The sequence below is a fragment of the Ranitomeya variabilis genome, chromosome 4 (assembly GCF_051348905.1).
Source record: "Ranitomeya variabilis isolate aRanVar5 chromosome 4, aRanVar5.hap1, whole genome shotgun sequence".
NCBI lineage: Eukaryota > Metazoa > Chordata > Amphibia > Anura > Dendrobatidae > Ranitomeya > Ranitomeya variabilis.
Window position 1 is genome coordinate 660,037,848 of NC_135235.1, and position 72,089 is coordinate 660,109,936.

General features: G+C 44.6%; 1 protein-coding gene across 1 annotated transcript; it reads left to right on the forward strand.

Moving 5' to 3' along the window:
* The first annotated feature begins 21,260 nt into the window (after window positions 1-21,260).
* Window positions 21,261-59,127, forward strand: LOC143769284 (uncharacterized). The gene is made up of 7 exons (XM_077257795.1): window positions 21,261-21,362; window positions 43,191-43,337; window positions 43,466-43,645; window positions 43,729-43,852; window positions 43,936-44,027; window positions 44,226-44,316; window positions 57,659-59,127. The coding sequence occupies exons 1-7, from the start codon at window positions 21,336-21,338 to the stop codon at window positions 58,405-58,407; spliced, it is 1,410 nt and encodes a 469-aa protein (XP_077113910.1). The 5' UTR covers window positions 21,261-21,335; the 3' UTR covers window positions 58,408-59,127.
* Window positions 59,128-72,089: the final 12,962 nt, after the last annotated feature.

Genomic DNA, 72,089 nt, shown 5'->3' on the forward strand with positions numbered 1-72,089 from the left:
GTCCATGAGATCAGTAAACTCAACAGTATCACACATTCAAAAAGGAAATGACCTTCATTTTTAACTTATTTTGTTTCTTTTTTGAACAGCAAAATAAAGATTATAAAACAAACAATAACTTTTCATTATTGAAACCATATCAACCTACTGGTAACAGTTATTTAGTGTATTGTCACTTCCGTCACACCCTATCATATCTATTAGATCGAATCGGGGGATCTCCTGCCACCATCCTAGTGATATACCATGGGGACTGTTCAAAACAAGCTATAAGATGAGTTCTCATCTCCTCAGAGAACATATCGATGAAACTCTCCCAAGTATCAAAAAAACGGGGCACCATGCGATCTTCCCCCAACTGTGCCTCTATCCATTCCATACGGAACACATGTTTTAGTTTATTTAAAAACATTGTCAGCGTCGGAGGTTCCGCTGTGATCCATTGTTGTAATATACATTTTTTCCCTACCATGGACACTATAGATGTCAGACGTTTGGCCCCTCTTGTAATTCTTGATACCTCCCCAGGCCATATTCCCAATATCGCCCACTCTGCCGTGAAGGGTATATAATTCAAGAGGTGGTCTAGACAAAAGCTTGTTACCTCCCTCCAAAACCCCATAATTGCCGGGCAATCCCAAAATTGGTGGTAAAGGTCTGCCTCAGGAGCTGCACACTTCAGACAATTAGCCGATTGAGATAGGCCCATGAGAAACGAACGATGTGGGGATACATATGTGCCATGGTACAATCTAAGCAACATTTCCCTATAAGAAGAGGCCGGTAAAGCCTTCCAAGCATAAAACATTGCCTTAAGGATATGTTCTGGGGTTAAGGCTGGGAAACGAGCGAGCCATCTTGGAAGGCCTGCTTTTCGTTTAGTGTAGTCCATCTCCTCTCTCAAAAAGAGATAGAATCTGGAAGTAGAGTGGAATAGTGAAGACCTATTTCGTAACATGGTGTCAAATGGGTTTTCCCAATCCATATCCGATAACCGCTCTCCCACCCTTGTAGCATAGACCTCCAAGATTGCACAATTCGCGAGACACCCCATTGTCAAGGGAAGGTATCTCCGAGTGAATGTCCATGAGTGTGGTCTGCGTGTCGAAGAGTCCAATATGCAGCCCACTGTCACAGCCCGATACCTAGCGCCTAAGCCCTCCATCCCCAGTCTCAACCCGACATCTCGATTCCCAAATATTGGTAAAAAAAAGTGAAGAATGTGCATTAAGAGAAAATCTATGGCGTACCTTATGCCATACCTTCCACATCACCATTAACAAAGGATTATCCGTCACTGAGGAAGGTAACAGTTCTTTATGTGTATGTAGGAGATATAATAAGTTGGTATGGGGTATCAGATTCTGGTCTACTTGGGTGTTAGTGAATATGGAAGTATCATGAATCCAGTCTTTAAGATAGCGAAGCAGCGCTGCCAGGTTGTGTTGGAGACTTATTTGAGATGTTTTGTTTCTGCTGATCAGGATGATTGGGTGACTTTTTTGCCATTGGCCGAGTTTGCCCTTAATAATCGGGCTAGTTCTGCTACCTTGGTTTCGCCTTTTTTCTGCAATTCTGGTTTCCATCCTCGTTTTTCCTCGGGTCAGGTTGAGTCTTCTGACTGTCCTGGGGTGGATTCTGTGGTGGATAGGTTGCAGCAGATTTGGAGCCATGTGGTGGACAATCTGAAATTGTCACAAGAGAAGGCTCAGCGCTTTGCCAACCGCCGCCGTGGTGTGGGTCCCCGACTTCGTGTTGGGGATTTGGTGTGGCTGTCTTCTCGGTATGTTCCTATGAAGGTCTCATCTCCTAAGTTTAAGCCTCGCTTCATCGGTCCTTATAAGATCTTGGAAATCCTTAACCCGGTGTCTTTTCGTTTGGATCTCCCGGCATTGTTTGCCATCCATAATGTGTTCCATAGGTCTTTGTTGCGGAGGTATGTGGTTCCTGTGGTTCCTTCTGTTGAGCCTCCTGCTCCGGTGCTGGTCGAGGGCGAATTGGAGTACGCGATGGAGAAGATTTTGGATTCCCGTATCTCTAGACGGAGACTTCAGTATCTGGTTAAGTGGAAGGGCTATGGTCAGGAGGATAATTCCTGGGTTGTCGCCTCTGATGTTCATGCGGCCGATTTGGTTCGCACCTTCCACGCAGCTCGTCCTGATTGCCCTGGGGGTCTTGATGAGGGTTCGGTGACCCCTCCTCAAGGGGGCGTACTGTTGTGAACTCTATTTTTGGGCTCCCTCTAGTGGTCACTAGCGGTACTATGTAGTGTTGTCTTTCTGCAGGTTGGCTTCATCAGCTGGTTTGTTATCCTTGGTTCGTTTCCTATTTAGCCCACCTGGATACTCAGTTCCTTGCCTGCTATCAATGAATTCAGTGCTCTTCAGATTCCTTGTGACTACCTTGCTCCCAGTCTCTCCAAGACAAGCTAAGTTCTTGTTTGTTCATTTTCTGATTATCAGCGTTCATCATGTTTTTTGTCCAGCTTGTTAAAATTGATTTCTTACTTGCTGGTTGCTCTAGGGGACTGAGTTTCTCCCCCCACACCGTGAGTTGGTGTGGGGGTTCTTGAAATCTCAGTGTGGATATTTTGTAAGGGTTTTTTACTCACCGCATAGACCCCTTTTTCTATTTTCTGCTATTTAGAATTAGTGGGCCTCTTTTGCTGAATCTGCTTTCACCCCTGTGTATGTGCCTTCCTCTTACCTCACCGTTATTATCTGTTGGGGGCTTCTATATCTTTGGGGATTATTTCTCTGGAGGCAAGAGAGGTCTTTCTTTCTCTCTAGGGGTAGTTAGTTCCTCAGGCTGGCTCGAGACGTCTAGGATTTTAGGCACGTTCACCGGCTACCTCTAGTGTGTTTGGATAGGTTCAGTTTTGCGGTCAGTCCAGTTTTCCACCTCCCTAGAGCTTGTCCTATGTTTAGACACCTTGCTGGAGGAATTTTTGATCCTCCATCACTAGGATCATAACACCTTACCATAAACTGTGAATTTAGTTGATCTTTAAGAAGATGGTTATTAAGACGCCAGTGTGCGGGGGGTCTAATAGAAGGGGGGTCCTTTAGAACAAGGGACACCGGGGCATGATCTGACCATGTGATATTACCAATATCTGCCGAGATGCAGTGAGGGAGAGCCACATTATTCACCAGCACATAGTCAATCCTACTATAGAAACCGTGTCTGGGAGACATGAACGTGTAATCTCTCTCGCCACAATGCAGATACCTCCCTATGTCATGAAGCTTAAACAGAACAAACAACACAAAAATTAGGACATCAAGGTCCATTCAGGCAAATCCTGAGTCCAGAAGGTGAAAATCAGAAAAAACAGTTCACCTATGGGGCAAAAAAATTGAAGTGCTGCAAATACTCCCACAAGGAGACCAGAACAACATATGAAATCAAAAAAAGAAAAACCTCAAGAGAGGAAAAAAAGTACCAAAATATTGCGGGAAATAGCCAGGAACCAAAGGTGGTAACATTCTTCAAGCGACCTCCCAGTCTGATGCAACACGGGCCTTAGGATTACGGCCATTCCCAGACCCAGAGGGACCCCTCGAGACTGGGGAACCAGGAGCTGACAGGCCCCATCCCGCCAATGCAGACGCCGCGTGGGACGGGGTCAGGCAGGTGGTGATGGATCCATCTTTGCGGATAAAAAGCTTAGTGGGAAATCCCCAACGATACAGAATGCCTTTTTCCCTGAGAACAGCAGTGCAGGGTCCAAAAGCTTTACGGAGAGCCAGGGTGCCCGGAGAGAGGTCCGGGAAGACGGTGATAGAGGCAAATCTTTCAGGTAAAGCAGGATTTTTCCTCAGAGCCTGGAGAAAGTTCTCTTTCATTTCGTAGAAGTGTATGCGGGCGAGCACATCTCTTGGGACCGAAGGCGCAAGACCAGTCGGCTTAGGAATCCGGTGTATGCAATCAATTATAATGTCCTTTGGGGCAAAGTGAGGGAGAGCAGCCGTGATAAAATCCTGCAAGAAAACTTTCAAGTCTCCCGGAAGTACAGATTCTCCAATGCCTCTAAGTTTAACATTGTTCCTTCTGGACCTATCTTCCAAATCCATGGTTTTGGCGTGGGTTTTAGTGAGCAGATCTTGCAGAGACTCTTGAGCGTCCCATAATTCATTATGAGATGAGATCAGCTCCACCATCTTACGCTCCAAACGATCCGTGCGGTTCCCCAGCTCCACCACCTCTCCTTTCAGTTCTGCCAGCATGGTGCGGATGTCTTCCTGAATGGAGGCCCTGAGATCCCCAAGCAGATCTTTAAGTAAAGCAGCAGTCACCGGAGCGTCGGGAGAATGCGACGCTGCAGCTTCGGAAACCGCACCGCCCAGGAGTGATGAAGCGCCCGAAAGCGACGCTTGAGCGTTGCGTGGAGCGGGAAGCTCTGCGTGAAGACGGCGCCATCTTGGGATCCTGCAGCAGCCGGGGGGAGGCCGCAAAGAAATCTATAATCCGCCTGGACGGGTCGCGTGTGCCGGCTCTGGATTTCCCCATACACTCACCGTCGCACCAGGGAGCGATGCTGGTATTATAGGAGACAGAGAGTCTGCCGGGAAGAAGATATGAGCCGCTTTAAGGTTCCTGGTCATGGAGCTCCCACACTGTGTGACCTACTCCATCTGCAGCTAGGCCACGCCCCTCAGGTAATCGTTTTTTGACAACTCTGAGAGACAATTACCTTACACAACTGGTTCAGGAACCAACTAGAAGGGGGGCACTGCTAGACCTAATATTAACCAACAAACCAGACCGCATATCAAATATAAGGGTTGGGGGTCACTTGGGGAATAGTGATCACAAAATAATAAGTTTTCATGTATCCTTTAATAAGATGTGTAGTAGAGGGGTGACAAGGACACTAAACTTCAGGAGGGAAAATTTCCAACGGATGAGAGAGGATATTGGTGCAATTAACTGGGACGATATCCTGAGATATAAAAATACACAAAGAAAATGGGAGACGTTTATTAGCATCCTGGATAGGACCTGTGCACAGTATATACCGTATGGGAATAAACATACTAGAAATAGGAGGAAACCAATATGGCTAAATAGAGCTGTAAGGGGTGCAATAAGTGACAAAAAGAAAGCATTTAGAGAATTAAAGGAAGTAGGTAGTGATGAGGCATTAAATAAATACAGAAATTTAAATAAATTCTGTAAAAAGCAAATCAAGGCAGCAAAGACTGAGACAGAGAGACTCATTGCCAGAGAGAGTAAAAATAATCCCAAAATATTCTTTAACTACGTAAATAGTAAGAAACTAAAAACTGAAAGTGTTGGCCCCCTTAATAATAGTCTGGGGGAAATGATGGATGAGGATGAGGAAAAAGCCAATATGCTAAATGACTTTTTTTCATCAGTATTTACACAAGAAAATCCCATGGCAGACAATATGATCAGTGATAACAAAAATTCCCCATTAAGTGTCACCTACTTAACCCAGCAGGAAGTACGGTGGCGTCTAAAAATCACTAAAATTGACAAATCTCCGGGCCCTGATGGGATACACCCCCGACTACTGCAGGAATTAAGTACAGTCATTGATAGACCATTATTTTTAATCTTTAAAGACTGCATAATAACAGGGTCTGTACCACAGGACTGGCGTATAGCAAATGTGGTGCCAATATTCAAAAAGGGGACAAAAACTGAACTCAAAAATTATAGGCCAGTAAGCTTAACCTCTACTGTGGGTAAAATCCTGGAGGGCATTCTAAGGGATGCTATACTGGAGTATCTGAAGAGGAATAACCTCATGACCCAGTATCAGCACGGGTTTACTAGGGACCGATCATGTCAGACTAATTTGATCAGCTTCTATGAAGAGGTAAGTTCCAGACTGGACCAAGGGAACCCAGTAGATGTAGTGTATATGGACTTTTCAAAAGCTTTTGATACGGTGCCACACAAAAGGTTGATACATAACATGAGAATAATGGGGATAGGGGAAAATATGTGCAAGTGGGTTGAGAGCTGGCTCAGGGATAGGAAACAAAGGGTGGTTATTAATGGAGCACACTCGGACTGGGTCGCGGTTAGCAGTGGGGTACCACAGGGGTCAGTTTTGGGCCCTCTTCTTTTTAACATATTTATTAATGACCTTGTGGGGGGCATTCAGAGTAGAATTTCAATATTTGCAGATGACACTAAACTCTGCAGGGTAATCAATACAGGGGAGGACAATTTTATATTACAGGATGATTTATGCAAACTAGAAGCTTGGGCTGATAAATGGCAAATGAGCTTTAATGGGGATAAATGTAAGGTCATACACTTGGGTCTTGGGTAGAAGTAATAAGATGTATAACTATGTGCTTAATTCTAAAACTCTGGGCAAAACCATCAATGAAAAAGACCTGGGTGTATGGGTGGATGACAAACTCACATTTAGTGACCAGTGTCAGGCAGCTGCTACAAAGGCAAATAAAATAATGGGATGTATTAAAAGAGGCATAGATGCTCATGAGGAGAACATAATTTTACCTCTATACAAGTCACTAGTTCGACCACACTTAGAATACTGTGCACAGTTCTGGTCTCCGGTGTATAAGAAAGACATAGCTGAACTAGAGCGGGTGCAGAGAAGAGCGACCAAGGTTATTAGAGGACTGAGGGGTCTGCAATACCAAGATAGGTTATTACACTTGGGGCTGTTTAGTTTGGAAAAACGAAGACTAAGGGGTGATGTTATTTTAATGTATGAATATATGAGGGGACAGTACAAAGACCTTTCTGATGATCTTTTTAATCATAGACCTGAGACAGGGACAAGGGGGCATCCTCTTCGTCTGGAGGAAAGAAGGTTTAAGCATAATAACAGACGCGGATTCTTTACTGTAAGAGCAGTGAGACTATGGAACTCTCTGCCATATGATGTTGTAATGAGTGATTCATTACTTAAATTTAAGAGGGGACTGGATGCCTTTCTGGAAAAGTATAATGTTACAGGGTATATACACTAGATTCCTTGATAGGGCGTTGATCCAGGGAACTAGTCTGATTGCCGTATGTGGAGTCGGGAAGGAATTTTTTTTCCCCAATGTGGAGCTTACTCTTTGCCACAAGGGTTTTTTTGCCTTCCTCTGGATCAACATGTTAGGGCATGTTAGGTTAGGCTATGGGTTGAACTAGATGGACTTAAAGTCTTCCATCAACCTTAATAACTATGTAACTATGTAACTACACCCAATCTAGCGGACGGACACACAACCAGGAGTGTTCACACTTTAAAAAATGAGGGTCTGATACTACCAAAGTGGAATAACTGTCACGAGAATATAAATAGTATAATTGCGACTGAGACATCTTCCACTACAGCTAACCCAGCAGATGTAGATCAACCATGACTGTTCACATTTCCACAAATTTGTGTTAACATCAGCAGCAGCCACAGAAGCGGCACTAAAGATATCACAGAGTGCAGTTACGTGACATTAAAAAATGCAATATCACCTAGTCTGTACAGTCTGCGATTGGGGTGCAAAAGTCCTTGAGGATCCATATCTTGTTCATCTTGAGGAAAGTTAGGTGGTCTACACTTTCAGGGGACAGCTGGCTACGCTTATCCGTTAGGACACCACCAGCAGCGCTGAAGACACGTTCTGAGAGAATGCTGGCTGCCGGGCACGATAAAACCTCCAAGGCGTGTGAGGCAAGCTCAGGCCACTCATCCATTTTGGAAGACCAAAATGTGAAAGAGTCCAAACCCTCCCTGATGGTATTTATATTCAGTTCTAGATACTCCTGCACCATCCTCTCTATTCGGTCACATGTAAGACTTGAACTCTGTTGTGCTGGTGCACGAGTTGATCTAAAAAAAAGTGTCAAAGGACTCATAGAAATTGCTTCTTCCACTTCCATATTGCTGCTGCTAATGTTTTGGTGTTGGGAGAATTGACGTGATGGAGGTTGGAAGCCTAGAGCTGCAATGAGAAATGTGTGCTTTGCTGTTGTCTTGGGGAAAAGCTCTCTTAACCCCTGGAGCTTTTTTCAGTCTTGCGTTTTCGTTTTTCGATCTCCCCAGAGCCATAACTTTTTTATTTTTCGTCAATATGGCCATATGAGAGCATTTTTTTTTGCGGGACGAGTTGTACTTTTGAACGACACTATTGGTTTTACCATGTCATGTACTAGAAAATGGTAAAAAAAAGTTCCAAATGCGGTGAAATTGCAAAAAAAGTGCAATCCCTCACATGTTTTTTGTTTCGCTTTTTTGCTAGGTTCACTAAATGCTAAAACTGACCTGCCATTATGATTCACCAGGTTATTATGAGTTTATAGGCACCAAACATATCTAGGTTATTTTGTATATAAGTGGTGAAAAACAATTCCAAACTTTGCTAAAAACAGCGCGCTGAGCTGATGTTTTTAATGATACCATTTTGTTGCAGATGCGTTCTTTTGATCGCCCTTTATTGCATTTTAATGCAATGTCTTGGTGACCAAAAAACGTAATCCTGGCGCTTTTATTTTTTTCTCGCTACGCCGTTTAGCGATCAGGTTAATCCTGTTTTTTTATTGATTGGGCGATTCTGAACGTGGCGATACCAAATATGTGTATTTTTGATTTTTTTATTGTTTTATTTTGAATGGGGCGAATGGGAGGCTAGAAGCTGGCATAGCCTGATCACCTCTGCTACATAGGAGCGATGCTCAGATTGCTCCTATGTAGCAGAATTACTGCATTGCTATGAGCGCCGACCACAGGATGGCGATCACAGCAATCTGGCATCAACAACCATAGAGGTCTTCAGGAGATCTCTGATTGTTATGCCAACGCACCAATGACCTCCGATCACGTGACGGGAGTCGGCAGAGCGCCCATTTCCGGATGGATGGTCAGAAGCGCTAGCTAAATGCAGCTGTCAGAGATTGACAGTGGCATTTACCAAGTTAATAGGCACAGGTGGATCGTGATTCCACCTGCGCCTATTGCGGGCACATGTCAGCTGTTCAAAACAGATGCGGGCTCACCGCCGGAGCTCATATCAAAGCAGGAGATCTGCCATCGGACGTACTATTCCGTCCTATGGCAGAAAGGCGTTAAGGTTGTGTAAAAGTGTGATTCCCTTTCTAGGGCGGGAAAAATCTGGCAAAATTGGGTTTAATAATGTGGATCTAACAGAGTGGCAACCCAGTAGTCAGCATTATTCCTAATCATAACTATGTGGGGATCATGTTGCAGATAGTGCAGCAAGAAGGCACTCATATGTCGGGCTCTACCATGAGGTTCAAGCCCATGCCGTGTTGGTGGCTGGGTAACAATGAGGCTCGTTTCCTCCATCCCCTCCCGCCAACCATGAACAACAAAGAGGGGAGGATTATCACCTTCATCTGACAGTTGCTCGCCCATCACCTCTTCCTCCTCCATTTGTTCCTCGGATCTTTCACCTTCAATAACAGTTTTTCTGCTATCACCAGCCTCCCACGATCGCAGTAATCCACCCCCCATTGGCACCCGCCTGTGACGGCAGTCTTGAACTTAAAGAGAATGTTATACCTTCCGCATCCTCCTCTTCTTCTTGGACCACCATCTCCTCCCGCAGGCTATTCAAAGTCTGCTCCAGCATAAACAGTGCTCAAACAAATAAAGGGAACAACAAATTTCACATCCTAGATATATCCGAATGAAATATTCCAGTTGCAAATTTTTATTCATTGCATAGTAGACTGTGTTCAGAACAATAAAACATAACAATTATCAATATAAATCAAAATGAATATCCCATGGTGGTCTGGATTTGAAATGATACTCAAAATCAAAGTGGAAAATCAAATTACAGGCTAATCCAACTTCAGTGGAAATGCCTCATGACAAGGAAAAGATGCTCAGTATTGTGCGTGGCCTCCATGTACCTGTATGACCTCCCTACTGTACAACGCCTAGACATGCTCCTGTTGAGGCGGCAGATGGTCTCCAGATTGATGTCCTCCCAGAACTGGACTAAAGCATTATCCGCCAACTCCTAGACAGTCTGTGGTGCAACGTGACATTGGTGGATGGAGTGAGACATGATGTCCCAGATGTGCTCAATCAGATTCAGGTCTGGGGAACAGGAGGGCCAGTCCATAGCTTCAATGCCTTCATCTTGGAGGAACTGCTGACACACTCCAGCCACATGAGGTCTGGCATTGTCCTGCATATGGAGGAACCCAGGGCCAACCGCACCAGCATATAGTCTCACAAGGGGTCTGAGGATTTCATCTCCGTACCTAATAGCAGTCAGGCTACCTCTGGCGAGCACATGGAGGGCTGTGCGGCCCTCCAAAAAAATGCCACCCCACACTATTACTGACCACTGCCAAACCGATCATGCTGAAGGATGTTGCAGGCAGCAGATTGCTCTCCATGGCATCTCCAGACTCTGGCATGTCTGTCACATGTGCTCAGTGTGAACCTGCTTTCATCTGTGAAGAGTACAGGGCGCCAGTGGCGAATTTTCCAATCCTGGTGTTCTGTAGCAAATGTCAAGAGTCCTGCACGGTGTTGGGCTGTGAGCACAGCCCCCATCTGTGGACATGGGGCGCTCAGACCATCCTCATGGAGTCGGTTTCTAACCATTTGTGCAGACACATACACATTTGTGGCCTGCTGGAGGTCATTTTGCAGGGCTCTGGTAGTGCTCCTCCTGTTCCTCCTTGCACAAAGGTGGAGGTAGTGGTCCTGCTGCTGGGTTGTTGCCCTCTATGTCTCCTGGTGTACTGGCCTATCTCCTGGTAGCGCCTCCAGCCTCTGTACACTACGCTGAGACACAGCAAACCTTCTTGCCACAGCTCGCATTGATGTGCCATCCTGGATGAGGTGCACTACCTGAGCCACTTGTGTGGGTTGTAGAGTCTGTCTCATGCTACCATGAGTGTGAAAGCACAACCAACATTTAAAAGTGACCAAAACATCAGCCAGAAAGCATTGGTACTGAGATGTGATCTGTGGTCCCCACCTGCAGAACCACTCTTTTATAGAGGGTGTCTTGATAATTGCCAATAATTTCCATCTGTTGTCTATTCCATTTGCACAACAGCATGTGAAATTGATTGTCAATCAGTGTTGCTTCCTAAGTGGACAATTTGATTTCACAGAAGTTTGATTCACTTGGAGTTATATTCCGTTGTTTAAGTGTTCCCTTTATTTTTTTGAGCATTGTACATGACCTGGAATAGTGATGCTGATGATGGTGGCGTCAGCACTAACCATCTTATCCATTTCAAAACTGTGCAGAAGGGTTCAGAGGTCCTTAATTTGTGCCCACTCAGTAAACGTGATATGTGCCACATCCATACTGCCTTGGCCCAGGCTATACAACATGACATACTGCATCAGAGCTCATTGCTCCTACCACAGTCGCTGCAACATGTGCAGAGTGGAATTCCACCATGTCGGCACATCGCATATCAACCTGTTAACTGGCATGGATAAAGACCTCCGTATCGATGCAAGTCGATGACCAGAGGCATGCAAAAGGTGGAAATGAGCACACAGCATATGTGCTTTCTGGAGCAGCTCACCCAGGCCAGGATAGTGTTGGAGCAAATGCTGTACCACCCAGGTTGAGGATGTGAGCCATGCAATGCACATGTGGGAGCTTGCCTTGCCGTAGAGCCGCCACTAGGTTCGCACCATTATCGGACAAGGCGTTTTCTGGATGCAGGTTCATCGAAGACAGCCATTGATCAAATTCAGCCTGGAGAGCTGTCCACAACTCCTCAGCTGTATGACTACAATCTCCAAGGCATATCAATTTTAAACTGCCTGATTGCAGTGAACCCTTGCTGCACAGTTCGTAGGTGGTGGGGATTCGCTCTGCACTGTTGGAACTTGTATCTCGTGAAGGCAGAGTTTGAGGGCGCCTGTGGAGGCCCTAGAGGATATAGAGAAGGCAGAAGCAGTGGAGGAAGTGTTAAATGTAGAGGCTTGCCTTGCAAGCCTTGGGGGTTCAAGACTTGTGGAGCCACGCCTGTCCCCACAGCCACCAGAGTCAACCAGCACCCAGTCATTGAGATGTAACGCCCTGTTGAGTCCTTATCAGTCCCCGGCTTACTAATATAGGAATCCAAGTAATGACACGCAGCACAAGAGTTGTGTGATCATATGCAGGGATCGCCCAGGAGCGCATCTGGCCCCCCTGGTCTCTCACCCCTCTTTTTATATGGCAAAGAGATAAGCATTACAGACATGCGTACAAGCGCTCATATTCTCTAACAAAAGAGTATCTATTCTACTGATAACGTTCAACTTCTGGAATGTAGGTTAAAGGTCACAATAACAAGAAGGAATGCGTCCATAAAAGGAAATGTCTACCTTGCTCAAGTTTGCTCATATGAGCCAGACGTTTCTGAATAGGAAGACAAAATGGATTCTTCAATCTGATCTCTACAATTCCCCCCTTTGACATATTCCTTTTATAATCTATCACAAATCCCCCTTTAACATATCCATATTTTAGATTACCACAGGGCCAAAGACAAAGCCTTTATTTTTGGTATTACACATGTACACGCTTGTATTCAATAAGAGAATCAAATCTACTATCAATTCTTCCGTTTAACTCTCACAACCTTTTCTTTGTTCTGCAATAAGTATACTAAAATATAAAAACAAAAATTAGTACAGTAATATTAATTAGAATCACTAGAGGATAACATAAGAATGAAGAAGAAAATTTATACTCTTGCATCTATTACACAAAGTTTATCTGTGCATACTGAGATACTCTTGAGCACAATCTGGAATAGTACGTATATGACTACAATAATCATAACTATATGTATTATGCTCTGCATGATCCCAGCAACCCACCCACCGATTCCTCTGAACCAGTTGGCTGGGTTAAGAAAAGAAAAGGTATCTGACCACCAGTTATCCTTATTCTGGTCATTATCTTTGTCATACTGATCTCTGAGTCGTTGTACGTCCCCTAATTTAAATGTCATACTCATAGTACTATTCGGGTCTATATAATGACAGCAGGTGGGTCCGATGATTTGACACATACCTCCTTGTGAGGCAGTTAGGTAATCCAATACCAGAGTATGTTGGTTGATGACTATTATAAGCTGATTCTGTACAGCTATACTAGTGTTTAGTATATCCAATATATCCCAAATCTGATCATCTAGATAATCCGTGGCTCTAACTAATTTATCCCACATCTGTGTTAACATTATTAACATCAATATTCTGAGTTTTGTACTGCTTTTTTGCAGTGGCTTGCATGTATCCATGATGCCTTTCCTTCAAGCTTGACTGATGTAGGTGTTGTCAACAGGACTTGGAAGGGTCCGTCAAATCTTGGTTCAAGAGCCTTTCTGGTGTGTCTTTTTACATAGACTTGATCACCTGGTTCCAACTTGTGACTTCCTTCAATGTTGTCAGGATCTGGAAGGGAAGCAAAAACTTGTGCATGCACCTTAGTTAATTGTTTCTGAAGATTTTGCACATAAGAAGTCAATGACTCAATATTTAACACAAGTTGCTGTGGAAAATAACATCCTAAATTGGCAGTCCTGCCAAACAAAATTTCATATGGAGACAGTTTAGTCTTACCCCTTGGGGTATTGCGTATTGAGTAAAGGGCCAGTGGAAGGCATTCTGTCCAAGGCTTTCCTGTTTCAGCCATGGCTTTCTGTATTTTTAATTTTAAAGTTCCATTCATGCGTTCCACCTTACCAGAACTTTGAGGATGGTACGGAGTGTGTAACTGACTTTCAACACCCAACATTTTCAGTACATTTTGAAATATTTCTCCAGTGAAATGAGTACCCCTATCTGACTCGATCACTTCAGGGAGACCGTAACGGGGTATCAGTTCGGCAACTAGCTTTACAGCAGTGTTTTTAGCTGAAGCCTTCCGAACTGGATAGGCCTCTGGCCACCCCGAGAACATGTCCACACATACCAACACATACTCATACCCATTACTTTTCGGCAGCTGGATAAAGTCTATTTGTAATCGCTGAAACGGATAGAGAGGTCGGACGTGGTGCTTCATAGGGGTCTTTGTTGTCTGTCCGGGATTATGTGTTAGGCATATAACGCATGCAGCACAATAGTCTCTTGCGTAGTTGCCAAAACCTGGAGCCAACCAGACTTGCTTTGCCAGTAGTGTCATTGCATTTGCAGACACATGAGTAGGGTGGTGCAGTCCACCAACTACAATCGGGTACCAGGCTCTAGGTAGACATATTAGTCCATCTTTCTTCCAAATTCCTGCTTGTTCTTCTGCCCCTTCCTTTTTCCACCTGTCCCTCTCCTCTTCTCCTGCATCTTCCTGTGCTTGTCTCAGTCTATCTTCAGTATTTTCTGTGGGGTTTACAGTATGAACCTGCTGTAAGGGTTTAACTGCTGCTGCCTTGGCTGCTTTATCAGCCCTATCATTTCCCCTAGATTCCCTAGTGTCGAGTCTCACATGTGCAGCTACCTTAATTACTGCTACTTCTTTTGTTTCTTGTGCAGCCTCTAAGATCTGTTTGATCAAAGAAGCATGTTTTACAGGTTGTCCTGACGCTGTCATGTAACCTCTAGCTCTCCAGATTACTCCAAAATCAAACACAATACCATGTGCATACCTAGAATCAGTGTATATATTAGCTGTCTGATTCTCAGCTATTTTTAGCGCTTCAATCAATGCTGTTAGTTCTGCTTCTTGTGCAGACTGTTTCGGTGGAAGAGGTTCTGCTTTGAGAGTTTCAGATTCTGACACAACTGCATACCCTGTATGGAAATTACCTGTGTCATCTGCAAACCTACTACCATCTATAAACAGCTCTAAATCTGGATTTTGAAGTGGTGTTTCGGATACATTGGGTAAGCCTACCGTTTCTTGTAAAATGAGCTCTGTACAATCATGTGTGTCTGTAGGGAAAAAATTTGCGTGTGGATCAGTGTCCTTATTCCCCCCTTCAGACTCGAGAGGTAGCAGTGTAGCTAAATTGAGAGTCTGAAGCCTTGCAAATGTGATAGTAGAGGGGAGCAGCAAAGAACACTGCAGCCGCAAATGTCTAGCCATGGAAATGTGTTTTGGTTGTACCTGGTTTAATATCCCATAAACATCATGTGTAGTTTGAACTGTGAGTGGATGCTCTAGGACAATTTCTGATGCTTTGTCCAACAATAGCGAGACAGCAACAACTACACGTACACAGGTTGGCGCTGCCCGAGCTACTGGATCTAACCTTGCTGAAAGATATGCAATTGGTCTTTGTTTCCCTGCATGCTTCTGGGTAAGAACTCCTGTAGCATGGGAATCAACTTCTGCAGCCATAAGCTGAAATGGTTTGGTGTAGTCTGGTAGCCCTAACGCTGGAGCTGAAACAAGGGCATCTTTTAATTGTTGGAACGAAATCTGACCTTCTTTTGTCAACAAATAAGGTTCACTTTTTACACAGTCATACAGTGGTTGCATTAGTTGACTGGCATGTATAATCCATTGTCTACAATGAGACACTATTCCTAAAAATGCTCGTAGCTGTTTATGATTTCTAGGCTCATTCATCTGTCTTATTGCTTCAGTTCTTTGAGGTGTAAGATGCTTTTTACCTTGAGAAATGCAATGACCTAGAAAGACCACTTTGATCTGACAAACTTGTAGCTTTTGTCTATTCACTTTACACCCTTCTTTTTCTAGAAAACATAGTAAACTCACAGTGGACCTTTCTGCAGTTTCTAGATCTGGGCAGCAAAGTAGTATGTCATCCACATACTGCAAAATTACTACCTGTGATTCAGGTTCAAACCTTTGAAGAACTGTTTGTAGGGCATTTGAATAAAGAGTAGGGGAGTGTATCATTCCCTGTGGAAGGCGTGTCCACGCCAACTGTTTGCCCTTAAATGTAAATGCAAACAAATGCCAACTATCTTGGTGTAAAGGAACCGAGAAAAATGCATTTGAAAGATCTATTACAGTAAACACTTGAGAACTGGCTGGTATCTGTGATAGTAACGTATGAGGATTGGGTACAACTGGGGTGATTGGATCTAGAACTTTGTTTATTTCTCTTAGATCATGTACCATACGATATTTGGGCATAGAACTCTTATCAAGAGTTCTCTTTTTGACTGGATACAGAGGGGTGTTAGCAGGTGATTGTATCTCTACCAAAACTCCTTTCTCTCTGTATTCCTCTATCTGTTTTGTAATTGCTAGTTCCTGCTGGGCACTCACAGGGTATTGTCTGAGCTGTGGGAGAACAGTTCCTGGTTGCACAGATAGTTTTACAGGAGAGATATGCAATAATCCCACATCAGTGTCACCCTGTGCCCACAGTGTTTCTGGGACCATTGAGAGATCTAGATCTGTGGTGTACTCTTTTTCTTCAGCATAATCCTCAAAAGCCTGAATTCTGACATATTGTTCTAATGTTTCTGCATCATCAGGGATAGTCAACATAACTGTGCCATCGTCCCTAAAATTGATGTTAGCTTCTAATTTCTTTAGGACATCAGTTCCTAACAAACATGTTGGGGCACCTCTGGCATACAAAAATCTGGATGCAAAACATTTAGGTCCTAATGAGACCTCTAGGGGCACAGTATATGGCAGTGTTCGAATTACCCCATCATAACCCTCAGCAAAAGTTGTTTGTTCTGAAATATCTTCCGGATTCGGAAGAAAATCTTGATTCAAAATTGAGGAAGTTGCACCTGTATCTATCAAAAATGGAATCTCTCTCCCCCCCACATTCACCTGTATCATAGGTCTCCTAGCTGGTAGGGAAGTTTGTAACACATCGAGTCAATCTGAATCTGGTATGGAACCATCTATGATGGTAGATTTCTGCTGGTTGTCCGTTTGGGGAGGGTTATTTCTGGGAACAAATTTGCCTGACTTTATATCTGCCAACTTCTTCCTGCACTCTCTTTGGAAATGACCTGGCTTTTTACAGTAGTGGCAAAGAAAATTGTGTCTCATTCTTCCTCCTGTATTAGCTTGTGCTATTCTAACAGGCTTACGATTCTCTCTCATATCCATGGCTATTCCTAAACATCGTTGTTTCACAATATTTGGTTGTTCAATTGTTCTCCAATCTGGAGTAGAGGATTTAAATTTTTCTCTGATTTTCGGATCTAGCCCCTCTATTAATTGTTTTGTAAAAAGTCTCCTTACTGAAGCATCAGTCATATCCAATCCTTCATCCCTAAAGCTATTTTCTAGTTCTTGACTATATTCTTCAATACTTTGCCCAAATTTCTGCATAATCACACCTGTAGACCCCCTTTCCCTCTGTTTTCCCCTCATGAAAATTATTAATGCCTCTGTGAACTGGGTACCTGATGCTTCTGTCTGTAAGGCACCCCCTTCTGCCACTGGTCTATTGGGCTGTAGGTGTGTCAATAATTCCTGAAAAAGTCCGGGGGACATTTTCATTCTACATAATTCTTCCCCGTCCGCCCAGACCCCAGCATGAGTCTGCATGATTTGTTGTATGTATTGTGCAAATCTAACTGGAAACTGGACAGGATCTGGTGCGTTATGTAAGAGGGACATACCCTCAGCAGGGGACCAAGGGAAGTATTGTCTGGTCTGATGATATCTGGTGTTCATTACCCCGTCAGCACCAGCTTCTCTAAAAGGTCTTGGTACTACCCTAACAGGGGCAAGTACAGTGCCATATCTAGGTGTACCACAGGCTAGGCAATCATTTCTCCAATCTGGATTTTGTTGTCCACAGTGTGAACATTCCCATCCTCCTACCCCACCAAAATTGGGATACAAGGCTGGAAATTGTTTTCCTCCTTCTGCTCTTCCAGATGGTACAAATGATTGGGCTTTTGGATCTAGGTAAGGTGGTGGGATTATATCACAACTTTTTCCCTTTCCCATGATCCATTTGGAAGTGTCTGGATCATACTTCCAATTCTCCTCTTTTGCTGTTTTTGAGACCTCTATCATACAATGTATGATTTCTTCCCACCCATTGTCTTTGATAATTCCACCTCGTTCTTTACTCAGTCTTTCCCATTCTGTACTGAACATAAGTGCTTCTGAAATTCCCAATTTTCCTCTTACTCTTCTAATCTGTCTTCTGACTATCTTTCCACATCTTTCCTGTATGATATCTGCTGCTTCCACTTGTCCTAAGACAGTTTTGGTCTGTTTATTTCCCATTTTTCTTTTCAATATTAGCTATGACTACCCTAGGTGACGTTTGGACAATCACTTACTCTATGGTGATGTCTCGTTGCCTTCTCTCCTAGGGAGCTAAAATATCATTTCAATATTTGCTATTTCTACCCCAGGTGACGTTTGGACAACCACTTCCTCTGTTGGTGGCGTCTCGTTGCCTTCTCTCCTAGGGAGCTAAAATATTGAAGGGCTTGTCTGCTCTGTTTCTTCTAATATGCAGGACGTACTTAAGTGCTATTATGCACACAGACCCAGCAACACCATACAGATCACAAAACTTTCTGTGTCAGTTAGCATACTTGTCCCAGGCTCATGAAAACCGCGTCCTGGGCTCATTCTATCACACCTTATCCAGGGAATGTAGAAACAAGTTCTATAGGAGAGTCAAGCATGGGCGGAGGTCTCCCAGAAGGACGCTACCTCATAACCCAGTTAGGCTGACTTCACCAATAACCTTGTTCTAACAATCGTGGCTTATTGTTCTACGTACTTCTATTCTTTTTTTACAACATGTCACAACCTTCACACTGTTCACACACTGTTCACACACTGCCAGGGACTAGACTCATAAATCTATACAATATGGTAACCCGAGTTTTATAGGTATCTACTCACTACTAGACTAACCCAGCGTGACACGGCTCATAGAGATCTTTCGGATAATACAGGGCAGATAAAAGAGAACTAATAATGTCTCTTACCTGGCCAGGTTTTTCAGTTCATTTGCCGTCCATTATCCGAGATCTCCGTTGTCCGTATCCGCAGGTAAATCTCGAGCAAACACTCTCTCCTCAGGTCCCTGTTCAGGCGCCAGAGAAATGTTGAGTCCTTATCAGTCCCCGGCTTACTAATATAGGAATCCAAGTAATGACACGCAGCACAAGAGTTGTGTGATCATATGCAGGGATCGCCCAGGAGCGCATCTGGCCCCCCTGGTCTCTCACCCCTCTTTTTATATGGCAAAGAGATAAGCATTACAGACATGCGTACAAGCGCTCATATTCTCTAACAAAAGAGTATCTATTCTACTGATAACGTTCAACTTCTGGAATGTAGGTTAAAGGTCACAATAACAAGAAGGAATGCGTCCATAAAAGGAAATGTCTACCTTGCTCAAGTTTGCTCATATGAGCCAGACGTTTCTGAATAGGAAGACAAAATGGATTCTTCAATCTGATCTCTACAGCCCTTTGCCATGCTTACTCGTCCAAGTGTCTGTAGTGACATACACCCTGGCAGAGATTTTGTCAAGGAACAGGTGATGTTGTCTACGACATGCTGGTGTAGTGCAGCCACAGCTTTTTTAGAAAAGTAATGGTGACTGGGAAATTGTTATTGGGGGATTGCGATGGCCATCACCTTTTGGAAACAGTCTGTATCTACCAGGCAGAAAGGCAGCATTTCCTTTGTCAACAGATTGGAAATGGTGGAGTTCAACCTCTTAGTTTTGTCATGCATAGGAGAAAACAATCTTTTATGTGACCACAACTGTGGAACCATGGGCTGGTTGCAGTACTGAGATAGGGCGGAGAACGATGAACTGGACAAACTGCTGGACCGTGAGAGAGGTACAGGCAGAGATGTTACGGTGGATCGAGAAACTTCTGGTGAGCTCGTTCTCCAAGATCGGTCAAAAACAGCAGGCATATCCGCTTCCGTTACAGCTGATGGGGGCTCTCAGTCAGCATGACTGGAGCGGGTAAAGAACCCGAGGTTCTGCGGTCGAAGACCTGCTTCTCAATAGTTGTAACAGTAACAGAGGAGGAGGAAGAAGCGACTGATGGGGCGGCTGATGGTTGTTGAGGTCCGCTGTTCCGCATTTTTGTGCAGTGGGATTCCCACAGTAAAGCATGTTGATTGCGCATGTGAAGGTTCATACATGTAGTAGTCAAATTATTGCACTTTTCACCTCGACTCAGTTTTCTTGCAAAGTTGGCAGATTACGTGAGTTGGCTCATCCTTTTCAGTGTCAAAAAAGGCCCTGGCTAGGCCTGGACACATCGCCCGCACACCTCCACCCCAGACACATTGCACGCACAGCTCTGCCCCAGAGATATTCCACGCGCACCTCTGCCCCATGCACGCCTTTTCCCCTGTACACATCACAAATGCACAGTTCTACCCCAAACACATTGTGCACACACATGGTCCTGCCCTCCTACACACTGTGCACACAAAGCTAACTGCCCAACACACAGATCCGCCCCATATGTGTTGTAAACACAGGACTCCACCCCTGTCACACATGGGTCCACCCTGCATACATCGTACACACACGGCTCCGCCTTGTACGCGTCATAGACGCACGGTTACGCTCACGTCATACACACACGGCTCAGATCCATACACCTCGTACACACGGCTCCAGTCTGCACAACTAATACACACGCGGCTCTGCTCTGCAGAACTCGTACACACACGGCTCCGCTCTGCACAAATCGTTCACACACGGCTCCAATCCGCACACCTCGTACACACTGCTCTGCTCCACGCATTTTGTACACACACGGCTCCGCACCAACTTGTACACATGGCTCCTCTCTGTACACCCTGTACACACACGGCTCAGCTCCACACACTTTGTACACATACGGTTCTGCTCCGTACACCTCGTAAACACACGGCTCTGCTCCGTACACCTCGTACACACATGGCTTCGCTCTGTCCACCTTGTACACACAAGATGCCACTCCCTACATCTCGTACACACACGGTTCCGCTCCGTAGACCCCATACACACGTGGCTCCACTCCATATACCTAGTACACACGGCTTCCCTCTGTGCACCTTGTACACACTCGGCTCTGCTCCATGCACCTCATAAACACAAGGTTCTGCTCCATATACCTCATACACATGCGGATCTGCTTCCTACACCTTGTACACACACGGTTCCACACCGTACACCTCATACACACACGGCTCCGCTTTGTACACCTCATAAACACGTGGCTCCATTCCATACACCTAGTACACACACAGCTCCGCTCCGTACACCTCGTACACACACGGCTCTGCTACATCCACCCTGTAAACCCCTCCTGACCCCCACACATAAACTTCCCCTCATCCAGCACCATGACAACCAGCACAGCACAGTCCTGCATACACTGAGGCCCCTGATCATGTGACCCCTGACTCCTCCCCTCCTGTGACCTCATCACAGGTCCTGTGCGCACAGAACAGCCATATATGTGGTGTGCGGCTCTGCAGGTGGAGGTAGGTGCTGGAGGTTCCCCATTACTGGGTGTGGGGGCGCAGTAACCCCTTCAGTGCTGAGAGTATTTTGGTTATTTTTTGTTCCTTCTTTATATGACTCCTGACTTTTTTTTCCTTTTCCTCAGATACATATGACCCAACTATAAAAGACAGGAAACATGGAAACCTGTGTTGCCCCCACACTGTATAATGCTCCCACAGTACCGCCATCACTCACACACAGTATTATGTTCCCACGGTACTGACTTTTGTCCCCCACACACATTATGATAGTACAAGTTGCCCCCCACAATATGGCAGCACCCACCTCCTAATAAATAACTCCTCCCTTCCCCCCATTCCTGGTGCAGATACTGTATATATGAACCCGGCACATACCAGCAACCTCCGGGATCAGATTCCAAAAGCTGGAAATTAGAATCTCGGGCGGTCACATGTGCTATAGATGTATGAGGGGCTCTCTGCCTCTGTGCCCCAGATATAATGGAGGAGGCGCTCTGCCTCTTTCTGCCTCAGATACAATAATGGATGTTGTCCCTCAGTTACCTCAGATATATAGAAGATGTCTTCTCTCTGTCCTCATCAAGAATGGAGAATGTTCTTTCTCTCTCTAAAACTGTGATATGTGTTATTCTCTTTCAGCTTTTCCCCACACCCCTCATTAGTGCGATCATACAACATACAAGCCTCTGATTGCTGCGGTGATGCCCTGTACTACTGTAGTGCGGTGTATTATCCCTGCCTGTCAGTGTAAGGCTACGTTCACATTTGCGTTGTGCGACGCAGCGTCGGCGACACAACGAACAACGCAAACAAAAACGCAACAAAACGCACGCTAAAACGCTGCGTTTTGCGACGCATGCGTCCTTTTTTGCCGAAAGTTGGACGCAAAAAAAATGCAACTTGCTGCGTCCTGTGCGTCCTGTGCGCCCTGACGCGTGCGCCCACAAAAACGCATGTGTCAAAAAACGCATCACAACGTATGTCCATGCGCCCCCATGTTAAATATAGGGGCGCATGACGCATGCGGCGACGCAGCGGCGCCCGACGCTGCGTCGCACAACGCTAATGTGAACGTAGCCTTATACTACTGACTAGGGTTGAGCGACTTTCATTTTTGAAAGATCGAGTCGGGTTTTGCGAAACCCGACTTTGTTCAAAGTCGAGTCGAGTGAAGTCGGCCGATTATCGCGAAAAGTCGGGAATCGACCGAAACATGAAACCCAATGCAAGTCAATGGGGAAGCATAGTCGGCAGTGAGTGGAGGCCAGGAAAACACCTACAGTGCCCATTTTAATGCCAAAAAATCCATTCTTGTTTCTGAAGCTTGTCAATCTTAATTAACTTTATAATAATAGTTGGGCATTGGAAATTGGGGGTCATTTGGCAAAAGTTGTGGGGGGTAGGGCTGGTTCAAGGTTTTAGTGGGCCCAGGAAACGTGGACTACGTCACGGCGGTGGAGCAGTGAGAGGTAAGTATTTCAACTTTGCAAGTGCTGTGATCCTGAGCAAGCAGGGAGGCCCACTCGTTCGCATTGGCACTGGCACAGGGCCCCTCAAAGTACGGCGGTGTGTTTGCACGGCGGGGGCGCCTCCCACCGGCAGCGACACTTTTGCATACTCTGAGGGGCCCTGTGCCTGTGACGTCGCCAACGAGTATGCCCCCCTACCTGTTGAAGAAACCTGCACTTTCTTCTGCACCTTCCTCTTTGTCCCTGTGTAAGGTGGTATAGTATGCGGGAAGGGGAACCTGACTTTCAGCAGGGTCAGATTGTGGCTGTGTAGCGTGCAAGGGGAATGTAGTGGTCTGGGTCAAAGTACCACAAGACTCATCTAGCACCGGCTGGGCAATGGGCAGGATGAGGAGGAAACACTGATATAGGCCCAAATAATAAAGTGGGTAAAATGCAGTTCAAAATTGGTAACAGGACTAACCAGGTGGCATTGCTTAGTTCAGTGGAGTAGAAAACCCAGGAGTGGCAGACACCGTTAGTAGGGCCGAACCACACTAGTAGGCCCTATGCAGTTTAATATTACAAATGAAGGCCGAAAGCCTGAAAATTAAAGGTCAGGAAAATAACACAGGACAACACCAAGGTGCGGCACACACCGTTACTAGGCCCAACCAAAGTAGTAGGCCAACTGCAGTTTAATTATTTAAAATGTAAGCCGAAAGCCTGAACATTGAAGGTCGGGACAACAAAACAGGAGAAAACCCAGTAGCGTCAGACACCGTTTTAAGGGCCCAACCACACATTTTAAAAACAACTACTTAATGAGAGCCTGAAGGTTGAAGCTCAGCTTTATACAGTGGAGGACAACACCAGGGAGCGTCAGACACCGTTAGTAGGCCCCAACCACCAATTTTTAAAAACAACTACTTAATGAGAGCCTTAAGGTTGAAGCTCCGCTTTATACAGTGGAGGACAACACCAGGGAGCGTCAGACACCGTTACTAGGCCCCAACCACCAATTTTTAAAAACAACTACTTAATGAGAGCCTTAAGGTTGAAGCTCAGCTTTATACAGTGGAGGACAACAGCAGGGAGCATCAGACACCGTTAGTAGGCCCCAACCACCAATTTTTAAAAACAACTACTTAATGAGAGCCTGAAGGTTGAAGCTCAGCTTTATACAGTGGAGGACAACACCAGGGAGCGTCAGACACCGTTAGTAGGCCCCAACCACCAATTTTTAAAAACAACTACTTAATGAGAGCCTGAAGGTTGAAGCCCAGCTTTATACAGTGGAGGACAACACCAGGGAGCGTCAGACACTGTAAGTAGGCCCCAACCACCAATTTTTAAAAACAACTACTTAATGAGAGCCTGAAGGTTGAAGCTCAGCTTTATACAGTGGAGGACAACACCAGGGAGCATCAAAAACCGTAAGTAGGCCCCAACCACCAATTTTTAAAAACAACTACTTAATGAGAGCCTGAAGGTTGAAGCTCAGCTTTATACAGTGGAGGACAACACCAGGGAGCGTCAGACACCGTTAGTAGGCCCCAACCACCAATTTTTAAAAACAACTACTTAATGAGAGCCTGAAGGTTGAAGCTCAGCTTTATACAGTGGAGGACAACACCAGGGAGCGTCAGACACTGTAAGTAGGCCCCAACCACCAATTTTTAAAAACAACTACTTAATGAGAGCCTGGAGGTTGAAGCTCAGCTTTATACAGTGGAGGACAACACCAGGGAGCATCAAAAACCGTAAGTAGGCCCCAACCACCAATTTTTAAAAACAACTACTTAATGAGAGCCTGAAGGTTGAAGCTCAGACAAGGAAACCTGGAGGAGAACACCCAGGAGGAGGAGAACACCCAGGAGCGTCAGACACCGTTAGTAGGCCCCAACCACCAATTTTTAAAAACAACTACTTAATGAGAGCCTGAAGGTTGAAGCTCAGACAAGGAAACCTGGAGGAGAACACCCAGGACGAGGAGAACACCCAGGAGCGTCAGACACCGTTAGTAGGCCCCAACCGCCAATTTTTAAAAACAACTACTTAATGAGAGCCTTAAGGTTGAAGCTCAGCTTTATACAGTGGAGGACAACATCAGGGAGCGGCACACACCGTTAGTAGGCCCCAACCACCAATTTTTACAAACAAATACTTAATGAGAGCCTGAAGGTTGAAGCTCAGACAAGGAAACCTGGAGGAGAACACCCAGGAGCGGCAGACACCGTTAGTAGGCCCAACCAAACTAGTAGCCCCACTGCAGTTTTCAAATTCCTATAGGCTGAAAACCTGACAATTGAAGCTCAGCTTTTTTCAGAGGAGGACAGCTTTATTGAGTGGCGCAGACAGACACAGGTAGTGGGCCTTAAACAAAAAAGTTGGCTCAATGCAGTTTAAAAAAGGTTACAGGGGTACACAGGCAGCATTTGTGTGGTCAGCGGAGGACAATTTGAATTAGGGACTGCAGACAGACTTAGTAGGCCTAAATTAAAAAAAGGAGCCTTTATGCACTTTAAAATAGGTTCCAGGGGTACACGGGTTGCATTGGTGTGGTCAGTGGAGGACAATTAGAATTATGGACCGCAGACAGACTTACCGGTAGTAGGTCTAAAATAAAAAAAGGAGGCTCTATGCACTTTAAAATAGGTTCCAGGGGTACACGGGCAGCATTGGTGTGGTCAGTGGAGGACAATTTGAATTAGGGACTGCAGACAGACTTAGTAGGCTGTCCCCTGTGGACTATGCATCCACCACATTAATCCATTGCGCCGTAATGGACACGTAACCTTCCGTGGCCATGCCTACAGGTCCATGCATCTGTTGTCAGGTGCACCTTTGTACTCACAGATTGCCAGAGTGCATGGACAATGCGGTCTTTTACATGCTGGTGGAGGGCTGGGATGGCTTTTCTCGCAAAAGAAGTGTCGACTGGGTAGCTCGTAGCGTGGTACAGCGTAGTCCATCATGGCTTTATTAATATTAAATAAAATAAAAAATAGGCTCTATGAACTTTAAAATAGGTTCCAGGGGTACACGGGCAGCATTGGTGTGGTCAGTGGAGGACTATTGTAAGGAGGGACCGCAGACAGACTTAGTACGCCTACAATTAAAAAAAGTGGCTATATGCACTTTAAAATAGGTTCCAGGGGTACACAGGCAGCATTGGTGTGGTCAGCGGAGGACGATTGCAAGGAGGGACAGCAGACAGACTTACTAGGCCTAAAACAAAAAAGCAGGCGCTATGCAGTTTTAAATAGGTTACATGGGTACACAGGCAGCATTGGTGTGGTCAGCGGAGGACGATTGCAAGGAGGGACCGCAAACAGACTTACTAGGCCTAAAATAAATACAAATAGGCTCAAGGCACTTAGAGTTATCTCGCAGGGGTACACAGGCAGCATTGGTGTGGTCAGTGGAGGACGATTGCAAGGAGGGACCGCAGACAGACTTACTAGGCCTAAAATAAATAAAAATAGGCTCAAGGCACTTAGAGTTATCTCGCAGGGGTACACAGGCAGCATTGGTGTGGTCAGCGGAGGACGATTGCAAGGAGGGACCGCAGACAGACTTACTAGGCCTAAAATAAATAAAAATAGGCTGTATGCAGTTTTAAATAGGTTACATAGGTACACAGGCAGCATTGGTGTGGTCAGCGGAGGACGATTGCAAGGAGTGTCTGACACAGTTAGTACTCCCAAAAAATAAATAGATGTTAATGTCTCGCAAAACAACAAAACAAAAACACAAAAGTGTGGCATACTTAGGTACAGGGGTGGGCTCCTCTGCTGAGTTTCAGACATAGTAATTTGGCACTAAGTATTTACTGGTGTCAATATAGGACACTGACCCTGACTATTTTAACTAGCATAATACATGTCAACAAAATTGGTATTGTCAGTGCCAGGCATTGAAGGATGTCAGCGCATAGATTAAACATTGTTGGAGCTGTGAGAGATAATTTTGCACGTGGTAGAGCACAGTTTGAGCTGGGGGGGTGAACTCTCTTGTGGCCGGCGGTACCGTCCCAGGGCCCCTCATGTTACAACGGTGTGTCTGACGTTGGTTGCGTGCCACCACCGCCAGAGACACTTTATTGTACTATGAGGGACCCAGTGGCAGTGCCGTCGACCAAAAGCGGGCGCACCCACCTCTTCAGACAAACGACACTCTAACGGGTGGTTGCGCCAAGTGGCGAGACCACGGCCCCGTGGGGGGAGTTTTCCCATTTAGGGAGGTGTAAACATGTCGTATGCTGGACAAACAGCTGCTGCAAATTAAGAGATTGGAACAATCAGTAACACCAGTCCACAAGCAAGACCTTTTTATAGGAAAGCTAGGTGTCAGCTGGGAAAGGTGGGGCAAAATAATTTGAAATCCAGGAGTGGTTCATTTTAATGAAGGTTAGATCATCACCATTTTGGGTAGCCAGACGAGTCCTTTTTTCGGTTAATATTGAACCAGCAGCACTGAATACTCTTTCTGATAGCACACTAGCTGCTGGGCAAGCAAGCTCCTGCAATGCATATTCTGCCAATTCAGGCCAGGTGTCTAATTTGGATGCCCAGTAATCAAATGGGAATGACGGTTGAGGAAGAACATCGATAAGGGATGAAAAATAGTTAGTAACCATACTGGACAAATGTTGTCTCCTGTCACTTTGAATAGATGCTGCAGTACCTGTCCTGTCTGCGGTCATTGCAAAATCACTCCACAACCTGGTCAGAAAACCCCTCTGTCCAACGCCACTTCTGATTTGTGCACCTCTAACACCTCTGCCCTGTAGCCCCCTGCAGCTCGTGTGAGAACCATCACCGGCGCTGTGTGCTGGGAATGCCTGAATCAAACGGTCTACAAGAGTTGCTTGTTTGGTTGCTAATATTTGTTCGAGGTTCTCATGTGGCATAATATTTTGTAATTTGCCTTTATAGCGAGGGTCAAGGATGCAGGCCAACCAGTAATCGTCATCGGTCATCATTTTAATAATGCGTGGGTCCCTTTTGAGGATACGTAAGGCATAATCCGCCATGTGGGCCAAAGTTCCAGTTGTCAAATCTGCGGTTGTGCTGGCTTGAGGGGCAGTTACAGGCAAATCTACGTCACTTGTCTCCCTAAAAAAATCAGAACCCGGCCTTGCAACGCCACTAATTTCTATTGGCCCAGGAGAAGCTTCCTCATTAAAAAAAATACTCATCCCCATCATCCTCCTCGTCCTCCTCCTCTTCGCCCACTACCGCGTCCTCTACACGGCCCTGACCAGACAATGGCTGACTGTCATCAAGGCTTTCCTCTTCCTCGGCTGCAGACGCCTGCTCCTTTATGTGCGTCAAACTTTGCATCAGCAGACGCATTAGGGGGATGCTCATGCTTATTATGGCGTTGTCTGCACTAACCAGCCGTGTGCATTCCTCAAAACACTGAAGGACTTGACACAGGTCTTGTAGCTTCGACCACTGCACACCTGACAACTCCATGTCTGCCATCCAACTGCCTGCCCGTGTATGTGTATCCTCCCACAAATACATAACAGCACGCCTCTGTTCGCACAGTCTCTGAAGCATGTGCAGTGTGGAGTTCCACCTTGTTGCAATGTCGATGATTAGGCGATGCTGGGGAAGGTTCAAAGACCGCTGATAGTTCTGCATACGGCTGGAGTGTACGGGCGAACGGCAGATATGCGAGCAAAGTCTGCGCACTTTGAGGAGCAGGTCGGGTAACCCCGGATAACTTTTCAGGAAGCACTGCACCACCAGGTTTAAGGTGTGAGCCAGGCAAGGAATGTGTTTCAGTTGGGAAAGGGCTATGGCAGCCATGAAATTCCTTCCGTTATCACTCACTACCTTGCCTGCCTCAAGATGTACGGTGCCCAGCCATGACTGAGTTTCTTTCTGCAAGAACTCGGACAGAACTTCCACGGTGTGTCTGTTGTCACCCAAACACTTCATTGCCAATACAGCCTGCTGACGCATGCCACTAGCTGTCCCATAATGGGACACCTGGTGTGCAACAGGGGCAGCTGCGGATGGACTGATTGTGCGACTGCGGTCTGTGGACGAGCTATCGCTTCTGCAGGAGGACGAAGAGGAGGATGAGGAGGGGGGCCAACGCCAACAGCCAACTGTTTCCTAGACCGTGGGATAGGCAGAAGTGTCCCAATATTGCTGTCCCCTGTGGACCCTGCATCCACCACATTAACCCAGTGTGCCGTGATGGACACGTAACGTCCCTGCCCATGCCTACTGGTCCATGCATCTGTTGTCAGGTGCACCTTTGTACTCACAGATTGCCTGAGTGCATGGACGATGCGGTCTTTAACATGCTGTTGGAGGGCTGGGATGGCTTTTCTAGAAAAGAAGTGTCGACTGGGTAGCTCGTAGCGTGGTACAGCGTAGTCCATCAGCGCTTTGAAAGCTTCGCTTTCACCTAACCGGTAGGGCATCATCTCTAATGAGATTAGTCTAGCAATGTGGGCGTTCAAACCCTGTGTATGCGGATGCGAGGATGAGTACTTCCTTTTCCTAACAAGAGTCTCATGTAGGGTGAGCTGGACTGGAGAGCTGGAGATCGTGGAACTAGCGGTGGTGCCGGTGGACATGGCAGACTGAGAGAGGGTTGGAGATGGTATTCTTGCCGGTGCCCTGCATGCAGTGTTTCCTACTACGAACCTGGTGATTCCCTGACTGCTTTGGCCTGGCGACGAAAGCTGCACAGATACTGCAGGTGGTGCGGGAAATGTTGGGCTTACAGTGAGGGAAGGGATGTAGCGTTGCTGACTAGCTTCATTGGCCGAGGGTGCTGCAACCTTTAGGGACGTTTGGTAGTTAGTCCAGGCTTGCAAATGCATGGTGGTTAAATGTCTATGCATGCAACTTGTATTTAGACTTTTAAGATTCTGACCTCTGCTTAAGGTAGTTGAACATTTTTGACAGATGACTTTGCGCTGATCATTTGGATGTTGTTTAAAAAAATGCCAGACTGCACTCTTTTTACTGTCGGATACCTTTTCAGGCATTGCAGACTGAGCTTCTTTAACCGGATGGCCACGCTGTCCTCCAACTGGTTTTGGTTTTGCCACGCGTTTTTGGCCAGATACGGGCGCGGCAGATGGAACCTGTTGTGATGTTGATGCCTGCTGCGGCTCCTCCTCCTCCGCTTCAGAACTACTGCCGCCTGCACCCTGTTCCCCCAATGGCTACCAATCGGGGTCAACAACTTGGTCATCTATGACCTCCTCTTCTATCTCGTGTGCAACTTCATCTGTGTCACCGTGTAAGCCGGTGGTATAGCGTTCGTGATGGGGCACCATAGTCTCAGCTGGGTTTGATTCTGGCTCAGTACACTGCGAGGGCAATGTTCTGGTCTGAGTCAAAGGAACAGCATAGTAATCTGGCTGTGGCTGTGCATCAGTGCACTCCATGTCCGATTCAACTTCTAATGGACATGGCCTGTTAACTGTTTCACTGTCTACCCCAGGAACGGTATGTGTAAAGAGCTCCATGGAGTAACCCGTTGTGTCGCCTGACGCATCCTTCTCTCTTGTTCTGGGTGAAGAAGACAAGGAAGCGACTTGTCCCTGACCGTGAACATCCACTAACGACGCGCTGCTTTTACATTTAGCACTTTCAGAAGAGGAGGCAAAAGAGCTAGAGGCTGAGTCAGCAAGGAAAGCCAAAACTTGTTCTTGCTGCTCCGGCTTTAAAAGCGGTTTTCCTACTCCCAGAAAAGGGAGCGTTCGAGGCCTTGTGTAGCCAGACGACGAACCTGGCTCAACAACTCGAGACTTAGGTGCTGTATTGCTTTTACCACGACCACCTGATGCTCCACCACCACTACCATCATTACCAGCTGACAATGACCGCCCACGGCCACGACCTCTTCCACCAGACTTCCTCATTGTTTGCAAAACGTAACCAAAGTAACGGTATCTGTTACTGTAAAACAACTTATAAGGTGAACTCAAACTTCTGTAGGATTTATATATACCTTTATAGGTGGCTGACAATGAAAGGAAAATCAGGCCCAATGTTACACACTAGGTTTTCTGTGCCCCAATAATTTGAGACAGATGGCACACACAGGACCGGCACTCAAGCAGAAATGCCAATCTTAATCTCCCACTATTTTTTTTTTTTCAGGGAGAATTAAAAAAAAATATATATATATTTCCCAGTATGACACACTAGGTTTTCTGTGCCCCAATAATTTGAGACAGATGGCACACACAGGACCGGCACTCAAGCAGAAATGCCAATCTTAATCTCCCACTATTTTTTTTTTTTCAGGAAGAATTAAAAAAAAATATATATATATTTCCCAGTATGACACACTAGGTTTTCTGTGCCCCAATAATTTGAGACAGATGGCACACACAGGACCGGCACTCAAGCAGAAATGCCAATCTTAATCTCCCACTATTTTTTTTTTTTCAGGGAGAATTAAAAAAAAATATATATATATTTCCCAGTATGACACACTAGGTTTTCTGTGCCCCAATAATTTGAGACAGATGGCACACACAGGACCGGCACTCAAGCAGAAATGCCAATCTTAATCTCCCACTATTTTTTTTTTTTCAGGGAGAATTAAAAAAAAATATATATATATTTCCCAGTATGACACACTAGGTTTTCTGTGCCCCAATAATTTGAGACAGATGGCACACACAGGACCGGCACTCAAGCAGAAATGCCAATCTTAATCTCCCACTATTTTTTTTTTTTCAGGGAGAATTTAAAAAAAAAAAAAAAAAATTTCCCAGTATGACACACTAGGTTTTCTGTGCCCCAATAATTTGAGACAGATGGCACACACAGGACCGGCACTCAAGCAGAAATGCCAATCTTAATCTCCCACTATTTTTTTTTTTTTCAGGGAGAATTTAAAAAAAAATAAAAAATTTCCCAGTATGACACACTAGGTTTTCTGTGCCCCAATAATTTGAGACAGATGGCACACACAGGACCGGCACTCAAGCAGAAATGCCGATCCTAATCTCCCACTATTTTTTTTTTTCAGGGAGAATTAAAAAAAAAAAAAAAAAAGGACTTTCCTACAATTACTATCTCCCTGCAGTAATCTCAGCAAGGTATGGCAGGCAGCAATAACAAGGAGTGGACAGCTGCACAAAAAAAAACAAAAGTGTGGACAAACAAACAAGATAGCTGTGCAGAAAGGAAGGAGCAACAGGATTTGTGCTTTGAAAAAAGCAGTTGGTTTGTACAGCGGCGTACAAAGAGCAATGCAGCTATCAGGGAGCCTTCTAGGGCAGCCCAATGAGCTACAGCGCTGAGGAAAAAAAAAAAAAGTAGCCTCCACTGTCCCTGCAAACAAAAGGTGGTGTTGGACAGTGGAAATCGCTACAGCACAAGCGGTTTGGGGGTTAATGTACCCTGCCTAACGCTATCCCTGCTTCTGAAGAAGCGGCAGCAACCTCTCCCTATGCTCAGATCAGCAGCAGTAAGATGGCGGTCGGCGGGAACGCCATTTTATAGCCCCTGTGACGCCGCAGAAAGCAAGCCAACCACTGCAATGCCCTTCTCTAAGATGGTGGGGACTGAGATCTATGTCATCACGCTGCCCACACTCTGCGTCCACCTTCATTGGCTGAGAAATGGCGCTTTTAGCGTTATTGAAACGCGACTTTGGCGCGAAAGTCGCGTACCGCGTGGCCGACCCCACACAGGGATCGGGTCGGGTTTCATGAAACCCGACTTAGCCAAAAGTCGGCGACTTATGAAAATGACCGATCCGTTTCGCTCAACCCTGCTAATGACCCCATACACATGGGATAGCTGATGGTCAAACAATCATGCTAACAACTTTCTCTACCGACCCCCCCCCCCCCACACACACACACACACACACACACACCCACCCAACCACCCACCCATTCTACTCCACCAGGCTTTTCTGTGCTCTCTAAAAATACCACTGCTGCTTGGGTCCCCCATCAGTTTCTAACTCCTGCTCAGTCCCAAAGAACTTGTGACTCCTACAGGCAATCCGTTATTAAAGTTATAGTCAACATAGCCAGTGATTGGGAACATGGAGGAGATGTCTTACTCAGCAATTCAACTTATTTTCCAGTTCATGCAAAATAAGAGAGAATACAACTAGTGATGAGAGAACATGCTCACCACTACTCAGTACTTGCCCGAGTATCATTATGCTCGGTGTCCTCGGCGAGCACCGAAGTATTTCCGGGATTATTCGGCAGGAGCTCGGGTCTCTGCCCTGCAATTTTGGCGCTCTTTAGAGCACCAATGACCATGCAGGGATTGTCTGCCATGCACAGTAATGCCGCAGCCATCTTTGTTGTGGTATTACAGTGATTGACTGGCCGCACAGCGTCATCAGGTCTATAAGAGACCTGGCGCCACCCTGCTCGCCACATTCTGCTCCAGACTCAGCTAGTGTAGGGAGAGCTGTTGCTGAGATAGGGTCAGATTTGTTCTTTTATTAGTTAGTGTGGGTCTCCTAGTGTTCAGTCCACAAATCCTGATACACCAACAGTCCTTTTTAGGGCTAATTCGGGGGTACATGGATTGTAGCGCTAGGTAGGCAGGGGAGTCTATGTGCACATATCCACATCAGTGCAAGGCCTGCAGGCACTGTATGTGAGTACATAGATCTCAATGCATACATATAAAGGCTCCATTACTGTCTGCTGCTTATTTTATATATACCTAGCTGCAGTTATCTGTGGCAATTTTGCAATTTTTTTTTCTTTGCAGCTTATACCTGCTCATTTTATTAGAAAGCAATCCATAGTCCCCTTTTTTGACACTTATTTTCTTGGTCACGCTGCAGACTACAGCCAGGTCATTGCAATACAAGAGCGTGAAAACCTATCAATTTAAAACATTTGTTTTTGCCCCAGGCATCAGATGTGAGTGCGCAGAAAAATCTGTCCTTTTTTTTTTGGTTCTATATAATTTTTTGTAGTGTCTTACAACATTTTTGGACACTATTTTGCTGCCCCAAAAATCTGTAGCTGGCCAAAAAATATTTAGCTTCAGTTCTTATATTTATCACTGTGATTTGTACGCCACATGCATCACATATCATTGCGCTAAATATCTTACAATTTTAGAACTCCAATTTTTTTTTTTAGTGTCATAGCCAACTTATTGACACAATTTTGGTGGGCCCCAAAAAATCAAGGCCACATTTTGATCTGCCAGTTATCTCTGGCTGACACCTGGTGTATCTGTGGTGTCTAAATCCTTGCTTTGCAGGCATAAGCTGCATTGTTTTGTCTGCTAGCTTTGGTCTACTCAGTATTTAGTGTTTTAAAAAATTAAAAAGAAAATTTTTTTTTATACAGTCTGTTATCTCCGTCAGACGCCTGTTGTATCTGTGGTGTCAAAATCTTCTCATTGCAGGCATATGTTGCATTGTTTTGTCTGATAGCCTTCTGCTAATCATTATTTAGTGTTTTCGAAAAAAAGAATTCTGAAAAAAAAAAAAAAGGCCACACATTTAAAAGGTCTGTTATCTCCAATAGAGACCTGGTGTATCTGTGGTATCAAAAATTTCGCATTGCAGGCATATGTTGCATTGTTTTGTCTGCTAACCTTGGTCCATTCAGTATTTAGTGTTTTCAAAAATTAAAAAAAAAATTATACAGTCTGTTATCTCCATCAGACGCCTGATATATCTGTGGTGTCCAAATCTTCACCTTGCAGGCATACGTTGTATTTTTTTGTCTGCTAGCCTTGGTCTACTCATTATTTTGTGGTTACATTTTTTAACATTTTTTTTTTAAAAAGACAACATATTTTGTCTGTTATCTCCGTCAATAATGAAAATTTATTAAGGACATTAAACATAAGATTCCAAACGTAGAAAGCGACCAGAGGTTAAACTGACGTTTCGACTCTTCCCGAGTCTTAATCATATGATCGCTTGTTATGGAATGGATGGAGAGTAGAGGGAAATTCCTTGAGGTTGGATGCCAACACAGCCAGGCGCTGGAGCGCCCCTCATCTTACAAGCCAGCCAGACCCTGCTATTGGGGGCGTACACCATATAGGGATACCAACATAACGCTGAGGAAGAGTTTGCTCTCCAACCTCAAGGGATTTCCCTCTACTTTCCATCCATTCCATACCAAGCGATCATATGACTAAGACTCGGGAAGAGTCAAAACATCAGTTTAACCTCTGGTCGCTTTCTACGTTTGGAATCTTATGTTTAATGTCCTTAATAAGTTTTCACTATTATCGCATCATATATATATAGACAGAGTGTAGTGTCTTCTATTCTTCCTGTTAATTTAGGAATTGTACAGTCCATTACACCGGCACCTCGCTACCGTATAATACCGGGTGCGCGCCAATTTCTATCTACATTATGTTATCTCCATCAAACGCTCTGTATATCTGTGGTCTCCAAATACTTTCTGTTCAGGCATACTGATCACATATAAGTCTTCTCCAAATTTATCACATTTGTATTGAGCTTTTCAAATATTTAAGTAGTCCATTTGAAATGGGCAAGGCAAGGGACGGGGAAGTGGACGTGATGGTGCATGTACAGGACGAGGCCGTGGCCAAGCTGAAAGTGGGCCACAACAAAGACCCACATCTTCGCGCTCGACCTTCCTCTCCCAGTTTCTAGGGGACCGCATCACACCACTATTGAAGCCAGAGCAGCGTGAAATGGTTGTTGGTTGGATAGCGGATAATGCTTCCAGTCACTTAGGCACCACTACCACCCCGTCATCCACACGGTCAAGTCTGAGTAGCCCTGAGTATGGACCGGATATTACTCACCCTGATCCTCCTTCCTCCCACCATGCCGAGTGCCCTGAGACAACTGATCCCACACTCCGAAGAGCTGTAAAGTTTTCCCTTTAAAGATTCTGGACTCTCGGTCGGTCAACTTGAAGTGGGGCCAGATGAGATAGCATGTAGCGATGCCCAAAGATTTGAGCATCACGGTCACACAAAGGCGATGGTGGGAAAGTGTCACAAGAGGTGCACAATGATGAGACACAATTGCCAGAAAGTCAGGAGGAGGAGCAGGGTGAGGTGGTGGATGACATAGTGACTGACCCAACCTGGCAGGAGGACATGCAGAGCGAGGACAGCAGCACACATGGGGAAGGAGGCATATCACCCCAACAGGCAGGAAGAAGCAATGTGGTGGCCACAGACAGGAGGTGTGCATCCGTTCCCCGTGACACCAACTTGAGGGAAGTTGCCATTCCAACTGTAAAATCTTCCCGAGTCTGGTTATTTTTTAAAGACTCTGCCGATAACCCCAAATAGGCCATTTTCAGCACCTGCCATGCCCGCATCAGCAGGGGTAGCTAAACTACCAGCCTGACCACCACCAGCATGATCAGGCACACGGCAGCAAAGCACCCAACTTTGTGGGCCGAACCCCAGGCTCCAGGAGCACTATCTGCAGGTGACACCACTGCTTCTTCCACTGTTTTGCATAGAAGCCAATCCCCAGTCCACCGTGCATGTGAAGATGCCTCTAGCCCTGCACCTGTTGTTGCCCACAATCAAGCAGCACCATTATCAAGCCCTTCCACGTCCTTGTCCCAGCACAGCCTTCAGTTGTCTATACCCCAGTCATTGGAACGCAAGCGGAAATAACTAGCCAATGCCCCACAGGCCACAGTCCTAAATTCTAACATTTCTCTTCTGCTTGCACTTGAAATGTTGCCTTTTAGACTAATTGAGATGGAAGTGTGGAGCGCCCCCACACCGCCGCAGGGCCGAGGGGTACCCGGAGCCGGGCCTCTGGGTCTCAGTCCTGGGGTTGTCACGGTGGCTAGACCCGGTCCGTGGCCCTGTCTGTCAGTGGGGGACGTCCGGTGCAATAAGTGGTGTTGTAACGGTGCAGTTGTGGGGTGCAGGTCGCAGTAAATAATGAGGACACCAGGTTGCAGTCTCTTTACCTCTTTACTGAAGATCTCTGAGTCCTCAGTCCAGAATACGGTTCACCAGGCTGCGCAAGTCCGGCCGGTCCAATGGCACTTCCAGAGTTCTCTTCACAGGAGGAAATCTGTGCCTTCCCCCTAGCGCTATGTGTTGTAGTCCTTCCCTGCTGTGCTTACGGAAAGTACCCCACAACTGTTGTGTCTGTTTCTGATGTTCCCTCACAACTCGATTAGATGATGTTCTGCTAATCCTCCGTCCCTCCCTGAGGTTCGGGTAGGAACGGCACCCGTTTGACGGGTAGGCCTGGAGTTCTTCCGGGACCCTAGAGACGCCCCTCTCCCGCAATTGCCTCCCAAGACTTCATAGGTGATTTGAGTTAGACAGCCCGCCTGAGACTGACTGCCCTGCCGCTGTTTGGAGTATTGCTTGAAGCTGAATGTTATTCTACTCCCTCGGCGTTCCGGCCACCGGTAGTGCGCCTCAGTAGGATGTTGCTTCGGTCTTACAGCACGACTCCTACTGGTATTTCTCCTTTGCGTGATCCCGTTTCTCACTCAGCACAATCTATCTCTCTTCTAATCCTTTCTTGGGCACCGCCGCTACCCGGAGCAGGCACGGTCCCGTTACGTTCGTTCTCGTTGCCAAGCCTCTGTCAGGATCCCACCCCTGACAGAGACCCTACTGTATCTTCCCCTACAACACCCTCTGCCACAAGGTGTTGCCTGGTTCCAACCCAGTCAGCTTTCTGATCTAACTTCCTGCCTGACCCCCAGTTTACCCACTATGGTGGGGAGTGGTCTAATGAATAGCACCCTTAGCTCCCCCCGGAGGCCCGGCTGTGAAATGTATTGGTGTCTGTGATACCTGATCAGATGAACTCCTTCAGTGCCATCGGACGCACCATAGCTCCCCATAGTGGCGGAGCCACAGTACTGCAACGACCAGGACTCTGGGGCGCTGCACTCCCCCCTGGTTAAACACAGTACTCCGGGACTGGGAAGAAAACAACAATACAAGTTTAGCAAAAAGACATACAATTTTGTTGAGTGCAAATAACAATACGTATACTTGAACAAGCTTCCCTTTATGGGAGGTGAGGACACTTGAACGTTACAAAACATGGTTAAATATTAAAACATTATAAATTACAGGCTATAAATAACTCCTGTTACCCAACCGGGTATTTTACTAAGTGCAAAAATTGCTGAACAGTACTTTAACATTGCCCTTAAGGACATACACTCCGTATCCACCAAAGGCCTTCCTATAATCACATTATAAGGTAAGTTAACTTTTCATTCTCCTTCTTTAAATCTGCAGGACCGCCTGTCCTATCGGCACCAGACCTACTGCCTCTCCTTTCTGTTACAGGACCGTCCCGTTCAGCCAGGACCTACTGCCTTTTCGACTGCTATACATGGTATAGAACATAACATACTTTCTGTTTAAGAGCACTGAGCCATCTCTACTTGGCTCTTAGGAGGACTCACTACCTAACCCCTACGGGTTCACTTTCTGTCCTCTGTAACACATTATTAACTCTTTCTTTGCAATAACTGACTTACTATGGAGGACTCAGGGTTTACCTTCTATCCCCAGTTTCTTATCAACATTATCACCTCATTACTACTTTCTTTCTGGAAACATCATCTGCATTTCTTTACATTTAACCAATCAAATACATATAACTTTTACATGTAAGAATTATCATCACTTTCGCTCATCAAGACATTATTGCTATCCATCAATCTTAAAGCAATACGGTTCTTCAAATATACACATGGATGTCCCCTTTAAGAAGGGACCAAGTCTTTAGGAGGTAGCATTTGTTCTCTAGCTACCAGTCCATACTCAGCAAAGGCTCCAGTGTGGTATCTTCACAAAGAGTCTCTTTCTAAGTAAAACCAGTAGGAAGCGCCTTTAATAAGGTGCAAACTATTTACAAGGAAAAGTTTGTATCATGCACGGTCCATGATTACTGCAGTTCTTAAGACTTGTGCAAAAACTTAGAAAAAATAAACCAAACAACAAGGATCCCGGGTCAACAAAGGGATCCATAAGGAGTTAACCCTGGACGGGTTTAACAGCAACAGTAAACAAACAGTTAAACGAAGAACTATATACATTTTCATGGTTTCGAGGTTTATTCTTGTTCTGGCAGTCTTGGTCCCTGACCTCCGACCGCTGCGGCATCTATGCCGGTAGCAGGTCCCGCAGGGGCCGTCAGACCACCCGGTGTCCGGATCTGAAGGCTGACCCTGCTTGCGAGTTCAGCAGCCGCTACTACGCGTACGGTGGTGATGGTCACAAGATCTGACAAATCTGGATCTGTCATGGTCGAGGCCACAGGTGATGCCCCCTCAGGTTCACCTCGCCGAACATCCCGAGCACACCACCCATGTGCGCTCCTGTGACGGGTGTACGTCACCTGGTCCCCCCTTCGTAGTGGGTCGCCATTCCGGTCGCAGCAGGGAGTTTTCACATTGTAACTTGTAACAAAGACGTCAGTGGGTAGCCCCGGCTCCTGGATGGAACCCCAACCCCTCTTCGGGTGGAAGGCCAACACAGTCCCCCGCTTTACCATGCCTTTCCTGCCCTGCACAGACTTCTTGCGTTGCGTCTCCCGTTGTTCAACTTCATTTCGCTGTTTCCAGTGCTGGAGCACGCATTGATTGTACTGGTCCCAGGTAAGTACCGCGATGGTGAGACCATCCACCGGAACCCCATCCTGCTCAACCCAGGGGGTGTCCCACCGGAACATCACTCCATCCGGGCCCATCTCTATGGGCTCCCCCCACCTGGTTGGTAGTGGCGGCAACAACTTCCCGATCATGCTGGGGCCGAGGACCACCCGCTCGATGGTGAACGAAGGATTACTGCTGCGGGGAGTATCGGTCGCGGGAGCGGGATCGAGCGTTGGGGCAGGGGTATCTGTCGTACCTGCGCCTGATGTGGTTCCACCGGTGTCGATCCGGTCCGCTGACAAGAACGCTGGAGTCGGCTGCTGCTCGGACTGCGGCTCCTCCAATACGGTCCCCGGACGCGGCTCCGCTCGCTGTGGTTCTTCCTCCGCTGACTCCGAGGTCGGGATTGGTGGACTCGGCTCCGTTATCGGTTCCAGGGACTTCGGCTCCTCCGGCTGCAGGGAGCACGGGTCTGCCCCCGATAAATGAGGGCAAACCGGGACTGTTCCTTCCCCGTTCTGGCACTCGCTGTTCTTCATCATGATCTGCTGATCGGTGGCAATGCATGCATCGGACTCCGCCATTTCTCCGGGGCCGAGCTTCTCCATCGCCTGCTTCCCGCCGTTGCAAATCAGGGGGTTGTCCTCTGCTCGAAGGCAGGTCCTCACTTTGCAGCCAGAAGCGCAGGGGGCGGTAGCCATTTCTCGCGCCACTCTGGTAGTCTCCTCCCATGGCACGCCCTCCTTCTTCTCTGGCGTAGCAATGGCGGCGGCTTTTGGCGGGAACTCCTCTGGGTCAATGGCAATACACAGTCTCTCAATAAAGTACAGTCCAAGCACAACAAATCACAGTTCCAAGGCACACATGACCCGATTCTTCAGGCTTAAGTAGATCCTGTTCGTGACGCCAAGTTGTGGAGCGCCCCCACACCGCCGCAGGGCCGAGGGGTACCCGGAGCCGGGCCTCTGGGTCTCAGTCCTGGGGTTGTCACGGTGGCTAGACCCGGTCCGTGGCCCTGTCTGTCAGTGGGGGACGTCCGGTGCAATAAGTGGTGTTGTAACGGTGCAGTTGTGGGGTGCAGGTCGCAGTAAATAATGAGGACACCAGGTTGCAGTCTCTTTACCTCTTTACTGAAGATCTCTGAGTCCTCAGTCCAGAATACGGTTCACCAGGCTGCGCAAGTCCGGCCGGTCCAATGGCACTTCCAGAGTTCTCTTCACAGGAGGAAATCTGTGCCTTCCCCCTAGCGCTATGTGTTGTAGTCCTTCCCTGCTGTGCTTACGGAAAGTACCCCACAACTGTTGTGTCTGTTTCTGATGTTCCCTCACAACTCGATTAGATGATGTTCTGCTAATCCTCCGTCCCTCCCTGAGGTTCGGGTAGGAACGGCACCCGTTTGACGGGTAGGCCTGGAGTTCTTCCGGGACCCTAGAGACGCCCCTCTCCCGCAATTGCCTCCCAAGACTTCATAGGTGATTTGAGTTAGACAGCCCACCTGAGACTGACTGCCCTGCCGCTGTTTGGAGTATTGCTTGAAGCTGAATGTTATTCTACTCCCTCGGCGTTCCGGCCACCGGTAGTGCGCCTCAGTAGGATGTTGCTTCGGTCTTACAGCACGACTCCTACTGGTATTTCTCCTTTGCGTGATCCCGTTTCTCACTCAGCACAATCTATCTCTCTTCTAATCCTTTCTTGGGCACCGCCGCTACCCGGAGCAGGCACGGTCCCGTTACGTTCGTTCTCGTTGCCAAGCCTCTGTCAGGATCCCACCCCTGACAGAGACCCTACTGTATCTTCCCCTACAACACCCTCTGCCACAAGGTGTTGCCTGGTTCCAACCCAGTCAGCTTTCTGATCTAACTTCCTGCCTGACCCCCAGTTTACCCACTATGGTGGGGAGTGGTCTAATGAATAGCACCCTTAGCTCCCCCCGGAGGCCCGGCTGTGAAATGTATTGGTGTCTGTGATACCTGATCAGATGAACTCCTTCAGTGCCATCGGACGCACCATAGCTCCCCATAGTGGCGGAGCCACATTACTGCAACGACCAGGACTCTGGGGTGCTGCAGAAGCTTTCCGCAACCTGATGGTGGCGGCCGTCCCAAGGTACTCGGTCCCCAGTTGCCACTATTTCTCCCAGTGTTCCGTGTTGGCATTACACCAGCATGTGTTCCACAACATTACCCGTGCCCTCAACAATGCTGTTACTTTTTTTAATAAAATTCAACTCCCATGGGGTAATGTTTGTCAGCCCATGCACTTAGTGTATCGTCATTTCAAGTGTAGGAGACCCGCTCCTTTAAATTGGGCCTAGTTTTTAATGAGGCCTTTCTCCACATCTCATCATCCACTGCCACTAGATCACCAGGGTTAACATGTTCCATGCTGCTACAGCCAGTCAATTTTTTGGCAAGGGTGTCTATGATCCCCATAAAAAAATTGTTTAAAAAATGTACCCCCCATAGGGAAATGTTTGTCAGCCCATACACTTAGTGTATGGCCATTACGAGTGTAGGAGACCCGCTCCTTTGTAATGGGACTTTTTTTTATGAGTCTCTCCATGTTTCTTCCAAGGGGGGATTGGGGTGTGTGCAAATTTAGGTCAAGGCGGCCCTTGCATTCAATGAATATGGAAACAGTATGGCAGGAGTAACTGAAGATTGTGAAGTGGGTTTTTCTGTGGCAATCCAGTACCTGGGTTCAAAGGCTTATTGGGGTGCATATGACTTGGTAGCAGGGCAGGCCTTGCAGTCAATGCATAAGAAAACAGTATAGGAGTACAAAATGAATAATGTGAAGTGGATTTTCCTTTGGCCATCCAGTACCTGGGTTCAAAGGCTTATTGGGGTGCATATAACTTGATAGCAGGGCATGCCTTGCATTGATTTCAACATTTTTTCAGGAAGCCCTCCTGTACCTCTCGGTAGAGGGGTATTGGGGTGCGTAATTCTTGGCAGCCCAGCCACTCACTGCATAGGCAATAACAGCATAGGAGACCCACTGTTTAATAATGGCCCTTTAAGAATATTAATGCCGCCTGATGCCCCTCTAAAAATAGGCTTTTTGACTTTGAGTCCCTCCTTCATAAATGAAATAAGATGTGTCTCCTTATGTGTCACACACATGGCCAGCTAGGGTTGTTAAATGTTACAATGACATTTCCCAATGAATGCATTTGTATTGGTTGAAAGCAATGTTAAAGTTGAAAAACGCATCAAAAACGCTGCGTGTGCACATAGCCCAAGTGGTGGAGGAACATTTTTGTCTGGGGTAAATTATTTTGCCTTATATACAAGTCATTAGCCTGGAAAGGATGTACCTTAACATATTTCCCAGCAAAATCCATTTTGGTTTCGTTTTTGTTTTTTTGGTGCACCTGAAAAATGGCGTGAAACTCTGACAACATTGCTTACAGCTGTGACCTAGGAGTCAGAAATGCTTCCAGGTGCTATCCACATGATGTTACTGTGTCATTTGAGCAGTGTTTCCATCATTTTCAGATGTTTTTAAACCTTAAAAGGACCCCCGGGGGGGGGGGGGGGTCACAGTGAAAATACTCTGGTTTCCCATAGACTTATATTGGGCTCGTTGCTCAGGCAGAGTACCCGAGTATTCCAATTTGCTCAACCCGAGCAACGAACATCCGAGCATTTTAGTTCTCGCTCATCACTAAATACAACATCTACACGTTCCATCTCCTGATATTTCCTTTTATTACCTCCAATAATTTTATTATTATATGGTATCCTTTATGATGTTACATCTGCTCATCTTCATATCATTCAGATTACTACAATATCGGATCCTGCCAGCAGAGATCTTCTATATAGAAGAATTTTCCTAATTCATCTGTCAAGGATGGATGGGGACAGGAACAAGATGGGGAGGATATTACACCTCACCCTAGAGATCCTCTTCCGACTTACTGGAGAGGTGAGAGATCTGATGATGTCACATTACATCAATCTTATGTATGGGAATAACAGATGGACAGAACTGGAGAGGTGAGGACACTGGAAATGTCTGTAGTGAGATTTATTTATGTGTGTCTCCATAACCAGGATTACACAGTAGTGAAGAAGACCTCTAGTGAGCGCTATCAGGACCCTGTGTCTGAGGGATGGGGAAGACCCCTGAGCCCAATCACAGGGCCTTCATCTTATCCTCTGGCACATGAGGATATCAATGTCCAGAAGATCCTAGAACTCACCTTCAAGATGCTTAAGCTGCTGACTGGAGAGGTGACACTGCTGGGAATGCTGGGACATTATACAGTAACGCTATGAAGGGATCAAGGGGATGACGGTATCATTGTATGTGTCAGGTTCCTATAAGGTTTCAGGATGTCACCGTCTATTTCTCCATGGAGGAGTGGGAGTATTTAGAAGAACACAAAGATCTGTACAAGGATATAATGATGGAGGTTCCCCTGACCCTCACATCACCAGGTAATAGACAAGAGTAAATACAGACGGCTTATAATTATCTGTATGTGAAGAATGAATTCAGTCCCTGTATACGTTTCTTCCAGTTCTATCCAGGACAAAACCAGAGAGATGTCCCCGTCCTCTTCTTCCACAGGACTGTAAACAAGAAGATCCCAATGTTCCTCAGGATCATCAGGTAGATGGAGAAAAGGTGTCATGAGATCTCCCCTATGATGTGTAGATGGCTGTGAAGGTCTTGTGCTCTGTCTTGTTTTATTTACCAGTATTATATGTTTTATACTTGTGTAATGAGAAAGGTGGAGATGGCAGGTTTAAAGATGATCATAGATGTGACTTCTCCATCTGTCTGTGACTTGTACAATATTTGTTTCAGGGTAAAGATCTGACCGATATTAATACTACAGAGACATATTTGTGGGGTGATGAGTGGTGTAAAGAGGAGATTCCAACATACGACTACCCCGGTGAGTAACTACTAAATGCAAAGAAGACACAGATTCTTAGCAGTCACTGTTTGATACTGCTTTATCAGTGGTCTTGTCCAGTCATATCACAATTAACTCCTTTAACCCTGAAGGCTGTTTGTACCTTCATGACCGGGCCAAATTTCACAATTCTGGCTACTGCCACTTTATGAGGTGGTAATAACTTTGGAACACTTCAATGGATCACACTGATTCTGAGACTATTTTTTGTGACATATTGTACTCTATGATAGTGGTAAAATTTCATCAATATGACTTGCGTTTATTTGCGAAAAAAATTGAAATTTGTCGAAATTTTTACATTTTCAAACTTCTATTTCTCTCTCGCTTCATTGGGGGACGCAGGAAACCATGGGTGTATGCTGCTGCCAGTAGGAGGTTTACACTATGCAAAAACAGGGTTAGGCTAGTTTCACATTTGCGTTTAAAAACGCAGCGTTTAAAACGCAAACGCAGGTGGTGAAAAAACGCATGTAAACGCGTGAAAACGCTGCGTTTTTTAGACGCATGCGTTTTTGCATGCGGTAAAAAAAGCGGCGTTTTGACGCTTTTACATGCGTTTTTTCCTGCGTTTCCGTTTTTGAAACGCATGCTGAGAAGTGTGTGACAGCTGCCAATCATCAAAATCAACTAGAAAACCCACTATAAATAGAAATAGCTAGGGGTAGGGTTAGGGTTAGGATCCCTAGGGTTAGGATTAGGATCCTGTTGTGAATTCTGCTCTTGGGTTCCCTCCGGTGGTTGTTGGTGGTAATACAGTTGTCCCTGGGTTGCAATCCTGGGCAGGTGTCCCTGCTGATTGCAGTGCTGACTGGGGTATTTAAGGTTGCAGGATTCATTAGTCCTTGCCAGTTGTCCATTGTTCTTGGAAGGTTTGGATCTCAGTCTGGTTCCTCCTGCCCTGTGGCCAATTCAGCAAAGATAAATGTCTGGTTTTTGTTTCTGCAACACACATGCTGTGTGATTTACAGATCAGTGCTATTCATTGTTTTTTCTTGTCCAGCTTAGACTATGCCAGGATTTTTCCAGTCAAGTTGGATTCTCAGGAGATGCAGATATACACTCACTGGCCACTTTATTAGGTACACCATGCTAGTAACGGGTTGGACCCCTTTTGCCTTCAGAACTGCCTCAATTCTTCATGGCATAGATTCAACAAGGTGCTGGAAGCATTCCTCAGAGATTTTGGTCCATATTGACATGATGGCATCACACAGTTGCCGCAGATTTGTCGGCTGCACATCCCTGATGCGAATCTCCCGTTCCACCACATCCCAAAGATTTCATGTTGTTTACGGCAAATTCTGACCCTACCATCCGAATGTCGCAGCAGAAATCGAGACTCATCAGACCAAGCAACGTTTTTCCAATCTTCTACTGTCCAATTTCGATGAGCTTGTGCAAATTGTAGCCTCAGTTTCCTGTTCTTAGCTGAAAGGAGTGGTACCCGGTGTGGTCTTCTGCTGCTGTAGCCCATCTGCCTCAAAGTTCGACGCACTGTGCGTTCAGAGATGCTCTTAGGCATACCTTGGTTGTAACGGGTGGCGATTTGAGTCACTGTTGCCTTTCTATCAGCTCGAACCAGTCTGCCCATTCTCCTCTGACCTCTGGCATCAACAAGGCATTTCCGCCCACAGAACTGCCACTCACTGGATTTTTTTTCTTTTTCGGACCATTCTCTGTAAACCCTAGAGATGGTTGTGCGTGAAAATCCCAGTAGATCAGCAGTTTCTGAAATACTCAGACCAGCCCTTCTGGCACCAACAACCATGCCACGTTCAAAGGCACTCAAATCACCTTTCTTCCCCATACTGATGCTCGGTTTGAACTGCAGGAGATTGTCTTGACCATGTCTACATGCCTAAATGCACTGAGTTGCCGCCATGTGATTGGCTGATTAGAAATTAAGTGTTAACAAGAAGTTGGACAGGTGTACCTAATAAAGTGGCCAGTGAGTGTATGTTCCATGTCTTTAGTTAGATGGTGGAATTTTTGTATTATCTGCTGTGGATATTTTCAGGGTTTTATTACTGACCGCTTAGCATTCTGTCCTATCCTTTCCTATTTAGCTAGAGTGGCCTCTTTTGCTAAACCCTGTTTTCTGCCTGCGTGTGTCTTTCCTCTAATACTCACAGTCAATATTTGTGGGGGGCTGTCTATCCTTTGGGGTTCTACTCTGAGGCAAGAAAGGATTCCCATTTCCATCTTTAGGGGTATTTAGTCCTCCGGCTGTGTCGAGGTGTCTAGGATTGTTAGGTTCATCCCACGGCTACTTCTAGTTGCGGTGTCAGTTTAGGGATTGCGGTCAGTATAGGTTCCACCTACTCCTGAGAAAGTCTCATGCGGCTCCAAGGTCACCGGATCATAACAGGATCCCTAGGGTTAGGGTTAGGGGTAGGGTTAGGGTTAGGATCCCTAAGGTTAGGGTTAGGGTTAGGGTTTGGATCCCTTTATCACCTTGATGGTGGGGGGTGGCTTATCAGTGTATTCTTGTTTTTTCTATTGAAACGCATGCGTTTAAAAATGCAACCAAACGCATGTGCTTAAAAACGCATGCGTTTACATAGAGAGCAATACTTTTTTTGCCGCAAAAAAACGCCTCTAGAAATTACTACATGTTGCATTTCCGCAACAAAACGCAAGCATAGAAACGACGCATGCGTCGTCAAACGCGGCAAAATGCATACAAAAAAAACGCATGCGTTTTTATTGTTAAATATAGGAAAAAAACGCATGTTTTTTTTGCGCTAAAACACAGCGGCAAAAAACGCAAATGTGAAACCAGCCTTAGCTCCTCCCCAGCAGTATATACCCACTGGCAGAATGCTAATCAGTTTTAGCTTAGTGTCAGTAAGAGGTGGAGCCAGGGCTTCCCTCAGCCCCGTTTCTACCCTAGGTTTTTGTTGTGTTTTATTAATGATCTCTATTTTACAGATTCAGTGTGTGATCTGGGCAACGGAGTGTAATTGGTCACTCCGCTCTCCCCCCTTGAGACCGGGAGCACAGTGTGGAATTGCATCACTACTGTACCCTCTCGTGCTTACCAGGGCTGTGGAGTCGGTAGGCTAGATCTCCAACTCCGACTACTCAATTTCCATGACTCTGACTCCCTCATACATGGCTCATTTTTAAGTTTGTGACAAATTTACTGTGGTAAAATGGTAACATCAGGCTTTTAAACATTATTATGATACAATAATCAAGCCATTTAGATAGAAAATAAAATATACTGTATTTATTGGAATACAACTTTAGAACAAAGAAACCTTTTTCATATATACAATTTATTATACACTGCAGTAAGTGTAAAAGAAAAAAAAAAAGTTTTCAACAAAAACGTACTGAGAAATAGTATCGCCTCCATCAGATCCTCCTTCATAGATGACATCACATCTGACCTAATTATTTTGAGGCTAGAGAACAACCTCTCTGCACTAAATTGGGTTGGTGGCAAAGCAGTAACCACATGGGTGACATCTCTAACAATTTCAGGGTATAAAGGAATTTCGTCGTGCACAGTCAGTTTTGATGAATGATTGAATTCTACTTCTTTGAGAGCAAGTGAAAAATGTTGCTGAAATATGGTGAATCTGTTTTCTATGGGAGTGGAATCTTTTTCCTTGCAGCAACGCTTTGCCTGCTCCATGTCATTCAAATACTTGTCGAAATCAAACTTCTCATCTGATGAGGATGAAGAAATGGCAGCAGCAGCACTGGCAGGACCCGAGTCCTCTTGCTCTTGGCCATCCTGTAGCCCACTCATCCTAACTGCTACCTCAATCAAAGCTTCTTTTCCTTTAGTAATCTGTTGATCATCCAGCAATATACGATGACTCTGGTCCACATAAACAGCTGCTAGAAGAATTTTATTTTCTAATAGCAGTTTCTTTCTCTGTTTCATTGAAGCAGCAATGCCATCTGCAATTAAACCTCCTCTTTGGGACAGCCAAAACAACAAGTTCTTCCACTCCTTTATAAAAATGACAGGAGTTAAATCCTAACTTTTTAGTCACTGTAAATGGGAGATGAAGAAATTCCTTCAATTCTGCCACCTGTGTCCATTGACCTTCATGTATTGTTACCTGAGGGATGGCCATATCTACAAGAAGGGCGTCAGCTCAAGCAATCACTCAATCATTAAATAGGTGCTGCCCCACCGAGTGGCTTGATCCACAATTGCCCCTTTTTCAGCACGTCTCTTCAAGATGGAATCAATTTTAGGGGTTCTGGCAGCAATAGTTAATTTCCTCACTGCTAATCAGGGTTCCAGCATGTCCCTCTTGCGGATTATCTCTTATTGCCAGCTGCAGCGTGTGCACAACGCAGCGCATGTGATGAATAGGAAAAAGGTGTGAAGCAGCTGCAACAAGATCATCTAATTGTAAAGAATCATTTTGCTGTTCTTCTATAGTAATATCTGTTTATGGGAACAGGACTATGGCCTTCCATCTCCCAACATACTGAATGTGAAATGTTCTTCCAGCTGCTGTTCACCTTCATTATTCTCATTCATCAGTTTAATTGCACTTATCATGTTTGAGGTATTGGTTGATATTTTGGCCAAAATGGGCAGGTGAGTGTTGCTGCCTTTTTTTTCTGCTGTTGAAAATTGAATTTTTGTAGACCTTGAGTCTTTAGTGGCTTTGCTATTTAGTTTAGTGATAGGACTCGTAAGCGTGGGGACCCTTGGCGCGGGTTACGAGCTTCCGTATTTTGGCCAAAATATCAACCAATACCTCACTATTTTTGTATATTTTTGCACTATATTTTTCGGGGTGCAGCCAAGCCCAAACACGTTCGATCTCGCATGAGGGGTGTTCACACTGAGATTCATTGAGAGTGTGCTGGCCAGCCCGCCTAATCGAAAAGTAGGAGCGTGACTAATAGGCTGTGAACCAGACACTATGCAGTACCATTGTGTGAACAACGCCCTATGTGGGCCTTTATTGTGCACTTGTATACTGGGCAGTCACCCCCTCCAGGAGTGGGTATGTGGTGAGTGGCTGTTGATCTGGTATTTTGCACCTGTGTTGCTAACATCTTGCTTTATGGGCTGGCTGCACCCTGCAGTGCATTTGTTCCAAGATAAGGGCAGGTAAGTGTTGCTGCCTTTTTTTTCTGACATCTTCTGACATTGTTGCAGTAACTTTGTCACAAAATATCTTGTAACTAATGTTTGAGACACTCTTTCCTCCTCCTTTGTCTGGTGGGAAGTGCTGATCTCTGGTTTCTTGGTGCTGCTGTGATCTTTTTCAATCACAGCTTTGTAAATTTATGGGTGGCAGCGTTGTAAATGTCTTCTTAGATTGGAAGCTCTTGAAGGAGCATTTTTATCACTGCCTGAGTATGCACTGATTTTGGCATCACAGCATTTGTTTTCATCAGGGTCACTTATACACTGACAAACAAAATTATTCAAAATATTTTTGTCTTGTAAACAAATAAGGTATATTGTAATCTTTGCATAAATCAAAAGGACAGATGATAAGTATAATGTTTGTAAAATATGTTAGATAACTTTTATGCTGAACTTTCAATGTCAGGCTTGTCTCAGTGTACAGCTCACTAACTGCTTCACATCATATTTCTTCACAGTCTATGAAGAGGGGAGGAGGGAGGGAGCATGTTTGTGCTGAATCATATTGCAGCACACACACAAATACATACACACACACACACACACACACACACACACAAATATATATGTTCTCATCGATCCTGTTACTGTATTTCTGAATTTGAGATGTTAGAAAACAGTTTTTCCCTTTATATTCTATGTATAGTGTATATAAGTCATCAGGGCAGCTAATTTCTCCAAACATGAGCTAAAAGGAAAAACAAACTGAAACATCAAGCATACAGAGACAACATATACTGGAATATTGATTTATTCACAGTTTATTGAAAGTTTAGATATGTTTTAGGAAGTACTTACCTTCTTTAATCCTGCTTTCCTGTTCACTCCAGAAGTTCTGAGATGATTGTAGACTTTCCTTCCATGTGTGTTTCTTATTTTTTTTCCCCTTATCTGTAGAGGAGGAGCCTCACTACTTATCAGAAACTGCAGCACAGATTCATCTCAGCTAAAAGTCTAGACCTTAGATCAGGAATAGGACAGACATTAACAGGATATTTCATAACTTTCCCAAATTCTTAAATAAAAAAATTCCCCACAAACCGCATTGAACTACTGTACCCAATTTATTATATATTTTAGGAGTCGGTCCGTTTAATACCGACTCCAACTCCACCAAAGTGGGCTCAGACTCCGAACCCACAGCCCTGCTTTATGTAGCAATAACTTTAAAATGCTTAACCTGATGCAATTGATTCTGAGATTGTTGTTTTTTTTCCATGACCCATTACACTTTTCGTTAGTGGTAATTTTAAGTTTTATTTTAATTTCTTTTGTGTTTATGGAAAAATCTGAAATTTGCCAAATACCATATATACTCGAGTATAAGCCGTCCTGAGTATAAGCCGAGGCACCTACTTTTGCCAGGGAAAACTGGGTAAGCTTATTGACTTGAGTATAAATCGGGTATGAATTGTCCTTCTCATCCCTGTCCTGCTTTTGCGTGGCTCCCCCTGTCCTGTCCTGGTATGTGGCTCCCCCTGTCCTGTTCTGCTATGTGACACTCCCCCTGTCCTGTTTTGGTATGTGGCTCCCCTCGTCCTCTCCTTGTATGTGGCTCCCCCTCTCCTGTCCTGGTATGTGTGACTCCCCCTGTTGTATGCATGGCTCCCCTGGTCCTGCATTGCACAGCACCCCCGGTCCCTCATTGCTCAGCTCCCCCGGTCCCGTATTGCTCAGCTCCTCTGGTCCCACATTGCTCATACTCACCCTCCTCGTGCCTGCATCTCGTTTGTCACGGCGCCGGCGGCTCTCCTCTCCTCAGCGGTCACGTGGTACTGCTCATTAAGGTAATGAATATGCGCTCCATGCCTACGGGAGTATAGACACATCCATATTCATTACTCATTACCTTAATAAGCCGTACCCTGTGACAACTCAGCTCAGGAGAGGAGAGCTGCCGGCGCCGTGACAACAAAGATGCAGGGACGGAGATGCAGCGACGGAGAGTGAGTATGATGTCTTCTGATAGCCGGCTGCTGCCGCTGCTACACTGCTCCCCCTACCCTGCCAGTGTTCTGGACAATTAACTCGTGTATAAGTCTAGGATGGCGTTTTCAGAACAAAAAATTGTGCTGAAAATCTTGACTTAAACACGAGTATCTACGGTATTTAGAAGAATTCGGGTCTAAGGGTATGTTCCCCAACCCGCAGCGGCCAGATGTTACAGCATAGTGGATTGGATTTCAAGAAATCCCATGTCCACTTTGCGTGCATCGGCACCCACGGCTTCCCTGCAGAGACAGACATGCGGCACGTCTTTCCAGACCTCAGCATGTCTATTTATGTTGAGGAGATGCTCAGTCTCCGCAAGATAACTATCATCCGTCCAATGTATTGGACGCGGTGATTCCGCACAGCTCCATGAACACCTGCTTAATCACCGGCGTTTGATATCCGGCATCGCTTTGGATGCAGCTGACATGTGCTGCGTCCAAAGTGCTGCCGATTACTGACCGTTGGGTCGTAGCCTAACATTGATTTTGTATGCCATTAAAACAAAAAGTGATACCACATAAAATATTTAATAAACAGCATTTATCCTATTTCAGCTTTATGTCGACAGCATTTTCAAACATCCTTTTATTTTTTTAGGATTTTAACCCCTTCCCGACCCATGACGCCTATGTGGCGTCATGGAATGATCGCATCCCTGCAGATCGGGTGAAAGGGTTAACTCCTATTTTACCCGATCTGCAGGGAGAGGGGGAGTTGTACTTCAGCCTAGGGGGGGTGGCTTTGCCCCCACGTGGCTACGATCGCTCTGATTGGCTGTTGAAAGTGCAACAGCCAATCAGAGCAATTTGCAATATTTCACCTATGAAAATGGTGAAATATTGCAATCCAGCCATGGCCGATGCTGCAATAGCATCTGCCATGGCTGGAAATCATGTTCTGGCCCCCCCCACCGCCCCCGATCTCCTCCCCAGTCCTCCGTTCTGTCCGGTACCCCCCTCCGTCCCCCTGTTCGCTCCCCCGTGCTCCTGTCCGCTCCCCCGTGGTCCTGTCCGCTCCCCCCGTCCTCCGATCCCCTCCTGTGCTCCGATCCACCCCCCCACCACCCCCTCATACTTACCGAGCCTCCCGAAGCCGGTCCGTCTTCTCCCTGGGCGCCGCCATCTTCCAAGATGGCGGGCGCATGCTCAGTGCGCCCGCCGAATCTGCCGGCTGGCAGATTCGTTACAAGTACATTTTGATCGCTGTGGTAGGTTCTATCACAGCGATCAAAATAAAAAAAATAATAAATAAACCCCCCCCTTTATCACCCCCATAGGTAGGGACAATAATAAAATAAAGAAAATATTTTTTTTTCTTTTTCCGTTAGGGTTAGAACTAGGGTTAGGGTTAGGGGTAGGGTTAGGGGTAGGGTTAGGGTTATGGCATGTGCACACAGTGCGGATTTGGCTGCGGATCCGCAGCGGATTGGCCGCGGATCCGCAGCGGATTGGCCGCGGATCCGCAGCGGATTGGCCGCTGCGAATTCGTAGCAGTTTTACATCAGGTTTACAGTACCATGTACACCTATGGAAAACCAAATCCGCTGTGCCCATGGTGCAGAAAATTCCGTGCAGAAACGCTGCGTTGTATTTTCTGCAGCATGTCAATTCTTTGTGCAGATTCCGCAGCGTTTTACACCTGTTCCTCAATAGGAATCCGCAGGTGAAATCCGCACAAAAAAAACACTGGAAATCTGCTGTAAATCCGCAGGTAAAACGCAGTGCCTTTTACTTGCAGATTTTTCAAAAATCGTGCGGAAAAATCTCACACGAATCCGCAACGTGGGCACATAGCCTTAGGGTTAGGGTTGGAATTAGAGTTAGGGTTGGAATTAGGGCTAGGGTTAGAAATAGGGTTAAGATTAGGCTTGTGGTTAGGGTTACGGATAGGGTTAGGGGTGTGTTGGGGTTACAGTTGTGGTTAGGGTTGGGATTAGGGTTAGGGTTGGGATTAGGGTTAGGATTAGGATTGGAATTAGGGTTACGGGTGTGTTGGGGTTAGGGTTGTGGTTAGGGGTGTGTTGGGGTTAGGGTTGTGATTAGGGTTATGGCTACAGTTGGGATTAGGATTAGGGGTGTGTTGGGGTTAGTGTTGAAGTTAGAATTGAGGGGTTTCCACTGTTTAGGCACATCAGGGGTCTCCAAACGCAACATGGCGCCACCATTGATTCCAGCCAATCTTGCGTTCAAAAAGTCAAATGGTGCTCCCTCCCTTCCAAGCCCCGACGTGCGCCCAAACAGTGGTTTACCCCCACATTTGGGGTACCAGCGTACTCAGGACAAACTGGGCAACAACTATTGGGGTCCAATTTCTCCTGATACCCTTGCAAAAATAAAAAATTACTTGCTAAAACATAATTTTTGAGGAAAGAACAATTATTTTTTATTTTCACGGCTCTGCGTTATAAACTTCTGTGAAGCACTTGGGGGTTGAACGTGCTCACCACACATCTAGATAAGTTCCTTGGGGGGTCTAGTTTCCAAAATGGGGTCACATGTGGGGTGTTTCTACTGTTTAGGCACATCAGGGGCTCTGCAAATGCAATTTGACGCCCGCAGACCATTCCATCAAAGTCTGCATTTCAAATGTCACTACTTCCCTTCCGAGCCCTGTCGTGTGCCCAAACAGTGGTTTACCCCCACATATGGGGTATCATCGTATTCACAACAAACTGGGCAACAAATATTGGGGTCCAATTTCTCCTGTTACACTTGTGAAAATAAAAAATTGCTTGCTAAAACATCTTTTCTGAGGAAAGAAAAATGATTTTTTATTTTCACGGCTCTGCATTGTAAACGTCTGTGAAGCACTTGGGGGTTGAACGTGCTCACCACACATCTAGATAAGTTCCTTGGGGGGTCTAGTTTCCAAACTGGGGTCACTTGTGGGGGGTTTCTACTGTTTAGGCATATCAGGGGCTCTGCAAACGTAACATGATGCCCGCAGACCATTCCATCAAAGTCTGCATTTCAAAACGTCACTACTTCCCTTCCGAGCCCCGGCATGTGCCCAAACAGTGGTTTACCCCCACATATGGGGTATCAGCGTACTCAGGAGAAACTGAAAAACAACTTTTGGGGTCCAATTTCTCCTGTTACCCTTGGGAAAATAAGAAAATGTGGGCTAAAAAATCATTTTTGAGAAAAGAAAAATTATTTTTTATTTTCATGACTCTGCGTTATAAACTTCTGTGAAGCACTTGGGGGTTCAAAGTGCTCACCACACATCTAGATTAGTTCCTTCGGAGGTCTAGTTTCCAAAATGGGGTCACTTGTGCGGGAGCTCCAATGTTTAGGCACACAGGGGCTCTCCAAACGCGACATGGTGTCCGCTAATGATTGGAGCTAATTTTCCATTCAAAAAGCCAAATGGCGTGCCTTCCCTTCCGAGCCCTGCGGTGCGCCCAAACAGTGGTTTACCCCCACATATGGGGTATCATCGTACTCAGGACAAACTGGACAACAACATTTGGGGTCCAATTTCTCCACTTACCCTTGGGACAATAAAAAATTCTGGGCTAAAAATCATTTTTGAGGAAAGAAAAATTATTTTTTATTTTCACGGCTCTGCGTTATAAACTTTTGTAAAGCACCTGGGGGTTATAAGTGCTCACTATGCATCTAGATAAGTTCCTTGGGGGGTCTAGTTTCCCAAATGGGGTCACTTGTAGGGGAGCTCCAATGTTTAGGCACACAGGGGCTCTCCAAACGCGACATGGTGTCCGCTAATGATTGGAGCTAATTTTCCATTCAAAAAGTCAAATGGCACGCCTCCCCTTCCGAGCCTTGCCGTGCACCCAAACAGTGGTTTACCCCCACATATGAGGTATCGGCGTACTCAGGAGAAATTGCCCAACAAATTTTAGGATCCATTTTATCCTGTTGCCCATGTGAAAATGAAAAAGTTGAGGCTAAAAGAAATTTTGTGTGAAAAAAAAGTACTTTTTCATTTTTACGGATCAATTTGTGAAGCACCTGATAGTTTAAAGTGCTCACTATGCTTCTAGATAAGTTCCTTGGGGGGTCTAGTTTCCAAAATGGGGTCACTTGTGGGGGAGCTCCAATGTTTAGGCACACAGGGGCTCTCCAAACGTGACATGGTGTCTGCTAGCGATGGAGATAATTTTTCATTGAAAAAGTCAAATGGCGCTCCTTCCCTTCCGAGCCCTGCCGTGCGCTCAAACAGTGGTTTACCCCCACATATGAGGTATCAGCGTACTCAGAACAAATTGGACAACAACGTTCGTGGTCCAGTTTCTCCTGTTACCCTTGGGAAAATAAAAAAAATTTCGCTAAAAGATCATTTTTGTGACTAAAAAGTTAAATGTTCATTTTTTACTTCCATGTTGCTTCTGCTGCTGTGAAACACCTGAAGGGTTAATAAACTTCTTGAATGTGGTTTTGAGCACCTTGAGGGGTGCAGTTTTTAGAATGGTGTCACTTTGGGGTATTTTCAGCCATATAGAACCCTCAAACTGACTTCAAATGTGAGGTGGTCCCTAAAAAAAATGGTTTTGTAAATTTTGTTGTAAAAATGAGAAATCACTGGTCAAATTTTAACCCTTATAACTTCCTAGCAAAAAAAAAAATTGTTTCCAAAATTGTGCTGATGTAAAGTAGACATGTGGGAAATGTTATTTATTAACTATTTTGTGTCACATAACTCTAGTTTAACAGAATAAAAATTCAAAATGTGAAAATTGCGAAATTTTCTAAATTTTTGCCAAATTTCCATTTTTTTCACAAATAAACTCAGAAATTATCGACCTAAATTTACCACTAACATGAAGCCCAATATGTCACGAAAAAACAATCTCAGAATCGCTAGGATCCGTTGAAGCGTTCCTGAGTTATTACCTCATAAAGGGACACTGGTCAGAATTGCAAAAAACGGCAAGGTCATGAAGGGGTTAAAAGACATGAACAACCAATTATCATATGTTCAAGGCAGTTTACAAAACTTATTTTTGGGGGACCAAGTTCACTTTTGGAGTTACTTGAAGGGCCTACGGTATATTGTTGCATATTGTACTCCTCATAGAATCAAAACCAAAGTCAGGAAATTCAACCCTTTAGGTGTGTCACAATAAATATTGATGTAGCCCCAATTTTTCAATTTTACTAGGGGAAATAGGTAAAAATTGGACGTCACAATATATTTGGCAGCTTTTCCTAAATCGGACAATTTCTTACTTTTTGGCACATTGCAGGGCTTAGAAGCAAAGGTGTGCCATTTGGCTTTGGGAATGCAGATTTTACTGGAATAGTTGCGAACATATTTGCAGATTATCTCAGGAGCCAAAGCAGCAGAAAAACAATAGAACATCGCATAAAATTGACTCAATTTCCCTCAGTGAATTCATATTTAGGAATAGTGATTATTTTGACTCCACATGTATTCTCTGGAAACTAGCACGCAGTAGATGTTGGAGAATGACCATTGCAAATTTTCCATTTTAGTACACAATAAGGCTACTTTCACACTAGCGTTTTTTGCAATCCGTCGCAATGCGTCGTTTGGCCGAAAAAACGCATCCTGCAAAAGTGCTTGCAGGATGCGTTTTTTCCCCATAGACTAACATTAAGCGACGCATTGCGACGGATTGACACACGTCGCAACCATCGTGCGACGGTTGCGCCGTGTTGTGGCGGACCGTTGTCGGCAAAAAACGTTACATGTAACGTTTTTTGCCGCCGACGGTCCGCTTTTTCCGACCGCGCATGCGCGGCCGGAACTCCGCCCCCACCTCCCCGCACCTCACAATGGGGCAGCGGATGCGCTGGAAAAATGCATCCGCTGCCCCCGTTGTGCGGCGTATACAACGCTAGCGTCAGTAACCTCGGCCCGACGCTAGTGTGAAAGTAGCCTAAGTGGTGCTCAGCTTGTACTTCTGGAGACACGCACACTGTAAATGTTTAAGTGGGTTCTTCCCGTTACTGCAATGCCAAACGTGTATGCTAACAGTTTTTGGACACGCTGTAAGGCTCAGGATCGATGAGTGCATTTGGCTTTAGGGAACGCAGATTTGGCTGTTGGATTCTGGAAGCCATGTTGCTTTTCAAAGTTTACTGTAGATTTTTTTAGTTGTTTTTGTCTTTGTAAATACTTGAATTTTGCTGAATAACTTGTTATTTCTTTGGGTATTTTACAAATAAATAATTAATAATAATTAATCTTTATATCTGGCAGATGACTGCACCAGGAGATCAGAGGAACAATTGGCATCTTCAATTTTTAAATCGGATGACCTTAATATCAATCAAGATAAAACTGACATCTATGCCACTATTCCAGATATTCCATCATCCTTTCACAGCAAAGATCTATCAACTGATCCTTTTAAACCGGACCTATCTCCTGATTCATCACAGACTATTAAGAAAAATAAAAGTCGCAGAAAAGGTGTTAAATATCATAGTGCTCTGACAGCAAACAAGCAATTTCCAAGTTTAGAATATGAAAAAAGTTTTTCTCTCAAAAAGTCTTTTGTTACACATCCAAAAATTCAAATGGAGGAGAAAAGATTTTCCTCTTCAGAATGTGGGAAATATTTTAACCAGAAATTAGAGCATATCAGAAAAAAAAGAGTTCGTGCAGAGGAGTCCTATATATGCTCAGAATGTGGGAAATGTTTTGAATATAAATCACGTCTTGTTAAACATCAGAGAACTCACACAGGGGAGAAGCCATTTTCATGTTCAGAATGTGAGAAATGTTTTGCAGATAAATCAACTCTTATTACACATAGGAGAACTCACACAGGGGAGAAGCCATTTTCATGTTCGGAATGTGATAAATGTTTTACAGTTAAATCAACTCTTATTACACATAGGAGAACTCACACAGGGGAGAAGCCATTTTCATGTTCAGAATGTGAGAAATGTTTTGCAGTTCAATCAACTTTTCTTAGACATCAGAGAAATCACACAAGGGAATAAGCCATTTTCATGTTCAGAATGTGGGAAATATTTTACGAACTAAAGGAATTTTACTAAACATCAAATATGTAACAAAGAAAAAAGGCATTCTCATGCCTAGAAGGTGAGAAATGCTGACCACAAAGGAAATTTTACAGTAAGAAACCATATATTTTTAACAAACTGAGAAAGAAAATACATAACCGAGAGTCGAAGCACGTTCCCCCAGGAAGAAGCAATAGCGAAACATGCGTTGGGGTCCGTAGGTACGGCTTGTCACTTGATAGAAGATTCGTTGTGAAACTCACGCAAAGGTAATATGTGGAGGATTTGATTGTGTGCAGCTTATTTTCTGTGGGATGTTGGACGAAACTTATAATGGGATCTGATTAATGGGGTGTGTGGTGATATGGGTAAATTGTGCCCTCCGCATTTGCTTTGAAACTACGGGTATGATTTCTGGTTTCTTTTTCCCCTCCGTCCCACTGATTATGTGGATAATGTGTCCGGCATTAGTATCGTAACATTACTGCAACATGTCAGTCATTCCTTAGAGTTATAGACATATACCTTGATAATTCTTAAAGAAATTTAGTGGTGTAAAAATCCCTTTTTTCATCCGAGTTTCACTCTGCCTGTGTAACCTCCGGTTTTTGCTTGGTCTGAGGCACCATTGATTTTATTGTTATCTATGTTGTTTAAATAAATAAACTGTTGTTTTTTATATTAAAATTGTATTTGAAAACACTTCTTGATCCCAATATTGTGAATTACATGAGGGCTGTTATGATTAAATCCTGTTATGAAGTGTGGCCCATTCCCATGTAGGGTTTAAGGGCCAGGGTAGTATGTTTATCTGATTACTGCCACACCTGTTCTCAATAAAGAAATCATTTAACTAGGACCTACCTGGCAAAGTGAAGTAAACAAAAAGATCCTCAAAAGCAAGACATCATGCTGCAAGCCAAAAAAAATTCTGGAACAAATGAGAATCAAAGTAATTGAGATCTATCTGTCTGGAAAAAGGTTCTAAAGCCATTTCTAAACCTTTAGGACTCCAGCGAACCACAGTGAGAGCCATTATCCACAAATGATGAAAACGTGGAACAATGGTGAACTTTCCCAGCAGTGGCCGGCAAAAATTACCCCAAGAGAGCAGCGACGACTCATCCAAGAGGTCACAAAAGACCACACAACATCCAAAGAACTGCAGGATTCACTTGCCTCAGTTAAGGGCAGTGTTCATGACTCCACCATAAGAAAGAGACTGGGCAAAAATGGCCTGCATGGCAGAGTTCCAAGACCAAAACCACTGCTGAGCAATAAGAATATAAACGCTAGTTTAAGTTTTGCCAGAAAACATCTGGATGATCCCCAAGACTTTTGGGAGAATGTCCCATTATATCTGGCGTAGAAGTAACACAGCATTTCAGAAAAGGAGCATCATACCAACAGTAAAATATGATGGTAGTAGTGTGATGGTCTGGGGCTGTTTTGCTGCTTCAGGACCTGGAAGACTTGCTGTGGTAAATGTATCCATGAATTCTGCTGTCTACCAAAAAATCCTGGATGGGAATGTCTTAACGTGACCTCAAGCTAAAGCGCACTTGGGTAATGCAGCAGGACAATGATCCAAAACACCAGAAAGTCCACCTCTGAATGGCTTAAGAAAAACTAAATTAAGACATTGGAGTGGCCTAGTCAAAGTCCTGACCTTTATCCGATTTAAATGCTGTGGCATGACTTTAAAAAGGTGGTCCATGCTTGGAAACCTGTGCGTGAATTACAACAATTCTGCAAAGATGAGTGGGCAAAAATTCCACCAGAGTGTTGTAAAAGAATCATTGCCAGTTATCGCAAACCCTATAAACACAAAAGAAAAAAGACTCGACCAATAATGGTATGCACACCCATAAAATATGTGAAAATATCAAAAAATGTTTAATTACACCTCAAAGAACATGACAAACATGTAAAACCATTTAAAAAGGTCTGAATACAGAACCATGAGTCACCACCCCTAAGCACAAATATCATGAAATAACAACACTACATAGATAAAGTGCTATATATGTACAAAAATGTATCCTGTCTAAACATGTAACGGTCCAATATGACAAACATGAATATATAAGGGCCGAAACAAATGCGCACTTAAACCTATAGTCATGCACTGACAGATAATCTAGCAATAAAATTGCTGCAATTCAGTGTTTGGTATATGACAGTATAAAGTGTTATATCAGCATGCTGTTTAGCCAAGATGATGGCAGTACCAAGATAGGTATATACATGCGGGCTACAAGCATGTGCTAGAAAGCCTCAAGTATGACATACATGAATATATAAAGGCCGAAACAAATGCATACGTAAACCTGTAGTCGTGCACTGACAGATAATCTAGCAATAAAATTACTGCAATTCAGTGTTTGGTATGTAGCAATATAAAATGTTATATCAGCATGCTGTTTTGCTGTTTAGCCAAAATGATAGCAATACCAAGATAGGTATATAGATGCGGGCTACAAGCATGTGCCCGAAAGCCTCAAATAGGCATACACTGGTACTCCCCTGCAATCAAATAATAACCCAATGGGTGCCAAGATGTAAGAAAAAATGGGGGGAGTAAAGAGAGAAAAAAATATTCCAAAGGAACGGCATGAACTCTGAACAATGGTATACCATGAGCCCAGATACCTAATGGAGACAGGAGACAAGCTTAAGGGGTGAGGTGAGAGCCCCACGCGTATCGCTGTGTACGCAGCCCCCCACAAATATTGACTGTGAGTATTAGAGGAAAGACACGCAGGCAGAAAACAGGGTTTAACAAAAGAGGCAACTCTAGCTAAATAGGAAAGGATAGGACAGAATGCTAAGCGGTCAGTAATAAAACCCTGAAAATATCCACAGCAGATAATACAAAAATTCCACCATCTAACTAAAGACATGGAACATATATCTGCACATCTCCTGAGAATCCAACTTGACTGGAAAAATCCTGGCACTGTCTAAGCTGGACAAGAAAAAAACAATGAATAGCACTGATCTGTAAAGCACACAGCATGTGTGCTGCAGAAACAAAAACCAGACACGTATCTTTGCTGAATTGGCAGCAGGGCAGGAGGAACCAGACTGAGATCCAAACCTTCCAAGAACAATGGACAACTGGCAAGGACTAATGAATCCTGCAACCTTAAATACCCCAGTCAGCACTGCAATCAGCAGGAACACCTGCCCAGGATTGCAACCCAGGGACAACTGTATTACAACCAACAACCACCGGAGGGAACCCAAGAGCAGAATTCACAACAGTTAAGGGCTTATTTTTTGCATGCCGAGCTGATGTTTTTAATTATATTATTTTGGTGCAGATATGTTCTTTTGCTCTCCCGTTATTGCATTTTAATGCAATTTCGCCCCAACCAAAAAAACCTGATACTGGCATTTTGACATTTTTGTTATCACTACGCCGTTTAGCGATCAGGTTAATCCTTTTTTTATTGATGGATTGGGCAATTCTGAACACTGCGATACCATATTAATCCATATTAAAACATGTGTATTCTCCTGAACTGCACTCGGGATGAAAAGCAACGCATTTCGATTGCAACAGCGATCTTTATCCAAGCTTAAACCCTTCAGATCCCACAGTGCTTTAAGACAAACTTGGACCAATCAATCGATCAGATCCCATCACATGACCTATTAGGTCCTATATGTAACATACATGTTGGTTCTAAAATTAACATGTGAGACTATAAACTTAGAAAATGATAAAGAGAGAAAAATAAACAAAAAATAATAGTGAAACATAATTTCATTGCGTCTTTTGAGACCATTTGGAACCCTCGTACCAAAGTTGTAGATCCAAAAGGCTTCGCGTGTGAGGAGATCGCTTGATGATTCCCCCACACAGTGATCTTTGGCTACGTTCACATTTGCGTTGTGCGCCGCAACGCAAAACGCAAACAAAAACGCAGCAAAACGCATGCACAACGCTGCGTTTTGCGCCGCATGCGTCCTTTTTTTCATTTATTTTGGACGCAGCAAAAATGCAACTTGCTGCGTCCTCTGCGCCCGGACGCGTGCACCGCAGTGACGCATGCGGCGCAAAACGCAAGTGCGACGCATGTCCATGCGCCCCCATGTTAAATATAGGGGCGCATGACGCATGCGGCGACGCTGCGGCGCAGACCGCAAATGTGAACGTAGACTTTCAGCTTGTTCTATCCCACATACATGGAGAGATGCAATGCTGCATGAATGGTGAGAATCAGTGTTTTGCCACTGATGAGATATTGACACTTGTCTTTGCTGTACTTGAAATGTTGTAAAGACATGTTTTTAATTTCCGTGAAGTACATCCTACATATATTTGTTACATAAAGAGCATTTAATTTTGTATATAATGGATGAATTGCAATTAATTGTTTTATATTGTAGTTTGAAGTATTGTCATGATTGTTAAATATTTTTGTATTTGTCACCTGTTTACATGTTCTGCAATTTGTACTATCACATTTGAAAAACACATTACAGCCCAGCCATGTTTTTGAGGAACTTTGGAAAGAAACATACTGGGAAATATTATGTTCTCAAGTGAAGGTGCTCATCTCGCTAGGGCTGGTTTCACATTTGCGGATGGAGGTGCTGCAGAGGGCTGCGTAGTCCTCCGTGAAGCTCCACCCACCGCCGCACGTCCTCCGGTCAGTTCCGCCTACGTCGGCATGCGGCGTGCTTACACTATCTTTACCATTAGGTACGCAGGCCACGCCGACGTATGCGGATGCCTCCGCATGCGTCGTATTGACTGCGGCGACCTGCGCCAAATGCAACGAGTTGCAATTTGTTGCGATTACAGCTGCAAGTCGCTTAGGGTATGTCTCTATCAGTTTTATACATTGAGACTGAAATTCTTGCCCAATCTTCCTTGGCAAACAGCTCGAGCTCAGTGAGGTTTGATGGTGATCGTTTGTGAACAGCAGTTTTCAGCTCTTTCCACAGATTCTCGATTGGATTGAGGTCTGGACTTTGACTTGGCCATTCTAACACCTGGATGTGTTTATTTGTGAACCATTCCATTGTAGATTTTGCTTTATGTTTGGAATCATTGTCTTTTTGGAAGATAAATCTTCGTTCCAGTCTCAGGTCTTTTGCAGACTCCAACAGGAGTAATGTATTTCGCTCCATCCATCTTCCCATCAATTTTAACCATCTTCCCTGTCCCTGCTGAAGAAAAGCAGGCCCAAACCATGATGCTGCCACCACCATGTTTGACGGTGGGGTTGGTGTGTTCAGGGCGATGAGCTGTGTTGCCTTTACGCCAAACATATCGTTTGGCATTGTTGCCAAAAAGTTTGATTTTGGTTTCATCTGACCAGAGCACCTTCTTCCACATGTTTGGTGTGTCTCCCAGGTGGCTTGTTGCAAACTTTAAATTACACTTTATATGATTATCATTGAGATATGGCTTTCTTCTTACCACACTTCCATAAAGGCCAGATTTGTGCAGTGTACGACTGATTGTTGTCCTATGGACAGACTGTCCCACCTCATCTGTAGATCTCTGCAGTTCATCCAAGTGATCATGGGCCTCTTGGCTGCATCTCTGATCATTCTCCTTGTTTGAGATGAAAGTTTAGAGGGACGGCCGGGTCTTGGCAGATTTGCAGTGGTATGATACTCCTTCCATTTCAATATGATTGCTTGCATAGTGCTCTGGGATATTTAAGGTTTTAGAAATCATTTTGTATCCAAATCCGCCTTTAAACTTCTCCACAACAGTATCACGGACCTGCCTGTTGTGTTCCTTGGTCTTCATGATGCTCTCTGTGCTTCAAACACAACCCGGAGACTATCACAAAGCAGGTGCATTTATACGGAGACTTAATTACACACAGGTGGATTATATTTATCATCATTAGGCATTTATTACAACATTGGATCATTCAGAGATCCACAATGAACTTCTGGAGTGAGTTTGCTGCACTGAAAGTAAAGGGGCGGAATAATATTGCACACCCCACTTTTCAGTTTATGATTTTCCACAAAAATGTAAAATAACCAATAAATTTTGTTCAACTTCACAATTGTGTTCCACTTGTTGTTGATTCTTCACCAAAAACGTACATTTGTTAATCTTTGTTTGAAGCATGATATGTGGGAAAAGGTTGAAAGGTTCCAGTGAGCCGAATACTTTGGAGGCACTGTAGAACATATACCGTATATACTCGAGTATGTCTACCCGAGTATAAGCTGAGGCACCTAATTTGGCCACGAAAAACAGGGTAAACTTAATAACTCGTGTATATGCCGGGTATGCATTTTCCCCTCATCCCTATCCTGGTATGCATGACTCCCTAGTCCCTGTCTCTATCCTTATATGCATGGCTCCTTATCCCCTATCCTTGTATGCATGGCTCCTTATCCCTAATCCTTATATGTATGGCTCCTTATCCCTATCCTTGTATGCATGGCTCCTTATCCCCAAACCTTATATGCATGGCTCCTTATCCCTGTCCTTGTATGTATTGCTTCTTATCCCCTATCCTTATATGTATGTCTCCTTATCCCCTCCCCTATCCTTATATGCATGGCTCCTTATCCCCTATCCTTGTATGCATGGTTCCTATTAAAAACAAAACACATCCTACTTACTTTCCTCTGCGCCCTCGCTGCATTTCGTTTCAGCGCCAGTAGCATTCATATTTGTAAGTGAATCTCAAGTTGTAGTCATTAGAGTTAGGGTATTTCATAGTCTGGTATGGCAGATACCCCTGCATATAATGAGCATGTCATCAATGTATCTGCAATACCAATCGATGATGCAAAAACATTGCTACACCTTCCCGTAAACCTCCCATAAAATACCCAACATTTCTTGCTCCCTCTTATTCTTAACTCCCAATCTCAGCAATGTCAATCCACAATCTCCTTATGTGAATAATCGTCTTTAGTTTTCTATACCACAATAGAAAATGTGAAATGGATGTAGAAACTGCTGAATGGAAGGAGAACAGGATGGGGAAGACCCCTGGAAATATCTCTGACTCCCAGATTGCTGCTGAGAACAATCATGTCACACTTTTGCTCCACTTTAAGGATTGACAAAAAAAACAACATGAAAAATCGACAAATAATTGGAGATTACAGGGAAAAAAGTACTATGAAAGCTGTTGAAGCAAATAGCGCAAAAATAGGGTCTTATCTGAGGAGGTAAATGGATAATACAAAGGATTGCACTCACCAGACATAGCAGAGATTAAGCATTGAGAAGTTTCGCTGCAGCAGATCCACGGGTCCAAAAAGGACCGGCCGTTAGGTATAAAATTTGGGAGAACGTAGTCCTGTTCTGCGCTGCTGAATCACTGAAAGTCCAGGCGTATTAATAATTGTGGTTTTTATTCAACGCGTTCTGAATTTCCTGATGGAGTTCTGTGAAACTCTGAAATGCGTTGAATAAAAACCCCTATTATTAATATGTCTAGACTTTCAGTGATTCAGCAGTGCAGAACAGGACCACGTTCTCTTAAATTTTATACCTAAGTGAAAAAAAAGTGAAACATTCTTTTCTGTATAATTTCTTTTATATTAGGCAAAATTTAAAAAGCATTAAAAAAATAATTTAAGTAAACCAAAATTGAAATTTTGGTTGGAAACTTCAGTGTAATTTATGAAAGAAACAAGAACTGCCAAAAATGTGATGTAAGAGGGACCCAGATACATCCTGTATTAGACAGAAAGCATGGCCTCATACACATTCTGTTCAAATTGTCATGTAGTGGTACTGCTAGACTCATAAAGGCTACAAATCCTTCCAGAAATGACAAGCAGGGTCATCCATACACCCTTGAGGGCACCAACAGTAGTACCTCATTCAAATATTGTGAGCAAAGTATAGTTGTCGTGGACCCACTACACTCCTAAAAGATATGCAGAGTACAAAGCCTACCAAAAATGACCGGCAAAGTCATCAATACACACTTGAAGGCAACAACTGGACGGTCTCATTAAAATATTAAGAAAGTGTAACCTGTAGCAATTTTTTTTATGTCAAATCAACATAAGCTCACACAGGAGGTTCTACAGTATATATGACAAGTCAATTTTTTTTACCAAAACTATTTTGTGAACTGTACCAGGCCGAACAGTTTTAAAATTTTTTAACCCACCGTAGTTTTATTCAAAGCTCGTTAAAACTGCATGCATGAATCACTGAATCCACAAAAAAAAAATTGGAAGGTGTTTTTTAGAGTTTACAGTGTATGGATGAGTCATTGAATCCATGAACCATTTTTTCAAGGCTTTTTGGGAGTTTTATATAACACCGAAATGTAACAGAAAGCATGTAGAACTGTATGGATGAGTATCTGAATCCAGAAAAGATTTTTTCACTGCTTTTTTGTAGTTTTAAACAATTGCATGAAAATGTGTTTGCCTCTTCCTAATTTCCTTTTCTTTGGCATGTCTGTCACACTTAAATGTTTCAGATCACCAAATAAATTTAAATATTAGACAAACACAAGTAAACACAAAATGCAGTTTTAAAATTTAGGTCTTTATTGTTAAGGGAAAAAGAAATCCTTACCTACTGGGCCCTGTGTGAAAAAGTGATTGCCCCATAAACCTAATAACTGGTTGGGCTACCCTGAGCAACAACAACTGCAATCAAGTGTTTGTGATAAGAGGCAATGAGTCCTGGCTTGCCTCCTTGTCGCTTTCAACCAGCCTCTGCCCTAAAGTCTGCTCAACAGTTCTTGGATCCTGGCTCTCCTCTTCACTGTCTGCAAGAACCCCAGCAGTAAAGTATGCGGCCTGGGTTTTTGGCCTTGGTTCTGGGAAATCACCCGGATCTGCACCACAAATTCCTGCCACCTCTGCCTTTGTGCCAGCTTCCTCAGGTTCCAATATTCCTCCGATCACTCCCTTGGGAGTCTCGCATGGTTCTGCCATCTTTGTCGACCACTAAGCACGTTACACTGGATGACTAATTGAATACAACAAAAAAAAAAACACTTTTTTTGGTGGTGTTATATACAGTGTGGTTTACATTTGTGTTCGGGGCTTTGCGGAGGGCTGCGTACATCCTCCGTTAAGCCACGCCTACTTCCGCATACTTCTGATGGGAATGCAACAAGTTGCATTTTGTGCGGATGGAGAGCGCATCAAAATGACGCATCCGCATACATCTGCATACATCCGCATGTCCTGTGTACCCAATGTTAAAAATAGGTACGCAGGACGCATGCAGAAGTATGCGGAGCATAAGCGGGGCTTAAGGGAGGACATACGCAGCCCTCCGCAAAGCCCCCGAACGCAAATGTGAACCCGGCCTTAGTCTTTATTACCATTATATTGGAGCATCGACTGTAAAACCCAGGCGGCTCTTGCACATCTAGCATGCGCACTCATAACTGTGATGTACAATTATGGTAGTTTACATTAAAGGGGATTTTTGGTTTAAACAAGTTGTCACCAAACTATGGGATCCACAGGATAGGTGATCACTTACTGTAGGTCCGAAAATTAGAAACTGCACCGATCAGAAGAATGAGGAAGTTTTATCCCTGACAAGACACTTACTCCCATTTTAAAATGCGGCAGGTGGGATATCTGACCGCAGCTCCATTCATCCTCTTTGGGGCTTCCAGAAAAAAACAGCGAATAAATGTATCAGTGGTCAAGATGGACATGCCACTCCAGTCTAACCGGGATAAAAGTTCCATATTCTGCCGATTGGGTCCAAGTAGTCAGACCCCCACCAATAAATACATTATTACTTATCCTGTGGTGAGGTGATTACTTTTTTCACAGGAGAACTCCCTGTAAATGCAACTCTACCGCTGTGTGCCAAGTATTTAATCTCTAATAGAAATAAAGAATCTTCTCCTAATTATCAGAGAGAACTAATAATCACGATACACAACACAATCCACTATACCAAGACCAATAATACCACATAGGGGAGAATAACCACCACACCATCACCAAACCACATAGTGACTGAATAATACCACATATTACCAGCATATAGGGACCAAATATCACATACAAGGAGAAATACTGCCACACTATAACTAGACTACATATTCCACCACATGGTGACCAAATGAAACCATATACAGGAAATAAATACCTCCACACCATGCCCAGACCAAATAGTGACTGAATAATACCAAATACAAGGAAAAAATACGTCACACCGTGACTAGACCACAAATTACCACCACATAGTGACCGAATACTACAATACTGATCATGAATACAAACCACAATATTAACAACACTGTTATTACTATCAGTGACATTATACACAGGAGCTCTGTATATAGTTTCAGTGTACAGGGCATACAGTGATCACCAGTGACATTATACACAGGATCTCTGTATAAAGTATATATTGTACAGGTAATACAGTGCTCACCGGTGACATTATACACAGGAACTCTGTATACAGTATATAGTGTATAGTGTGCATATACATGTAATACACTGACTCACCAGTGACATCTGTAGTTGAAGTCCTTCATCTACACTTTTATACACAGGAGCTCTGTATATAGTGTGTGTACAGGTAATACAGTGATCACTGGTGACATACACAGGAACTCTGCATATAGTGTCAGTGTACAGGTAATACAGTGATCACCAGTGCCATTATACACAGGATCTCTGTATAAAGTATATATTGTACAGGTAATACAGTGCTCACCGGTGACATTATACACAGGAACTCTGTATACAGTATATAGTGTATAGTGTGCATATACATGTAATACACTGACTCACCAGTGACATCTGTAGTTGAAGTCCTTCATCTACACTTTTATACACAGGAGCTCTGTATATAGTGTGTGTACAGGTAATACAGTGATCACTGGTGACATACACAGGAACTCTGCATATAGTGTCAGTGTACAGGTAATACAGTGATCACCAGTGCCATTATACACAGGATCTCTGTATAAAGTATATATTGTACAGGTAATACAGTGCTCACCGGTGACATTATACACAGGAACTCTGTATACAGTATATAGTGTATAGTGTGCATATACATGTAATACACTGACTCACCAGTGACATCTGTAGTTGAAGTCCTTCATCTACACTTTTCTTCTTCATCCAGCACAGACCGGCATCACTTCTTCCTGCCAAAACAAGTCTCTGCAAAAAATAATACAGTCAGCAATGATCACTTCCAGAGTATGTTCCCCACTTTTTCCCTGTCTTCTACACTACCTCAGATGAAGAAAAAAGCGACGTAGCACCGCTCTGCACAATAACAGGACCTGCCTTTTGTTCCCTCCATGGAAAACAGTTTCCTAAAAAGTAAAACTATATTACAGTAGTAATAATGTCCGTAATTGGACAATACAGAAATTATGTTCCCCACTTGTCGCCATAAACTAATATAGCAGTTCCTCTTTCTGGCCCTCAAACAGTAATTAAGTCCCTCAACCTGTCCCCCTTTATTTAATCTCACCCAGGCTAACCCCCTTTATTTTATATGTTCCTTGTCCAGCCTGGCCACAGATATCCATCCTGCCCCCCAGCTATCCATACTGGCTCCGATATGTCCCTTGCCCTGCCCCCTATATATCCATCCTGGTCCCTTGTCCTGCCCCCCACCCTTCCCTAAAAATTCATCCTGGCTCCCTCATATATCCACCCTGGCTCACCATATACAGTGGGGAAAAAGTATTAAGTCAGTCACCAATTGTGCAAGTTCTCCCACTTAAAAAGATGACAGGCCTGTCATTGACATCACAGGTAGACCACAACTATGAGAATCAAAATGAGGAAACAAATCTAGAAAATGACCTTGTCTGATTTGGCAAGATTTATTTTGCAAATTATGGTGGAAAATAAGTATTTGGTCATTAACAAAAGTTCATCTCAATATTTTATTATTAGTGTTGAGCATTCCGATACCGCAAGTATCGGGTATCGGCCGATACTTGCGGGTATCGGAATTCCGATACCGAGATCCGATACTTTTGTGGTATCGGGTATCGGTATCGAAACAACATTAATATGTAAAAGAAAGAATTAAAATAAAAAATATTGCTATACTCACCTCTCCGACGCAGCCTGGACCTCACCGAGGGAACCGGCAGCGTTCTTTGCTTAAAATGTGCGCGTGTACTTCCTTCCATGACGTCACGGCTTGTGATTGGTCGCGTGCCGCCCATGTGGCCGCGACGCGACCAATCACAGCAAGCCGTGACGTAATTTTCAGGTCCTGAATGCCTAATTCTAGGCATTCAGGATTTTAAAATTACGTTCCGGCTTGTGATTGGTCGCGTCGCGGTCACATGGGCGACGTGACCAATCACAAGCCGTGACGTCACGGGAGGCAGGAAACGCGCGCATTTTAAAATTACGTCACGGCTTGTGATTGGTTGCGTGCCGCCCATGTGACCGCGACGCGACCAATCACAGCAAGCCGTGACGTAATTTCAGGTCCTGTATGCCTAATTCTGCATTCAGGACCTGAAATTACGTCACGAGTATCGGTATCGGATTAGATCCGATACTTTGCCGGTATCGGCCGATACTTTCCGATACCGATACTTTCAAGTATCGGACGGTATCGCTCAACACTATTTATTATATATCCTTTGTTGGCAATAACAGAGGTCAAACGTTTTCTGTAAGTCTTCACAAGGTTGGCACACACTGTTGTTGGTATGTAGGGACATTCCTCCATGCAGATCTCCTCTAGAGCAGTGATGTTTTGGGCCTGTCACTGGGCAACATGGACTTTCAACTTCCTCCAAAGGTTTTCTGTGGGGTTGAGATTTGAAGACTGGCTAGGCCACTCCATGACCTTCATATGCCTCCTACAAAGCCACTCCTTCATTGCCCTGGTGGTGTGCTTGGGATAATTTTCATGTTGAAAGATCATCCTCATTTTATCTTCAATACCCTTGCTGATGGAAGGAGGTTTGCACTCAAAATCACAATACATGACCCCATTCATCCTTTCATGTACACGGATCAGTCATCCTGGTCCCTTTGCAGAGAAACAGCCCCAAAGCATGATGTTGCCACCCCCATGCTTCACAGTAGGTATGGTGTTCTTTGGATGCAACTCAACATTCTGTCTCCCCCAAACATGATGAGTTTTGTTTCTACCAGTTCTACTTTGGTTTCATCAGACCATATGACATTCTCCAAATACTCTTCTGAATAATCCAAATGCTGTCTAGCAAACTTCAGACAGGCGCGGACATGTACTTGCTTAAGCAAAGAGATACCTCTGGCACTTTAGGATCTGAGTCCCTGGCAGCGTAGTGTCATTCCTGATGGTAGCTTTTGTTACACTGGTCCCAGGTCTATGAAGGTCATTCACCTTGTCCCCTTGTGTGGTTCTGGGATTTTTGCTCACCTTTCTTGTGATCATTTTGACCCACGTGGTAAGATCTTGTGTGGAGCCCCATATTGAGGGAGATTACACTGGTCAACAGCATTTTTGGTGCCAAAGATATTTCATCGAATTTAGGGTATTTTTGGGGTGCTGATTCTGAATATGTCATCAGTTTTGCCAGATTGGCTCAAGTTTTTGAGATTTTTGGTATCTTATTTATAGCACTTGTTGGTAAATGCGACGCATCATCTCATTAATTTCTTTGGATTAGTACTTGAACTGAGCAGTTCTCAATATAGTTTTGTGTTAATTAGTGTTCTAAAAGTTTGTT

Excerpts from the sequence above, each read along its gene's own strand:
- LOC143769284 (XM_077257795.1), top strand. The coding sequence starts at position 21,336 with ATGTGGTGTGCGGCTCTGCAGGTGGAG. Across the intron at positions 43,338-43,465 it reads TCTTCCGACTTACTGGAGAG|GATTACACAGTAGTGAAGAA; the intron begins GTGAGAGATCTG and ends CTCCATAACCAG. Across the intron at positions 43,853-43,935 it reads CCTGACCCTCACATCACCAG|TTCTATCCAGGACAAAACCA; the intron begins GTAATAGACAAG and ends CGTTTCTTCCAG.